Raw genomic sequence first — 72089 nt, forward strand, 5'->3', positions numbered from 1 at the left:
GGCATTGCGGAGCTACATTTTATTGAAGGGACCATGAATGCCAACATGTACTTTGACATACTGAAGCAGAGCGTGATCCCCTCCCTTCAGAGACTGGGCCATAGAGCAGTATTCCAACATGATAATGACCCCAAACACACCTCCAAGAAGACCACTGCCTTGCTAAAGAAGTTGAGGGTAAAGGTGATTGACTGGCTAAGCATGCCTCCAGTAGACATGGACGCCATCAAAAAAAAACATATTTCGTAATTCGTGTACGAAATTCAATTCAGAATTTTCGTTAGATTTGTAAACTTTTCGTTAAAATAACGACAGTTCGTTATGATGAATTTATCATTATGAGGGGTTCCCACCATCCTTGTGCTGTGCTGACTTCCTCTGATTGGTGAACAAAACACCAGTCATGTTTCTGTTAATTTGGATCCGAAATTCGTTAACAAAATTTCGTATTTTGAATGAAATTCGTAAGCATCAAACGGAAGGTGGAGGAGCGCAAGGTCTCTAACATCCACCAGCTCTGTGATGTCATCATGGAGGAGGGGAAGAGGACTCCAGGGGCAACCTGTGAAGCTCTGGTGAACTCCATGCCCAAGAGGGTTAAGGCAGTGCTGGAAAATAATGGTGGCCACACAAAATATTGACACTTTGGGCCCAATTTGGACATTTTCACTTAGGGGTGTACTCACTTTTGTTTCCAGCGGTTTAGACATTAATGGCTGTGTGTTGAGTTATTTTGAGAGGACAGCAAATTTACACTGTTATACAAGCTGTACACTCATTACTTTACATTGTAGCAAAGTGTCATTTCTTCAGTGTTGTCACATGAAAAGATAGAATAAAATATTTACAAAAATGTGAGGGGTGTACTCACTTTTGCAAGATACTGTATATATATATATATATTTAGATTCGTACTTATCCTGTGACAATAGTGACCTCCTCTGGCTGTTTTAGAGAAGCATTTCATAGTAGTTTACACCAAACTGTATATGCTCGGTCGGTAGTGTTGGCCATGTGTGCATTGGTTTTAATGATTTCATTATATTTAGATCTGAACAAGATGTTTAGTTGGATATGGAATTTCTTTTTTTTTTTTTCAATTGGCTGCGTAGGTGTTCCTGTTTTTTTTGCTTTTTGTTTTTTAATTTGTACAAGAAAGCAGGTACTGGGAAATCCGAAGGTCCCACATCCCAAAACATACATGCTGTACATACTGTGTTAAACTGAAATATAGCAGGATTTTAAAGGTGCCCATACATACCAAGCTGATGCAAAAATTACATATTTATTTAAACAATGTTTATATAAACCAGTGATTCCCAACCAGGGTTCCGTGGATCCCTAGGGTTCCTCCAGAGGTTGTAGGGGTTCCTTCAGCATTGGGCCATTTCTGCCGCTCAGATAAGATCCCACCGACACCATTGATCTTTTTAGCTATCTGTAAGGAGGTAATTCTTCCCAATGACCACAAGTGTAAGGACCATTCTTCCCACTGACCATCACACTAATGTATCATGAGTTGTAGACATCTAATTTTTAGAAGGGGTTCCCCCGAGACCAGAGAACTATTTCAAGGGTTCCTCTGTGTTGAAAAGGTTGAGAAAGGCTGGTATAAACCATTAAAAGCAATGGTAAGGAACAACCATATATCAGTAATGGCTAGATACACAGAACTAGTTCAATATCTTCTTCCAAAACATCTTCAAGTAGTTTTTCCCTTTGGGTTTATTAAATTATTCTGAATCTGAAGTAGAGGCTTCAAAATGTTTAACTACGATGGATGGATCAGGAAGGATGTGACTACTGGAAGCACACCAAAGATCTCTACATTTTCAGGCTATATGCTCCTAACCCCAACAAAAAGGGGGGGGGGGGGGGACCATATATGGAAAACAAATGGTGGTTTGAAGAAAAATAATTCCCTGTATCAAGTTTTGTGCTTCAGACTGGACTCAGGAGAAGTATAAATAACCCAGTTAGTAAAGATTAAAGACACACACTAGGCACATTCACCTTGGATATCAACCACTTCTCGACCGGTGCACGCCGATGTACGTTGGCAGAATGGCACGGGCAGGCATATTGGCGTACAGGTACCACCATGTTAAAATGCCGCCCTGCCAGCGCGTGCATGCTGCCGCCAGCATGCTCGCATGCCGATCGGGACCCCGTGAGTCCGGTCGCAGGTCCCTCGGACTCGATCGCCACGGGGATACCCGCGATCATCTCACGGGGCGGCTGAACGGAGAAATGCCATTGTAAACAGCATCTCCCCGTTCTGCCTAGCAACAAGTGACGCTGATCTCTGCTCCCTGTGATTGGAGCAGAGATCAGTGTTCACTAACACAAAGCCCAGCCCCCCACAGTTAGTAACACGCCCTTAGGAACACTTAACACCTACACTGCCACCCCCTGGTTAACCCCTTCACTGCCAGTGTCATTTACACAGAAATCAATGCATTTGTATAGCATTGATTGATGTATAAATGACAATGGTCCCAAAAATGTGTCAAAAATGTCCGATGTGTCCGCCATAATGTCGCAGTCACAATAAAAATCGCTGATCGCCGCCATTACTAGTAGAAAAAAAAATTATTAATAAAAATGCCATAAAACTATCCCCTATTTTGTAAACGCTATAACTTTTGCGCAAACCAATCAATAACCGCTTATTGAGATTTTTTTTTTACCAAAAATATGTAGAAGAATACGTATTGGCCTAAACTGAGGGGAAATTTTTTTTTTATATATTTTGGGGGATATTTATTATAACAAAAAGTTAAAAATAATGTGTTTATTTCAAAATTGTCGCTCTATTTTTGTTTATAGCGCAAAAAATAAAAACCCCAGAGGTGACCAAATACCACCAAAAGAAAGCTCTATTTGTGGGAAAAAAAATGACGTCAATTTTGTTTGGGATAAAGCGACACAGTGCCGAATCGCAAAAAGTGGTCTGGTCTTAAGCCAGCAAAATGGTCTGGTCTGAAAGTGGTTAAATGGATGTAAAGTTGGTTATTAGACTGAGCATGAGTGAGCATAGGTGTCCCTAGCCTCCAGTAATGACAAATGAACGTGTAGGCAGGCACAGTCTATTTTCTTCACAGCAGGTGGCGCCCAACCACAGCGGCATTGCAGAGGAAGTCAAGAGGAACATGGTTCTTTTATGGTTTCCCGGGTCACTGGGGGAGCTATTTGATTGGATGCTGGCACCCAGTGTGATTCTGGTGGCCATCTTGGGTCAACCTGAGCCTATTTAAGAAAAGCGTAGCCTCCCAGGGAAACAGTAAGATAAGTGTAGGAGAAATGCAAAGTCTGTATGACAGTCACTCAAAAAGAAAGAGACAGCTCCCCTGAATAAGGTCCTGAGTCAACCTAGTACACATATAAGACAGAAAAAAGCAGAGGGTGCCTCTATCTGAGTGTAAACTGTGCAAACCAGCAATTAGTATTAAATTAGCAATGCACTCACATGTAGTAGAGGAAAAGCCAGCATATCATCCATGTAGGACTAGTCATCAATGGCAAAGATCAGCAGGCACGTGGCTGGTGTTATGCAGAATTCGACCAGGAGGCTGCTGGGTGGATGTGGAGAAAAGGACCGTCACTTGGAGAGCTGGAACGCAAGGAGCACAGTGTATGCAGCGGCTTCCAGTTGAAACATTCCCTATGGTTTGACAAAGGGCCAGAGCCCCGAAACATGTATCCCCGATGCTCCCTTACAGGGTGACATCATCACTGTTTTGAGCCGAGGACTGCTGAGCGAGCTGATGACACCTGGAAACCGCTGCGTTCCATCTCCCCAAGCCACGGTGCTTCTCTCCACATCCTCCCAGCAGCTTCCTGGCCAAACTCTGCATAACACCAGCCGCTTGCCTGGCGATCTCTGCTATTGATGACTAGTCCTCCATGGATAACATGCTTACTATCTATCTACTCCACGTGAGTGCATTACTATTTTAATACTACTGGTTTGCAGAGTCTATATAAGACCCTGGCTCCCAGGCTTGGCGAGCATTTCGTGTGTGGGTAGTATAGGGACAGGTCACCATCTGTCAGGGACAGTAGTTAGTGACAGGGAGAGGTGCCAGACAAGTAGGGAAAGAGCAGGGACATGCTACCCTTCCTGGAAGCCTCCCAGTTTGGGTATACACCAGCCAGCTCACATTCGTCCCTCCAGACAGACGCTGCCAGTGCACCGGAGTCCTACTTCTTTACTCTTCCTTCAACATTCTGTGAGTGTGCCCGACTGGGTTGTCTTCCCACCAGGTAGTTGTGCTTTGTTGAACCTTAACTTCAATATGTTTCTGCAACCGGACCCTGAGTGTTTACTGTCGCCACACCATACTGCACCTCCCCACAAATGGACTAAATCAAGAAACAAATAGTTTAGTATGTTATGTATGTTATGTTTTATAATAGAAAGTAGAAAATGTCGCTAGTTTGTTTTTTTTTCCAAATTTTTTTCGTTTATCTAATAAAAAATAAAAAAATGTGGTACTCAAATACCACTGAAAGAAAGCTCTATTTGTATGAATAAAAATGTAATTTGGGCACAATGTTGTATGACAATGCAATTGCCAGTTAAAATAGCGAAGTGCCAAATAGCAAAAGGTGGCAGCTGAGATGGCTAATAAAAGTGGGCCAGCAAACCCTTGACCACAGTTTGAATTGGCAGTGAAAACTCTCACAACCACTGAGCTAAACATCCCCCATATCACAGGCCATACCAGGGCCAAAAACTCTCTGCTGACTTCGAGATTCCGAGCCCCCCAATCCCTGCCCCACCACCACCACCACCATCACCATAAAGAATGAGGAAGGACATCTGGTTACAAATGATGGGGAGATGGCAAATGTATTGAATTTTTTCTTCTCCTCAGTCTTCACGAGGGAATCGGGGCTTCTGTAACCAAAACTGCAGTGTTTATCCTCATGACCCATCACGGGAAGCACCTCCATGGTTAACAGAGGACAGAATTAAAATTACACTTGGGAAACTTAACATTAATAAATCACCAGGACCAGATGGCTTGCACTCAAGGGTACTTAGGGAACTCAGTCAAGTAATTGCCAGACCATTGTTCCTAATTTTTACTGACAGTCTACTGACTGGAATGGTACCAACTGATTGGAGAAAAGCCAATGTAGCACAAATATTTAAAAATGGCCCAAAATACATCCCTGGGAATTACAGACCAGTTAGCCTAACATCAATAGTATGTAAACTCTAGGAGGGGATGATAAGGGACTATATACAATATTTTAGTAATGAGAACGTTATCATTAGCAGTAATCAGCATGGATTTATGAAGAACCGTTCTTACCAAACAAATCTATTAACCTTCTATGAGGAGGTGAGTTGCCATCTAGATAAAGGAAGGCCCCTAGACGTGGTGTATTTGGATTTTGCAAAAGCATTTGACACAGTTCCCCATAAATGTTTACTGTACAAAATAAGGTCCGTTGGCATGGACCATAGGGTCAGTACATGGATTGAAAACTGGCTACAAGGGGAGTTCAGAGGGTGGTGAAAGGACCTGGAGAATGGGGTAAACAGTTCAAACTCTGTATTTGGGGATGATATTAAGCTAAGCAGGGCAATAACTTTTCCGCAGGATGTGGAAACCTTGCAAAAAGATCTGAACAAATGAATGGGGTGGGCAACTACATGGCAAATGAGGTTCAATGTAGAAAAATTTTAAATAATGCATTTGGGTTGGCAGAAATATGAATGCAATCTATACACTGGGGGGGAATCTAGGATGAAAACGGACCTGGGGATCATAGCCGATGATAGGCTCAGCAATGGCATGCAGTGCCAAGCTGCTGCTAACAAAGCAAACAGAATATTGGCATGCATTAAAAAGGGGATCAACTCCAGAGATAAAAAGATAATTCTCTCACTCTACAAGACTCTGGTCCGGCTGCACCTAGAGTATGCTGTCCAGTTCTAGGCACCAGTCCTCAGGAAGGATGTACTGAAAATGAAGCGAGTACAAAGAAGGGCAACAAAGCTAATAAAGGATCTGGAGGATATTAGTTATGAGGAAAGGTTGTGAGCACTGAACTTATTCTCTCTGGAGAAGAGACGCTTGAGGGGGGATATGATTTCTATTTACAAATACCGTACTGGTGACCCCACAATAGGGATAAAACAAAAAGGGAGTTTAACAAGACTCGTGGCCACTCATTAAAATCAGAAGAAAAGAGGTTTGACCTTATACTAAGTAGAGGGTTCTTTACTGTAAGAGCGGTAAGGATGTGGAATTCCCTTCCACAGTCGGTGGTCTCAGCGGGGAGCATCCATAGTTTCAAGAAACTATTAGATAAGCACCTGAACGGCCGCAACATACAGGGATATACAATGTAATACTGACATATAATCACACACATAGGTTGTACTTGATGGTCTTTTTTTCAACCTCACCTACTATGTATCTATGTAACCACCAACATCACCACCACCTTGATTCCAAGACGACACAGTAGCACAGCATTTAGAAGACAATTTTATAATCTTGTGCAGTTATTACTTGCGAAGCTTTATTGTAAAACAGATGTCTTTTGTACAAAGTTCATATAGGAAATGTTTATTTGCACACTTATGTTGACTTTACCAAACTTTCCAAATTAATATGACGAGGAGGGAGAGCAGAAGAGTGAGTAGGATGACACGTATCACATCCATGACTGGCTGGAGCGCGTATGACTGGAAAACTTGTGCGCCATTAAATTTGGGGTTTGCTGTGAGATGGAAAAGAAGAACATTAACAACAATGGGCTAACTGAACACCTACAAATATAATTGTAATACACGTGTGAATTGTTTTAGTTGACAATATAAGGGTTAGTGTGGATGAGATGATTGTTCCCATCAGAACTGCTTTTCTCCCCATACAAGTAACGGGAATGCAAAAGCAGTGCACAAGGAGATCAAATGCAGATCAGAAGTTGGTCAAATGCACCTGTCGTTATGGTATGAATGATCTCAGAAGCATCTCAAACTGCCTCCAGGACTTCTCTCGAGCCTCTCCCATCATTTGGAACTCCCTACCCATATCTGTCAGACTATATCCTATTCTATCCACTTTTAGGTGAACCACGAAAACTTTTCTCTTCAGAGAGACCAAATCGTTCTCTTCGTTCCTCCAAAGACCTCCTGCTCTCCAGTTCCCTCCTCCAATGCTCACCTCCAGGACTTCTCCCGAGGCTCTCTGATCCTTTGGACCTCCTACCTCAATCTTTTGGACTATCTACTAACTACTGTTTTCTTTTAGACAATCCCTGTAGACCCTCCTCCTCAGAGAAGCCATCTAACAACTGTTATTTTATTTTCTCTATCAGATCATCCCCTACAGTTATTACCTTTTGTATCACGTGACCCTCCCTTTTAGATTGTAAGCTCTAAGGAGCAGGGCCCTCAGATTCCTCCTGTATTGAATTGTATTGTAACTTTACTATCTGCCCTATAATAAGCAGGGCTTTTTTGCAGCGGAAACGTGGGGGAACGCAGTTCCAGCACCTCTGGCACTGAATGCATGCAATGGCTGGGAGGTGCTGGAGGGTCTATTGCTGGCTGGCTGCTGGAGGATCTGTTACCTCTGGAGGAGATCTATTGTTGCAGGAGGACTATGGTTGCTGGTGGGGGATATATTGTTGCTGGGGTGTGTCTGCTATTGAGGGAGGAGTCTATTGATGCTGGTTGCTGGGAGATCTATTGTTGCTGCGGTGGATGTATTTTGCTGGGGGAGATCTATTGTTTGTGGGGGGTCTATTGCTGCTGACTTTTCCAAAAGGGGTGATACTGAGAGGTGGGTAGGGGTGGAACCAAGGGACGGTGCTCAGAGGTGGGTAGGGGTGGAACCAAGGGACAGTGCTCAGAGGTGGGTAGGGGTGGAGCCAAGGGACAGTGCTCAGAGATGGGTAGGGGTGGAACCAAGGGACAGTGCTCAGTGGTGGGTAGGGGTGGAACCAAGGGACAGTGCTCAGAGATGGGTAGGGGTGGAACCAAGGGACAGTGCTCAGTGGTCGGTAGGGGTGGAACCAAGGGACAGTGCTCAGTGGTGGGTAGGAGTGGAACCAAGGGACAGTGCTCAGAGGTGGGTAGGGCTGGAACCAAGGGACAGTGCTCAGAGGTGGGTAGGGGTGGAACCAAGGGACAGTGCTCAGTGGTGGGTAGGAGTGGAACCAAGGGACAGTGCTCAGAGGTGGGTAGGGGTGGAACCAAGGGACAGTGCTCAGAGGTGGGTAGGGGTGGAACCAAGGGACAGTGCTCAGTGGTGAGTAGGAGTGGAACCAAGGGACAGTGTTTAGAGGTGGGTAGGGGTGGAACCAAGGGACAGTGCTCAGTGGTGAGTAGGAGTGGAACCAAGGGACAGTGCTCAGAGGTGGGTATGGAGTGGAACCAAGGGACAGTGCTCAGAGGTGGGTATGGAGTGGAACCAAGGGACAGTGCTCAGAGGTGGGTAGGGGTGGAACCAAGGGACAATGCTCAGAGGTGGGTAGGGGTGGAACCAAAGGACAGTTCTCAGAGGTGGGTAGGGGTGGAACCAAGGGACAGTGCTCAGTGCTTCGGAACTCCGCCAAAAGTCCGTCGGAACTCAACCGAAAGTCCGTCGGGAACACCGTCGGAACTCCGCTGAAAGTCCGTCGGAACTCCGCCGAAAGTCCTTCGGGAAGACCGTCGGACCTAGTCTGCTGGAAAGTCTGGTCGTGTGTATGCGGCATTACAGACCTTTTGATGCTTCTGGAGCTGATTTTAACTGAAGGTTCAGTTGGGCTCTAAAGTGTCTCTCTCACTGTGGCCATACAGGTGTAACAAGATATATATACATGACAAAGAAAAATGAGCTGCACAGAAATAACAGCACTTTTATGACATCACAGAACAGGATGTGTTTACCTATTACTATCAGTTCAGTCCCACTGCCATTAGAGGGTTTCCCGCGAATGAGCTCAGCAACGCAGACGTATGTTCCGGCATCGCAGAGGAGGGCGGTGGCAATGGTCATGGTGAGAGCGCTGTCGGTGTGGCTGAGTACAACCCGACCATCAGATGTATTCTTCATGGGGTTCCTGTCATTGGGCAAGTGGTAGAATTTTGCGAAGACCGCCTGTCGATCAGAGCTACTGTTGAAGTCACAGCGGAGTACTGTTGGGTGTCTCTCTTCCACAGTGACATTGGGGACTTGAATGATTTCAAGACAGTAGACCACTGCAGAGGAGACATTAAAGAGACCAGATCATTAAAGTGCATGTAAATCCAAAACATAATTATAGTCCCAACTGAGACCAGGGCAATTTTCTTATTTTTAATTTCCAAAATTACTTAAAACCTGCAAACAATAATATGTTTTCTGCAAGTAGAGGCCCTTGTAGGATACAGGATGGTAGACGCAAATTTTTAATGTTGCGTGATATTTGCGCAAATGTTTTATTAAATCAATATTTTTGGGAAAAAATACACTAAAATAAATTTTAGTGCACACAAACACAATATAAAACCCAATTTTTGGTACAATTTAAAAGCTGGGGTCTGTATCAAGTACATAGATAACATGTCAAACCTTAAAACTGAAATGGTGAAAAACGATGGTACCCAAAATTATCTATAGGCCAGCGCTCACAATTTAAAGTCCTGAGTTACTAGCCAGGCCTCAAGGGTTACTTGCCACCAGTTACCCAACCCCTACCCTGCCCGTCCCTAATTCTGCCCCTAAACATGCCCATAAAGAAATGAAACTTAAATGTTTTTATGCAGAATTTATTTATAAAAATAAATATTAACAACAACTTTATCAGTGCCTATCAGTGCAGCCTCACCTGTGCCCAACGATGCAGCCTACCTGTGTCCATAAATGCCACCTCCCCTGTGCCCAACAATGCAGCCTACCTGTGTCTATCAATGCTGCCTCCCCTGTGCCCAACAATGCTGCCTACCTGTGTCCAGTGTCCACCAATGCAGCCTACCTGTGTCCATCAATGCTGCCTCCCCTGAGCCCAACCATTCAGCCTACCTGTGTCCATCAATGCTGGTTCACCTGTGTCCATCAATGCAGCCTACCTGTGCCCATCAATGCTGCTTCACCTGTGTCCATCAATGCTGCTTCACCTGTGTCCATCAATGCTGCTTCACCTGTGTCCATCAATGCAGCCTATCTGTGTCCATCAATGCAGACTACCTGTGTCCACAATGCAGCCTACCTGTTTCTATCAATGCAGAAAGTTAATGACACCCCCAATTTAGTTCACAGATCGCAGGTGAGAACACCCATGCGATCTGATTCTAATATGGGGAAAGACAAGTCCCTGCACTATTTTCTGTGCAAATCCAATGCGAGTTCAGCCATACAACTGTATGGCTGAACTCGCATTGCTCAGAGATCGCATGTGATCGGCACCTGCAGTGCGGGTGCGAATCACATGCAATCTCTGAGATCGCAGCGGTGTGAACCTGGGCTTAATGTTTCCTTCCTGCCTGTCTGCACTGAACACTGAGATAGACACCCGCAGCTCAGTGCACAGTTTCAGCATCTGCCAAGTTAAATGAAGTGACATCATCTTGGTCCAGCCAATCAAAATAACCGAAGATTGGTACCCGGAAGAATACACGCTGAAGATGTCAGTGGCCAGTGAGGGAGCTTGAGCTTGGAGTGAAGGTGGGTAGAGTTCAGATTTTAAGTGGAACTTTACCCATATCAACTTGATAATAAATAATGTTCTTTAGCAAGGAACATGCATTCCCCATGAATAATTATGCCACCAAAATTAGTGTGTGCTGTAAATTGCCTCCAGCATCGCTCCTGTTCCTTCTTGCTGGAGGCTGCCATTTTGTTGAAGCCCAGAGCACCCTGAACAGCAGTAAATAATAAAGGGGAACTAAACCCATTAGTTTAACATTTTCAAATAAAGTCACATTCCTGGAATGCCGGGATTGCTAACTGTCACAGTTGCTTGTGTCCTCAACCAAACTGTGAAACCATCCAATGGCTGGTGTCATAACTGATGCAGCATCAGGGCAGTTGCAGATCAAACACAAGCAGCTTCTTTGGCTTTAAAGGATAGGAGGGTTTAATTCCACTTTAACCACTTGCCGACCGCCTCACGCCGATGTACGTCATCAGAATGGCACGGGCAGGCATAAGCACATATATGTACGTCCTTTGCCTCCCGCGGGTCGGGGGCCCGATCGGGCCCCCGCCCGGTGCCTGCGGCGGTCGGTTTTCGTTCGGGAGCGATCCCGGACGAGGGGACGGCCATTCATTCATGGCCACCCCCTCGCGATCGCTCCCGACGAATGGAAATCCCCGGTGACATCACTTCCTCTCCTGTAATGTAAACACAGGAGAGGAAGTGATGTATTCTCTCCTCCGTGTCGGTATTTTTCGTTCCGACACGGAGGAGAGCGGATCAGTGAGTTGCACCAACACATCCCACACACAGTAGAACATGCCAGGCACACTCACACCCCCCCTTTACCCCCCGATCACCCCCCCAATTACCCCTGCCCCCCAGTCACAGTGACACCAATGTCATTTTTTTTTTTTTTTTTTTTTTTTTTGCATTGGTGTCATTTGTGACTGTAATAACTGTTAGGGCAGTTAGGGTTAGCCCCCTTTAGTTCTAATGTACCCCCCTAACCCCCCCAATAAAGGTTTAACCCCGTGATCACCCCCCGTCGCCAGTGTCACTAAGGCTGGGTTCACATTGCAGCGGTTTATGAGAACGAATGTGATTCGCACCGCACTGCAGTGCAAATCACATCCGATCTCTGTGCGATTCGAGTTCAGCCATTCGCCGCACCCGCCGCACCCGCCACACCCGCCGCACCCGCCGCAAATTCGCACGGGACCCTTTTTTTGGCCCGCAGCAGAATCGGATCGCATGGGTGTTCACACCATGCGATCCGAGTTTGCAGATCGCACTGCGATATGCGAACTGATCTGGGGGTGTCAGTAACATTTCACTGACACTCCCAGCAGTTCGCATAGGGCAGTGTGAACTGCCGCCGGGAGGCATGCGATGCGGGAACCCGCCGCGGATTCGCGGCGTTTCCGCATCGCTCCAGTGTGAACCCAGCCTAATAAGCGATCATTTTTCTGATCGCCGTATTAGTGTCACAGGTGACGCTAGTTAGGCAGGTAGGTATTTAGGTTCGCCGCAGCTTTTTATAGCGCTAGGGACCCCCATATACTACCGCATAAAGCCCCCTGATTGCCCCCTAGTTAACCCTTTCACCAGTGATCACCATATAACTGTTACAGGTGACGCTGGTTGGTTAGTTATTTTTTTATAGTTTCAGGGCACCCGCCATTTATTACCTAATAAAGGTTTAACCCCCTGATCACCCGGCAGGTGTCATTTGTGACTAATAACTGTTAGGGCAGTTAGGGTTAGCCCCCTTTAGTTCTAAGGTACCCCCCTAACCCCCCCAATAAAGGTTTAACCCCGTGATCACCCCCCGTCGCCAGTGTCACTAAGGCTGGGTTCACATTGCAGCGGTTTATGAGAACGGATGTGATTCGCACCGCACTGCAGTGCAAATCACATCCGATCTCTGTGCGATTCGAGTTCAGCTATACAGATAGTATGGCTGAATTCGTGTCGCACCCGCCGCAAACTCGCACGGGACCCTTTTTTTGGTCCGCAGCAGAATCGGATCGCATGGGTGTTCACACCATGCGATCCAAGTTTGCAGATCGCACTGCGATATGCGAACTGATCTGGGGGTGTCATTAACATTTCACTGACACTCCCAGCAGTTCGCATAGGGCAGTGTGAACTGCCGCCGGGAGGCATGCGATGCGGGAACCCGCCGCGCATTCGTGGCGTTCCCGCATCGCTCCAGTGTGAACCCAGCCTAATAAGCGATCGTTTTTCTGATCGCTGTATTAGTGTCACAGGTGACGCTAGTTAGGCAGGTAGGTATTTAGGTTCGCCGCAGCTTTTTATAGCGCCAGGGACCCCCATATACTACCGCATAAAGCCCCCTGATTGCCCCCTAGTTAACCCTTTCACCAGTGATCACCATATAACTGTTACAGGTGACGCTGGTTGGTTAGTTATTTTTTTATAGTTTCAGGGCACCCGCCATTTATTACCTAGTCTCACTAGTGTACCCCTAAATTTAGGGGTGTCTACTTTCTAAAATGGGGTCATTTGGGGGGGGGGGGTTTGTGCCATCTTGGCATTTTATGGCCTTCAAAACTGTAACGCCCTTAGAAAGCCTGAAGGCGGTGCTTGGTTTTTGGGGCCCCGTACGCGGCTAGGCTCCCAAAAAGTCCCACATATGTGGTATCCCCGTACTCAGGAGAAGCAGCAGAATTTATTTTGGGGTGTCATTTCACATATGCCCATGGCATGCGTGAGCAATATATCATTTAGTGACAACTTTGTGAAAAAAAAAAAAAGTTTGTAATTTTCCCGCAACTTGTGGCAAAATATAAAATATTCCATGGACTCAACATGCCTCTCAGCAAATAGCTTGGGGTGTCTACTTTCTAAAATGGGGTAATTTGTGGGGGTTTTGTGCCATCTTGGCATTTTATGGCCTTCAAAACTGTAATAGGTAGTGAGAAGTGAACTCAAAAAATTACGCCCTTAGAAAGCCTGAAGGCGGTGCTTGGTTTTCGGGGCCCCGTACGCGGCTAGGCTCCCAAAAAGTCCCACATATGTGGTATCCCCGTACTCAGGAGAAGCAGCAGAATTTATTTTGGGGTGTCATTTCACATATGCCCATGGCATGCATGAGCAATATATCATTTAGTGACAACTTTGTGAAAAAAAAAAAAAAAAAAAAAAGTTTGTAATTTTCCCGCAACTTGTGGCAAAATATAAAATATTCCATGGACTCAACATGCCTCTCAGCAAATAGCTTGGGGTGTCTACTTTCTAAAATGGGGTCATTTGTGGGGGTTTTGTGCCATCTTGGCATTTTATGGCCTTCAAAACTGTAATAGGTAGTGAGGCGTGAAATCAAAAATTGACGCCCTTAGAAAGCCTGAAGGCGGTGCTTGGTTTTCGGGGCCCTGTACGCGGCTAGGCTCCCAAAAAGTCCCACATATGTGGTATCCCCGTACTCAGGAGAAGCAGCAGAATTTATTTTGGGGTGTCATTTCACATACGCCCATAGCATGTGTGAGCAATATATCATTTAGTGACAACTTTGTGTAAAAAAAAAAAAAAAATTTTTTTTTTGTCATTATTCAATCGCTTGAGGCAAAAAAATAAAATATTCAATGGGCTCAACATGCCTCTTATCAATTTCCTTAGGGGGTCTACTTTCCAAAATGGGGTCATTTGGGGGGGTTTTGTACTGCCCTGTCATTTTAGCACCTCAAGAAATGAGATAGGCAGTCGTAAACTAAAAGCTGCGTAAATTCCAGAAAACGTACCTTAGTTTGTAGATGTGACAACTTTTGCGCAAACCAATAAATATACAATTATTGACTTTTTTTTTACCAAAGACATGTGGCTGAATACATTTTGTCCTAAATGTATGACTAAAATTGAGTTTATTGGATTTTTCTAATAACAAAAAGTAGAAAATATCATTTTTTTTCAAAATTTGCGGTCTTTTTACGTTTATATCGCAAAAAATAAAAATCGCAGAGGCAATCAAATACCATCAAAAGAAAGCTCTATTTGTGGGAAGAAAAGGACGCAAATTTTGTTTGGGTACAACATTGCATGACCGCGCAATTACCAGTTAAAGCAGCGCAGTGCCAAAGTGTAAAAAGACCTCTGGTCATTTACCAGCAAAATGGTCCGGTCTGAAAGTGGTTAAGGCTGTCAAAAGATCGGCCTCTACAAACTCAGCAGTACCAATGCTTAAATATAGAGAGCAACTGAGCATGTGCAGAGCAGGGTGTTTTACTGGATTTTAAACCATTTAGACACTTATTTTTAAGGTTTTTCCATAGCTATAACTCCAAAAGGAGCCAGCTTGAAGTCATCTAGCAGGACTTAATTTTCTAATTAAACTGACCCAAACCCATCAAAGTTGTTCTATTCGATGACCAGTTTTCAGTCAATACATAAAGGTTGCTTTCCTACAAGCTACGTGTTTTATTCTGTAATGTTATCATGCAGCGTTCTTGATAGACATAATTGCCAAAGTAGCAGTTTAATTAGTGAACAATGTGTAGTCTGTTTAGGACACAAACATCTCGGTGACACGCGGTTACAGGCAGATAAGATCTGGTCCAGCAAACCTCGGCTCCTCCCACCTGTCAGAGTGAAAGGAAACCTTCAGACTTCCATTGTTCTAAAAATGCAGCATGGATAATCACTTAGCAACAGGCAAAATGTATTTACTGAAGCTTTGTAACAGAATGTTTCCAAATAACAATTCTGAAAAACTGCATTGAACTGCCAGTACAAGGTAAAGCGATGGCCTTCAAAAAATATGTACAGCAGCACTTAATTATAAGAGCATCTGTTTTATAGTTTTCTATTAAACACTCTGCAAAGTCCCAAAAATACCTGGTAATCCTGACAATAAAGTCCACTTAATGCAACCCCTGTGATCGGGTGGCAACAATGCTGCACTGCTCCAGAATTCAGATCAGAGTTGCCTCCCTTGTGTAGGCTGTGCCTGCTTGTGCCATAGCAAATTGAAAAAATGTTGCAAGGGGCGTGACCATCAGTGGTGTCGCTGTACATTCTCAAGCCTGTAGCTTCTAAGTCAGCACCTAGCCACACCTAGTCCTGCCCAAAGCTTTCTGGGTTGGCAGCTCTTCCTCTGTTGCTGAAAGCCTCACACTTTGAACTGCATTGTCTGGGAGGGGGAGCATGAAAAAAAATGAAGGAGGATTTAACTTGTTTATTTTATGGAGTGTGTGCAACACATAGTAGATTTGGTACTTCAGCAGAGCGCCCCTTTACTTACCATGCACAAATGCAGGTATGACCTCCTGTAAAGGAGAAGTCCAGCTTGAGCTGTTTAGGCTGGGTTTCTCCTCTGGGTCACAGACGTGCAATTAGTTTTGTAGTCCTGGTACCTGTTTTCAGCAGAGAGCGGTCTGAAGTCCGTTCTCCGCTGATGTTACTGCCATCAGTCGAGGCAGCGCATCGTCCTGACTTACGAAGTCTGGATCCGCCAGCTGCCTTGATTGATGGCAGTCTCAGTGTCTCAGCAAGCCGATGAGATGGACGCCCCCGCCCCTCCACAGCTCAGTGCTGCGGTGAGCATGGAGAAGCAGAGAGGAGAGACAATGACTGACAGTCAGCAGCTCCCCTCTCAGGGATCTGTGAAAACCGAGCCAACTGTGATGTTCGGTGGCTCGGTTCTCAGTGCAGAGACAGCGGGGGACAGATGCAGCATCGGTCTGATACTCCATCCACATAGAAAAGTATGAATCAAAAAAAAAACAACACTTCTCTTTAAACTCCTTTTTTCACATTGCCCTGGATTTGCACATTATCATAATCGGGGTTCCATCCACAACAAATACCAAGGTACACAGGGCCACGTCCAAGCTTCTGCTTTCTGTTCAGTTCTCCTGCTCCTCCCGATCCCTGCTCTGCTGATAGGATTACATTGTTGGTAAGGCAGGAGCACCAGGAGAGTAGAAACTGGCATGACCGCATAGCAAGAGGTGTTCAGAGGCTTACCTCCAGCTGTGTGACCTGGTCATCAACTGGCCACTCTTGTTAGGACATGCTGCCCGGTGTGCCCTATGGCCAGTCTGGACCTGGCCATGTCAAAAGTTGGATGATTGGATCAAAAGCTTTCCAGGCCTAATTCAATCATATAGCATTCCACCCACTCAACAGGCAGAACCTGGCCATTAACAACTTAGAAGGATAAGCAAGAAGGTTAATCCTGCACTTCCAAGCACAACACCAGGCTTCCCTTGAGAAAACAGTGAACTGCTTAGAAGCAGTATATAGCCAAGCAGTGGCTTCAGGAGAGCTTAGGGCTCACTTCATCGCAAGAAAGCAGAGAGCGGAAGAAACCATTCTTTAATATGCATAGCAACTACAAGATATAGAGCAGAGATCCATCATATGGAACAGGACTGTGGAGGATGGCCCAACTGGGGTGATATGAATGGATGGCTAAAGGAAGAATTTGTAGATGGACTGCTGTCCGACAAGGTCAGAGAAACCTTACAAGAGAAAGAAACAACACCAATTTGTTCCACAAACTGTTATGCCCTGTACACACGGTCAGACTTTCCGACAGAAAATGTGTGATAGGATCGTGTTGTCGGAAAATCCGATCGTATGTGGGCTCCATTGGACTTTTTCCGTCGGAATTTCCGACACACAAAGTTTGAGAGCTGGATCTAAAATTTTCTGACAACAAAATCCGATCGTTTAAATTCCGATCGTGTGTAGACACTTCCGACGGACAAAGTGTCACACTTGCTCAGAATAAATTACTAGACAAAAGCTATTGGCTACTGGCCTCTTTATAGATCTGACGCACGTGATATATACGTGACCTCGTTCTGAACTATCGGATTTTCCGACAACTTTGTGCAACCATGTGTATGCAAGACAAGTTTGGCCCAAAATCCGTCGGAAAAAATCCGGCGAATTTTGACGTAGAAATGTCCGACCGTATGTACAGGGCATTAGAAGCGGTCATTGGAGCAGAGATGAATAGGCTTGGATGCACCCATGCCTGTCAAAGGCTAAAAAAACAACAATAAACCCACCTGCAACCAAACAGCCCCATGGGAGGTGGCTATCCACTACTTGACAGAAGGCATGGCACAGTTCCATACAGAGATATCTGCATTGAGGTGTAGACAGGAATAATTCTTCATGGGGCAAGGAGGGACTTTCCCCTTGTAGGGAAAAGCAAACACTGCCTCAGAAGCAACCAAGATGGGCAAGGTAACCATTCCCATGCTGGGACTGTCCACTTGGGCCATCTCCAAACCACCCTAAATATACACCATGAAAACCAATAAACTAGAATGCCCTGCTGCCATGAATCAAGCAGCGAGGCGATAAAGTATACCGACACTCTATCTAAGAACCAAGGATGTTGCTGAAGAATCTGAAGAAATAGAAATGCCTGACTTCACTGGAGAGAAGCCCTTGTATACACGGTCGGACATTCCAACGGATTTTGTCCAAAACTGGTGTTGCATACACACGGTCGGACAAAGTTGATGGAAAATCCGATCGTTCGGAACGTGATGACGTTCGTTCGTTCGTTGCGACGGGACTACATTCAGGCTAATAGCCAATAGCTTTAGTCTCGTAATTTGATCTGAGCATGCGTGGCACTTTGTCCGATCGGAATTCTCTACAAACGATCGGACAAAGTACAATCGGATCATGTTGTCAGAAAATTTTATATCCAGCTCTCAAACTTTGTTGGTCGGACATTCCAACGGAAAAAGTCAGATGGAGCCCACACACGGTCAGATTATCCGACAACACGGTCCGATCGGACATTTTTCGTCGGAATGTCCGACCGTGTGTACAAGGGCTAAGAGTCGGCTTCAGGTGAACCTCATTCATGTACTGGATGAGCATAACTGGGCAGAGACACAGATAGAGGATCCAGTGGTTGCCCCTTAAAGGAGACAATTCAGTTATGCTGGTGTCCCAGCCTCAAAGTTACATTGAATCTACCACCAGAAACAAGAAACTGTAAGGTGAATGGTCCCGCCTTGTCCTGAAAGATGGTACACTGTACTGCAGAATAATGCTCTCCCCTGACTCGTCAGTGACCTTGGCAGATCATACTATTCACAGCCCAAGCTCTCTCCTTGGTAGAAAGATTCCAGGACACTGGGGTAAGCACGAAAGGTTTGCTTGGTTCAAGAGACAAGCCATGTGTTTGGGTCAGTTACAGTTGATAGAACAAGTCTACCAACAGTGTAGTCAGTGCAGATTGATTTTGCACACGTCTGCCCCACTGGAATTATTGACTATCGATTTTCTTACACTTGACATGTCAGACAGACACTATCACATTCTAGAGACATGGTGGACCACTTTACCAAGTCTGATGTGGCGGTACCAATCCACAACTATCCCCTCCAAGACTGGAAGTAATTCTGCCCTCCTAATTACTGTCTGTAGAAAATATATTAAGGCAAGGGACCTCGGTTCCAAAGCAAGTTCTTCCAATTACAACTGCTAAAAGTCTTACTTAATGGTAAATTAAGGAAATGGGCCCAATACTTGGCCCAGGTGTTTCGGAGTTACAACAAGACAGTGTACTCACCGACAGACTACTCGCTCTTCCATCTTGTGTGTGACTGTATTCTGGAGGGCGAGGGCACAGACATTTGGGCCACAATCCTCACAGAAAAACTGGAGCCACCTCCTACTTCCTGGATTTGAGAATGAAAACAGCACCTGTCTGAAATCTAACAACCCATTCAAAATTGGTCATGTGTGGATCAAGAAATGTTGGAAGTGTCAGACTTTGACCTTCAAGTTGGGGATGGAGTGCTAGTCTAACATGCACACCAAGAAGGAAAATTGCAAACACCATGAAAAGAAGTTACGGGAGTTGTCCTAAACAACTTATTCTAGGTGTGCCCATCTATGATAATGGGAGAGAAGGGATTTAACACCAGGATTAAAACTGAGGTAGAATCCAATACTTTTAAGTTGCAAGTAGAACAGGAATAAAGGGGACATTTTCTAATGCGGACACTGTCCAACAGGGATTTGCACTAACTTTAGAGAGATTTCAACTACATACACTTTAAAAATGATATATTAGGTTTTGGAAAATGGAGCTGGGCAAACCATGCTAACGTGTAAACCCATTACCCAGCAACCTCATGAATTATGGGCTGCACCCACCCATATAGTCGAGTGAAAGCACTGAAGGATAACATTTGGGGAATGCATCTGTGGCATCATAGATAAAAATTTTTCCTTTTTAAGACTTACTCCTCAATGGTAGTCCTTTGTTGTGATAAAATTAAAAATTCTGCACTTGAAATGAAAATTACAGGGACCATCAGCTGCATTTCTCACAAAAGGCAGAGGGGATAAATTTAGCACCAAAAAGGAGACAAGAAGAGAATAAAAGAAAAAAATCAAGGAGAGAAAGAGATGTAGTGAGAGAATGGTAAGGAATGATTTGGCAATGGAAAGAGAAGAGGAAGACACTGTAAAACCAAGATTAAAGCCCCATACACACTATCAGATTTTCTGCTGATTTTTTCCTTCAGATTTAATAAAACCATATAATATGAGGTCAAACCTTAGGAGTTTCAATTTGTATGCAATCAGGCAGGCCCTTGCACTACATGGTTTTGGTAAATCTGAAGAAAAAAATCTGCCGAAAATCTGATAGTGTGTATGGGGCTTAAGACTTTGCACATGGGTGCCTGAGGTCATACAACATAAATCCTGGTGTATTACTGCTGCCTGGAAAGCCCAGATGCTGCATACAGCCGCCCATAGACATGCGTAGCTGTGAACGGCTGTACTGGTGTGGATAGAAAGGTGTAATATTAATCTTGTAAAGGTTAATGGTCAGAGGAAATATGGTGTCCCTCCTGCAGCCTGGGTTGGAAAGGCTCCTTCACATGGGACAGAAATATTTATCAACAATATCCCTTAAGAAATCTATAAAGAGAAATTAATTCCACCTTTTCAGACTGCTGGAATATTGTATGAGTTTTGCCACGTACACGGGATCGAATTGTCCGGCGTACTTAGTCCGGCAAACAATCTGGCGGATAGTCTTTCTACCGAACAGACTTGGCCACACACGGACACACGGAAAGTCTGGCGATTGCTAGCGCGATGACGTACAGCACGTACGACAGAACTAGAAAAGAAAGTTCAATACCCAGTAGCCAATAGCTTCTGCCGGACTAGCATACTCACGAACGTATTGTCCGCTGAAACCCAAGATTGGGCTGCAAAGCTACTTTCTAAGTCCGCCGGACTTTACGCTGAAAAAGTCAGCTGAAGCCCACACACGATCGGATTGTCCGGTGAAATGCAATTTGATCGTGTGTACGCGGCATCAGTCTCAAAGACTGCTGTAGACTGTTGCTGGATAGTCTGAGGTGCGGTAGGGTTTGTTATGTGTTTATTGTTAAGTGGGTCTCTCCCATTGTTAATTAACCACTTGCCGACCATTGCACACACACATATACATCGGCAGAATGGCACAGGCAGGCAAATGGGCGTGCAGGTACGTCCCTTTAAATTTTCTGCCTTTTGGGCACTCGCGTGCCCGCCGCAAGTGCATGCCCGCGGGTCCCGGGAACTTGATGTTTGCAGGCGATTGCGGTATGGAAAGGTAGAACGGGGAGATGCCTATGTACACAAGGCATTTCCCTGTTCTGCCTAGTGTCATGACAGAGATCTACTGCTCACTGTCATCGGGAGCAGTGATCGCTGTTATGTCCTAGGTAGCCCACCCCCCCCACCCCCCGCAGTTAGAATCACACGCTAGGACACACTTAACCCCTTGATCGCCCCCTAGAGTTTAACCACTTCTCTTCATTTATAAATGACACTGGTCCCAAAATAGTGTCAAAAGTGTCCAATGTGTCCGCCATAATGTTGCAGCACGATAAAAATCGCAGATCGCCACCATTACTAATAAAAAAAATAATAATAAAATGCTGTAAAACTATCCCCTATTTTGTAGACGCTATAACTTTTGCGCAAACCAATCAATATATGCTTATTGCAATTTTTTTACCAAATATATGTAGAAGAATACATATCGGCCTAAACTGAGGAAAAAATTTGTTTTTTTTATATATTTTTGGGGATATTTATTATAGCAAAAAGTAAAAAATATAGCTTTTTTTCAAAATTGTTGCTCTTTTTTTGTTTATAGCACAAAAAATAAAAACCGCATATAATAATGTAAAATAAAAAATAAAAAATAATAAAATAAAAAAAATTGTTCAATCTTCTGTGGAACCAGTTGCACAGAAGATTGAACACTTTTTTTATTTTATTATTTTTTATTTTTACACTCATTATTACCACCATTTTTTTTTATTATTATCACTAATATATATTTTTTTTCATTTTATTTTTATTTTTACTATTAACTTAATATTTTCTATTTTTAATGAATTCTTAGCAATTTAGGTATTTATTAAGTTCTCACTGGACTATTTTTCATTTATTGGACTTTTTTATCACTGGGATTTTTCGAATTTCATTATTAATACTTGTTATTTATAATTCTTTTTATAAATGATGTTATGTTTGATTTATTAGAGGGGTAGATCAATTTTTCTCACTATTATTGCAATCAATTAATCACTCATAGGTGTTTATATTTAATGTATTTATAGTATTTATGTACGTGCGTGGCTTTTTGCCCATGTGCAAGAAGCCTAAAGAGAAAGGGGGGGGGGGAGAAAAAGAGGAACATGGGGAGAAAAGGAGGAGGAGGAGAGGAAGAGAAAGCATGAAGGTAAATGAGTACAGACAGAAGAAGGTAATAAAAGTGAGAGTGAGAAAGAGGGGAGAGAGGATGGAAGATAGAGGTAAGTAGAGATAATGGAGGGGGGAAACTGGGGTAAAAGAGGGAGTAAAGGCAGTTTGGGGGAGATATGGGAAAGAGTGAAGGGCATTAAAATAAAAGAGAACATTGAGGCAGTGAAGGAGATGGTTATCACATGTGGTTAATGGCCTATATTAGAACACCCGGCACTGCGCTGCCCACAGCAAGCTTTTTTTATGTCTTCCTGCCCAGTCCAGCTTCCTTTCGAGCTGTATTTGATCATGAGCCACTTCACACCTTAACACAGGGGTGTTCATAGACTCCAGATGTCAAATATCCTAAAGCACAAAATATAAAATATGCTGAGACTGAGTCTTCCATAATTGCTGTTGTGTTAGCCTGTTTGGTCCTGACTGTTCAAATGTAGCGACTTCGGACCATGGGCATGAACGCTGTGATTCTGTCCGCAATTCCAAATCACACTGCAATGTTGGCAAAACGCAGCACATGTGTTTGTGTTCCATTCATTTTTAGTGGTACCAAAACACAGTGTGGGTTTGGATGCTTGTTGTGCGATAACAATCACAGCAAAAAGACACCACATTGTGGTGCCAGTAAAAATTCATGGACCACAAACACATGGGCTGCGCTTTTCCAGCATTGCAGTGTTATTTGGAGTCAGGGTGTGGCGTCGGGCAGAATCACAGCAATATTCAGCCCACGATCCCAAATGTGCTTAACACCATACAGGGAGGGACAGCAAAAGTATGCAGGCATAGGACACACCCCTTGCCACTCCCCCTTAACCCTTTCATGACTAAGCCTATTTTTGGAATTTGGTGTTTACAAGTTAAAATCCATATTTTTTGCTAGAAAATTACTTGGAACCCCCAAACATTATATATATATATATATATATATATATATATATATATATATATATTTTTTTTAGCAGAGACTCTAGAGAATAAAACGGCGATTGTTGCAATATTTTATGTCACACGGTATTTGCGCAGTGGTGTTTTAAACGCAACTTTTTTGGAAAAGGGACACTTTCATGAATAATAAAAAAAAAAAAACAGTAAAATTAGCCCAATTTTTTTGCGTAATGTGAAAGATAATATTACGCCGAGTAAATAGATACCAAACATGTCACACTTTATAATTGCGCGCACTTGTAGATTGACGACAAAGTACGGTACCTAAAAATCTCAATAGGCGACGCTTTAAAATTTTTTTACGGTTACCAGGTTAGCGTTACAGAGGAGGTCTAGTGCTAGAATTATTGCTCTCGCTCTGACGATCGCGGCGATACCTCACATGTGTGATTTAAACACCGTTTACATACGCGGGCGCGACTTCCGTATGCGTTTTCTTTGCTTCGCGAGCTCGCGGGACGGCGGGCGCTTTAAAAAAATTTTTTTTTTTTTATTTATTTTATTTATTTTAAAATGACTAAATTGTTTTTAAAAAAAATAAATAAAATGTATCACTTTTATTGCTGTCACAAGGAATGTAAACATCCCTTGTGACAGTAATAGGTGGTGACAGGTCCTCTTTATGGAGGGATCGGGGGTCTAAAAGACCCCCCACCCCTCCTTTACACTTCAATGTATTCAGATCGCCGAAAACGGCGATTCTGAATACCGGATATTTTTTTAAAACCGCCGCCATTGGCAGCCGAGTAAACAGGAAGTGACGTCATGACGTCGCTTCCGTGTTTACGATGAGGAGACTGGAACGAAGCCGATTACGGCTTCATTCCAGTTCCTCCCCAGCAGCCGGAGTTGTCGGATCACTAATCGGTGCTCCCGATCGAGCGGGAGCACCGGTAACAGCGGCGGGAGGGGGGGACGTCCCCTCCCGCTCCTCCGGCATAACAGCCGAGCGGCTTTTAGCCACATCGGTTGTTATGCCTGGATAGCCAATCGCCTGCTGCAAAAAACGGTACCGAGATGATGCCTGCAGGTGCGGGCATCATCCCGGTATAACCCCCGGAAGCCGAGTACGCATATCTGCGTACGCTCGGCGGGAAAGGGTTAATGGAGAATTGTACAAAAAAATAAGATTGGTTAAACCCACAAGTGCTTTTTTTTTTTTTTACCACTACTATTCCTTTATATTGGCTTTTGCAATTTACAAATGCAGCAATTTAGAAATCGGATGAAAGGTTTAGCGCTGGGAAATACTTTTTGATAGATAAAAAGTGCATTTTATATACAATTATATAGACCAGACCAAAATGAGGGATAAATGAGGAGCAATGAAGGACAGAGGGACATTGTTCCAAATCAGGGACAGTCCCTTGAAATCAGGGACAGTTGTGAACTATGCCTAACAGGCTAATGCCGTGTACACACGACCAGACTTTCCGGCAGACTAGGTCCAACGGTCTTCCCGACGGACTTTCGTCAGACTTCCCAAACTAATGGACTTGGCCACAGACAATCACACCAAAGTCCGACGGATTTGACCATGATGACGTATGACCGGACTAGAATAAGGACGTTCATAGCCAGTAGCCAATAGCTGCCCTAGCGTCGGTTTTCATCCGTCGAACTAGCATACAGATGAACTGATTTTTTGACCGGACTCGAGCCCATCGGAAAGATTTGAAATATGTTCTAAATCTAAAGTCTGTCTGATTTTTCGACAGCAAAGGTCCAATGAAGCCCACACACGATCGAATTGTCCGACATATTCGTTCCGTCTGACCTTTACTGTCCAAAACACGGCATTACACAACAGCAATTATGGAAGACTCAGTTCAGTGCCTCAATCACCAAATTTGCCAGCAGTTGCCACAATCTCCGATACCAGTAGAATGACAAGAAGAAATTCTGCAGCACTGCAGTTATAGCTTAGCCTGACTGAGGAGGACACAAGGGAATGTGGGACACATCTAGTGACCCGGGGTGGACTGGGTGGGTCAACAGACAGCAGCAGACTACGTCCATGTGGCAGACTGGCGGCTAACAGCACCCTTGAGGGTCCAGCTCCTCACCCAAGCGGCAGTCAAAGGTGGGAAGCCGCACTGGAAGGAGGCAGAGCCAATGGAATTAGAGAGGACTGGTGGGCGGTTAGGTGCCGGTCGCTCCCACTCTGCTCCTGGCATTAGTCAAGAAGATATGATCTCATATAAAGGAGCCTGGAGGCACCGAGGTGTGGAGGCAGAGCAGCGAGACCTAGTACCCCCTTTAAAATGAAATGGACCCAAACATGTTCAAAATCAGTTTACTGCGGCAGATCAGGCAGTGATTGTGATTGGTTGCCAGAGGTTACAGCACACGTTACAGCTCACTGATTAGTTGCTAGAGGTTACTGCACATAATTTCTGCTTGCTGATTGGTTGCTAGAGGTCACTGCACATTATTGCTCACTGATTGGTAGTGATAGATTACTGCTTATCATTACCACTCACTGATTGGATGCTAGAGATTACAGCAGTGTGACAAAATACCAGCCCTCCTGGGATACAGTTGAAAAACAAATTCTGTTGAGCATGCCAGACACAAAATAGTGGGCATGACCAGATTGGGTATAAGAATGGCCTAAGCCCCTGTTCACATTCACCAATGGCCTAAGCCCCTGTTCACCATTTGTGTGCAATTGGACCTGTCAATCGCTTGACAAGTCACACACTCTATTACTGGCAATTTCCATGTTCAAATGCCGCACTGATTTGAATAAGTAGTTCCTGCACTACTTATGGTGATTTCAGGTGCGACTTGCATAGACATCTGTACATGAAGCCGCACAGATGTCTTCCAAGTCAAACCTGAAGTCCCGCTCACATGCGGCTTTGAAATCATGCAATGTAAATGAGGACTCAAAGGGGGTGATTAAGCAGAACCACCCCTTGACCACCTACCTCTAAATTAACATAGCAGCTGCATCGTTGACTACACATTCCCGCGACATCAACGCTTGGCTTCATGGTGCCGCCATTAAACTTGCCCATTGATGTCACAGTAGCCACAGCCACAAGCCAAATGCACAGATAACTAGAGACTGCAGATGGATTACAGGAAATGACTAGAGACTGCAGCTGCAACTACAGGGAATGACCAGAGACTGCGGCTGTGACTACAGGGAATGACCAGAGACTGCGGCTGGGACTACAGGGAATGACCAGAGACTGTGGCTGCGACTACAGGGAATGGCCAGAGATTGCCGCTGCGACTACAGGGAATGACCAGAGACTGCGGCTGCGACTAGAAGGAATGGACAGTGACTGCGGCTGAAACTACAGGGAATGACAAGAGACTGCGACTACAGGAAATGACCAGAGACTGCGACTACAGGGAATGACCAGAGACTGCTACTACAGGGAATGACAAGAGACTGCGGCTGCGACTACAAGAAATGACCAGAGACTGCGGGTGCGACTAGAGGAAATGACCAGAGACTGCGACTACAGGGAATGACCAGAGACTGCAGCTGTGACTACAGGAAATGACCAGAGACTGCGACTTAAGGGAATGACCAGAGACTGCTACTACAGGGAATGACAAGAGACTGCAGCTGCGACTACAGGAAATGACCACAGGCTGTGACTACAGGAAATTACCAGAGACTGCGACTACAGGAAATGACCAGAGACTGCGACTACAGGAAATGACCAGAGACTGCGACTACAGGGAATGACCAGAGACTGCGACTACAGGAAATGACCAGAGACTGCGACTACAGGGAATGACAAGAGACTGCGGCTGCGACTACAGGAAATGACCAGAGACTGCGACTACAGGAAATGACCAGAGACTGCGACTACAGGGAATGACCAGAGACTGCGGCTGTGACTACAGGAAATTACCAGAGACTGCGACTACAGGGAATGACCAGAGAATGCGGCTGCGACTACACGAAATGACCAGAGACTACGACTACAGAAAATTACCAGAGACTGCGGCTGCGACTACAGGAAATGACCAGAAACTGTGACTACAGGGAATGACCAGAGACTGTGGCTGCAACTACAAGGAATGACCAGAGACTGCGACTGCGACTACAGGGAATGATATAGCATAACAGTTAGTCTACTGTCTACAGGCAGTGTGTAACTCTTTGCAGAAAGACCTAACTGGCCAGCAGTCTCACCTCCTGCTCTCAGAGGTCCAGAGACAGGACTTTCCAAGGTGGGGGTGGGGCTTTCCAAGGTGGGGGAAGGGCTTTCTGCGGTAGAAGGGCTTTCAGCGATAGGGTTGGGGCTTTCAGTGGTTCGGGGGTGGGGCTCTAAGTGGTCCATGGCGGAGCTCTCAGATGTACAGGGGAGGCAATCTCGGCCTCGCTCCTCCCTGCCGGCAGCGCCTCCCTCAGCCCAACAGCTCGGGCCAGCGCACCCCGGTGGTCGGACAGTGTAAGAGCAGGCTCAGGCGGCACACAACAACAGCGTATATGAGTCAGTGCCTGGCGAGTGCGGCAATGTAGTTGAAGCACACATAGCGTTACTACTTCTGCACTGATGCTTTGGGGGGGTTTCAACCCCCAAACCCCCCCCCCCCCCTTAGCTACATCCCTGGCCCGGGGGCAACATGTGGCTCTTTGTGAGCCCTTTGGTGAGGCCCGCAACCTCTTGCCCTGGGATGGCGGGTCGGCAAGCTCAGATAGCGGGTTGCCAACCCACCATCCCAGAGCATTGGTTTTCTGAATGAAGCCGGCGGTAGAGGAAGAAAGTGGCTGTGAAGCAGGGAGCATAAGCCGATGCTTCCTGTATAGTGCTGGCAACTGTTATGCCCTGTACACACGGTCGGACATTCCGACGACAACATCTGTCTGATTTTTTCCGACGGATTTTGGCCCAAACTTGTCTTACATACACACGGTCGCACAAAGTTGACGGAAAATCAGATTGTTCAGAACGAGGTGACGTAAACCACGTATGATAGGACTATAAGGAGGCCAGTAGCCAATAGCTTTCGTCTAGTAATTTATTCTGACCAGGCATGGCACTTTGTCCATCGGAATTGTCTACACACGATTGTAATTTAAATGATCGGATTTTGTTGTCGGAAAATTTTAGATCCGGGTCTCAAACTTTGTGTGTCAGAAATTCTGACGTAAAAAGTCACATGGAGCCCACACACGATCGGATTTTCCGACAACACGATCCGTTCGCACATTTTCCGCATTACAGGTGGGATGATACCAAATGCACTGCGCCTGGGACAGCAACAGCCGACGATACCTGAATGGAAGATGGTTATTAAAGGTCAGTTTATTACTAAAATCACAGTGTATATATGGGCAAATCTCTTCTGAAGTGGGTACTGTGCCAGGGTTTCCACCTCATCCCTTTAAAACCGAACACTTATGAATTACACAGGTTCTGTGGCTGATTAAGGTGGTAATTAAACTCACGTGGTGCCTTATCTGCATTAAATTAGCCTCAGAACCTGTGTCGTTCATATGTGTTCAGGTTTAAAGGGGTTGTAAAGAATTTTTTTTTTTTTAAATAACAAACATGTTATACTTACCTCCACTGTGCAGCTCGTTTTGCACAGAGTGGCCATTAACCTAGTCTTCTGGGGTCCCTCTGTGGCTGTCTCAGCTCCTCCCTGCAAGAACTAACCACCTTCATGCGAGCTCTCTTGCATGGTGGTTAGTTCTTGTGGGCGCGCTTCCGTGATATGGCCGGGGGCTCTAGGGGGCTGAGGCTTTACAATGTGAAAGCAGCCTTAAAGTGGTTGTAAACCCTTTCAACACACTTTGACCTACAGGTAAGCCTAGATTAAGGCTTACCTGTAGGTCCAAAAAATATCTCCTGAACCTACGCGGTTTAGGAGATATTTGCCGAAAGACAGGCACCGCTGTCTACGGCGCATGCGCCATAGACAGCGGCGCGCAGGCGCACTGAGCACGGCACCCGTCAACGGTGATATGCCGCGCGTGGCGGCTCCCGTGTGCATGTGCCGGAGTGACGTCACGCGGCTTCGCTGAATGACAGCAGCGGAGCGGCGAGACCCACCGAGAAGATGGATGCGCCGGACTACAGGGGACAGCAGTGACTTCGCTGGCTCCTGTGTCAGGTAAGTGACACATAATGGGCTACTATGCGATGCATAGTAGTCCATTATGCTTTACCTTTGCAGGGAATGATAGAGGAAGTAAACCCATCAGGGTTTACTTCCTCTTTAAGTCTCATACACACGATCGGACTTTGTACAAACTTTCCCGTGAATTTTTGTACAAAGGGCATCGGCTGAGAACTTGTATTGCATACACATGGCAGGACTTTTTCAGCCAACTTTCACCAAATCACGTGGTTTTTCTGCTCTTTACCGCCACCTTTGGTCAACTTCTGTATTGTTGTCTGATCTTTTGCATTGGTTCTGAGCATGCGTGTTTGTACTTTGTACAAAAGTCCTATGGTTTTCTGTACACACGATCAGACTTTGCTCCATCAGACTTTTGTTGCCAGAAAGTTTGTCCGTTAGCACAGCCAACAAAAGTCAGATGAAAACTGAAAAAGTTTGTCCGATGAAGCGCACACGCGGTCAGATGTGGCTCCAAAACAGCTAATTTGCATGTTTGTTGTCAAAAAGTCTGATCATGTGTACAGGCCTTTAGGCCCTTTTCATGGGATTGGTCCGACCCAATTGGACCCTCCATTCACCTCCATGGAGCCGCAGATGTAAACGGATTTGCGTTTGTTTACACCTGTCTACCTCCAACTCGATCAACTACAAAAAAACAGAAGGGGATCTGTTCCCTTCCAACTGCGCAGATCGGCTCAGAGGTCCCATAGAGAAGAGTGAGCTGTTTCCGAGTCCGCTCTGCATATGTAGAGTGGATATTGACCAGTCATCTGCCCACTGCGCTCATTATGGCCCACAACTGGTTACCAAGTCGCTTAAATGGCCTTCGCTCTTCAAAAGTTTGGACAGCCCTGCCATGCTTGATAGTGCTCACTAAGACCTGTTTGAGCTAAATGTGGCTCAGACAAAAGTTGGCAACATTTTAAATAATCATAAATTTAAAATAATCATTTTGTTTAACACAGTAAAATGATAGCGGATAAAGACCAACAGGTGTATTTAGAAAATAACAAGATTTTCCAGCCCTGATTTGTGATTAAAAGGATTCAGTAATCGCTATGTGTGTCAATGCTGAATTCTGATTTTGCTAAGTCAAGGGTTCTCAAACTTTTCTGGCTAAGCTCTCTTTTGAATGTAGTTTAACTTGTATTTATCGTTCACTCATAGTTACTGTACATAGTAGGTGAGGTTGAAAAAAGACACAAGTCCATCAAGTCCAACCTATGTGTGTGATTATATGTCAGTATTACATTATATATCCCTGTATGTTGTGGTTGTTCAGGTGTTTATCTAATAGTTTCTTGAAACTATAAATGCCCCTCGCTGAGGAAGGGAATTCCACATCCTTGCCACTTTTACAGCAAAGAACCCTCTACGTAGTTTAAGGTTAAACCTCTTTTCTTCTAATTTTAATGAGTGGCCACGTGTCTTGTTAAACTCCCTTTTGCAAAACGGTTTTATCCCTATTGTGGGGTCACCAGTACGGTATTTGTATATTGAAATCATATCCCCTCTCAAGCATCTCTTCTCCAGAGAGAATAAGTTCAGTGCTCGCAACCTTTCCTCATAACTAATATCCTCCAGACCCTTTATTAGCTTTGTTGCCCTTCTTTGTACTCGCTCCATTTCCAGTACATCCTTCCTGAGCACTGGTGCCCAGAACTGGACGGCATACTCTAGGTGCGGCCGGACCAGAGTCTTGTAGACTTGTAGAAGACTCAACAAATATACCTTGTTTAATAACCTGAAAAAAAGGTGTCTCACCTCTGCACCCCTCACCCACAGATCACCACTGTGCCCCTCATCCACTACTTAACTCTGCACCCCCTGTCTGCTGCTCATCCCTGCACCCATCAACCACAACAACATTTTGCATTCCTCATCCATAGATCACCTCTGCAACCCCTTGTCCACAGATTAACTCGGCACTCTTCATCTAGAGGTCAACTTTTTACCCAATCCCCTGAACCCCTCAGTTTTAGCTCAGCTTTGCGCTCCTCATCCTTCGCTCACCTCTACATGCTTTGTCTGTATCCCTCTTCAACAGATCACCTCTGCTCCTCCTGCATCATTATACCCTTTGCCATAGATCACCACTTTGCTGCCTGCGCTATTGTACCCTTTGCCATGGATCACCTCTCCACAGCTTCCACCATTGCACTCCTCTACCAAAGATCCCCTCTGAACAGCCTGCACTGTTGCACCCCTCTGCCACAGACCACAGACCTCAGTTGCTTTTCTGATGCCACCCTCAATGCTTGGCCAAGCTCCCTTTTAGAAATAGCTTTGTGTTCCCCCCACCTGAGGTGTGCATATTTTTTAACATGAAATAAAAGTGTCTCACCTCTGCACTCCTCACTCACAGCTCACCTCTGCACCCTTCATTCACAGCTCACATCAGCACTCCTCGTCCACCGTTCAACTCTGCACCACTTATCCAATGCTCATCTCTGCACCTCTTGTACACCACTAACCTCTGCATCCGTCATTCATAGGTCACCTTTGCATGCCTCATCCACAGCTCAACTCTGCCGCCCTCATCCACGACTCACCTCTACACCCTTCACCCGCATCTCAGTTTTACACTGCCTGTACCCCACCTTCATAGCTCAACTCTGCACTGCTTGTCCACTGTTCATCCTTGCACCCTTTGTCAATACCTAACCTCTGCACCCCTTACCCACACCTCAAGTTTGCTCCACCTGCATTCCTCTTCCAAAAATCACCTCTGCCCAATCATATTCCTATGCCACAGATCTGCTCAGCACAACCTGCACCATTGCATTCTTCTGTGACCAAACACATTTGCAGGATTGCACCCCTCTGTCACAGATCATCTCTGCACAACCTGCACCATTATACCCCTCTGTCACAGCTCATCTCTGCACAACGTGCACCTTTATACCCCTCAGGCACAGATCACCTCTGCACAACCTGCTCCATTGCACCCCTCTAACAAAGATCACCTCTGCACAGCGTGCACCCTTTCTGCCACAGATTACCTCGGCAAAAACTCCACTATTACACCCCTCCTGCCACAGATTACCTCTGCACAGGCTGCACTATTGCTCCCCCCCCCCCATCACAGATCCCCTCTGCAGAGTCTTCAAGAAAGGTGTAAACAGCAGTAAAATAAATACCCTGCAGCCAGCAACCATAGACCCCCACTTCCCTAGCAACAATAGATCCCCTCAGCAACAATGGACCACCCACAACAAAATACCCACCCAGCTACAATAGACTCCTGGTAGCAACAAGAAATCTACCAGCAGCTAGCCTCAATAGAACCCTCCCTCAACAGTAGATCCCTCGCAGCAACAACTGACCATCCAACAACAATAGATTCACCACCAGCAACAATACACCTCCCCCCCCAAAAATAGGTCTCCTCCAGCGACAATAGATCTCCCAACACCATGCAGCACAACCCAGCACCCCTTCCCATTACATACATTCAGTGTTGGGAGTTCCGAAACTGCGTTCCCTTTGAAAAATAGCCCTCTGTACAGGTACATGTTCATAAAGTATAAGCTCTTATTTGGAAACGCAGTGAATTTTTAATTATAATGTATGGAAATTCAACAACACCATCGCTACTGTCTAACAAATGGCCGTGCATAGACCCAGAGGGCTATGGATGCGGCCCGAAACAAAATCGTAAACTTACTTAAAAGTATTGATTTTCTTTTTTTTTTTTTGTAAAAATGCGGTTATAATTAGTGAACACATACGACAGAATAAAACATTGAAGGTGTATCTTTAATAGACTTTTATACGTTTTATCTTCCCAAAGAAAAATATCTCACTCTTCATAATCACTCCTTATTCATGTCATCAGTTTTCGGCAGCACCTGTATTTATGAGGATGACGCAAACGAAGGGCAAAATTAGATCCAAAATATCTGTTGAGGGCCTTAAGAATTCATTGAGAATCGCTATTCCATCCATCCAGCCAGAGATTGATGTTTAACCTCCCTGGCGGTTTTCCTGAGTGTGGTTTGGGGTTAAATCTCAGTACCATTAGCGGTAACCCAGAGCCACACTCAGGATTGCATTGCAGGATCCTGGTGTGGTGTACTTACCTTGTCCCCAGGATCCTGCAATGTGCCCCCGCTGTATCCGTGGGCTCTGTCCTCTGCCCGAAACCTCTCTGTTCCAGGCTCCTTTCCTTGCGAGTGTTGCGACGCACGGGGGGCGGAGCCCGGCTGCAAATTCAAAAAAGTGAAAAATCATAATACATACAGTACACTGTAATCTTACAGATTACATTACTGTATGGAATTATTTCACATCCCTTTGTCTCCAGTGCTTTGTTCAATGCCCTGCATGCAGTTTTATATTATATATACTGTTCTTTCTGCCTGAAAACTTGAGATTGTCCATAGCAACCAAAAAGTGTTCCTTTACATCAAAATTGGTTTTAGACCAGCTAGAAAACAACGATAGTAAAGTAGAACACTTGCATAATTGAGCGATAGTGAATCGTGGGGAAATTAATTTTATTATTATTATTATATTATTATTTTTTATAATTATTTATATTTATTTATTATATTAAACCGGTGCAATGGATCGTCACTGATCCATGATCCGAACGGGTCAACCTGTTTGGATCGGCACACACCATGATCTGCTGAGCGCTGTGCTGCCTCAACCTTAGGAAAGCCTGCGGCTTCAGCCTAGCTCCGGAGCGGCGGCCATCTTGGTACACCCGGCAGCCATTTACATTGACGGAGTGATCACTTGTAAACAAACCTTCCACTCTCCCCTCTGTGTACAGATCTGTACAGTGGAGGGGAGAGATCAGATGAAAGCAGCGCTGTGGGCTGGGTCTGTAGTGCCCACAGTGCTGCTCTGTGACAATCGCAGTCACATCCATCCATGCTCAGCCATCCCTCCATACTCTGCCAATACCCTGCCAATACCCTGCCATACTCTGCCAATACTCTGCCATACTGTACTAATACCTTGCCAATACCCTGCAATACCCAGCCATACTCTGCCAATACCCTGCCAATACTCTGCAATACCCTACCATACTCTGCCATACCCTGCCAATACCCTGCCAATACCCTGTCAATACCCTGCCAATACGTTGCAATACCCTGCCAATACTCTGCAATATCCTGCAATACCCTGCCAATACTCTGCACTACCCTGCCAATACTCTGCCAATACCATGCCAATACTCTGCAATACCCAGCCAATACTCTGCAATACCCAGCCAATACTCTGCAATACCCAGCCATACTCTGCAATACCCAGCCATACCCAGCCATACTCTGCAATACCCAGCCATACTCTGCAATACTCTGCACTACTCGGTAATACCCAGCCATACTCTGTGATACCCAGCCGTGCCCAGCCTTGCTCAGCCAATATTACAGTAGGGGAGATGATGTGGATATTACAGTGGGGGAGATGAATATTACAGTGGGGGAGATGACGTGGATATTACAGCGGGGACTATATGCTGGTAGAATTTTCACAGGTTTTTGTCGCTGTATGACTGATCATATTCGTTTGTCTGTTTGTTACGCACCACTTGCGGTTGCATGTAACAAAATGTAGTTAATAAAAAAGATCTGATAAAAAATAAATAAAAGGTTTCGTTAGCATTTACTTAAAGGTATTTGGATGGGCATCACCTGATGACCTAGATTAAATACTTTTATGTGGTTTGTCATTACATAGTAGGTGAGGTTGAAAAAAGACACGTTGTCTAGAATATTTTCTATTATGTAATGCTAAATTCAGTAGGAGCTTTTTAAAAATAATTGCCTGCAGCTCAGAGGCACAGAGCAGCTCCCAGAGCTTCGCACTCCATTCAGATCTGCATCCTGATCCTACAGCGTTAATATACTGCCAGCGGCTATTACACAGGGCAAGGCAGGTATATGCAAATGATGATTCTTTATTTTCAGGGCAGCAAATGTATGACAAACGAGGAGGATGAAGTGCTAAGCATGGTGAACATTCATTGCCAGCAAATGTAACATTCAAACCTGGATCCTCCTCTGAAAATTGAAAAAATACTTCTGCTGTTCAATGTCAGTAAATGTTGCTTGATGATGAAAACACATTGAATGCGCTTCCCAAATGTGGCATATGATACCAAACGCATTATGATATAAAGAAAGAGGGCATTGTTAAATAAATTCTGGGCTTGATTTAATAGAGTCAAATCGGCTGTTCACTTTGCAAGGGAAACTGCCCTTTGCAGGGGAATTTTCCCCAGCATAGTGAATGTAATGAAATATTACTTTGCAAAGACCCAATCACATGCAAGGAAAATAAACAACAACAAAAAAAAACAGCATTTTTGCTTGTACATGATTGGATGATGGACATCATCAGAAGTGTACTTCATTCACTAAGCTCCTGGGAAGATTTCCTTGCAAAGTGCAACTTCCCTTGCAAAGTGAACAACCTATTTGTCTTTAGTAAACCAGTCCATGTGTTTCTAAAATTAAAGTGCCCATAAAAACAATTCCCTGCAACGAGAACAGTAAATATGTATCTCTCCAACTGGCCATGCCACTATAATGCAGAGAAATTGCCCACTGAAGTCTCCTCAGAAACCAACACTTCTGGAAGTTGATCTTCTTTGCTATATTCAGTGGTTCCTGGCTGGCTACTAAATTTTCGCAGTGTACAGGCATACCCCACTTTTAAGTACACAATGGGGTTTATTTACTAAAGCTGGAAAGTGCAAAATCAGGCTCACTTCTGCATAGAAACCAATGAGCTTCCAGCTTTTATTACCAAAGCTTAATTGAACACGCTGGGGTTAGAAGCTCATTGGTCTCTATGCAGAAGTGAGCCGAATTTTGCACTTTCCAGCTTTAGTAAATAAACCCCATTGTGTACTTAAAAGTGGGGTATGCCTGTACTGTAAAGTCGATCACCGGGCACCCAGATGTACTCAGTCGTCCCACCTGTTATTGTTGGGTCTTGTAGCATTGGTCTTCTGGTACCCTGCTTGTAAGCAGGGGAATAAGCATGGCTGTATTATATAGGGAAACACACTGCGTGGTATTGTAAATTAAGTAACTTTAAAGAGGAAGTAAACCCTGATGAGTTTACTTCCTCTTCGATTCCCTGCAAAGGTAAAGCATAATGGACTACTATGCATTGCATAGTAGTCCATTATGTGTCACTTACCTGACACAGGAGCCAGCGAAGTCACCGCTGTCCCCTGTAGTCCGGAGCATCCATCTTCTTGGTGGGTCTCGCTGCTCCGCCGCTGTCATTCGCCGAAGTCGCAATGACGTCACTCCCGCGCATTCGCATGGGAGCCACCACTCGTGGCATATCGCCGTTGACAGCGGGGCGCTCAGTGCACCTGCGCGCTGCTGTCTACGGCGCATGCGCCGTAGACAGCAGTGCCTGTCTTTCTGCAAATATCTCCTAAACCGTGTAGGTTTAAGAGATATTTCTTGGACCTACAGGTAAGCCTTAATCTTGCCTGTAGGTCAAAGTTGGTTGTAATGCCGCGTACACACGACAGGACTTAAGTCCGGCAGACTTTCGACGGAGTTCTGACCGAGTTCTGACAGAGTTCTGACGGACTTTCCGAATGAACGGACTTGGCCACACACAATCACACCAAAGTCCGACGGATTCGAACGTAATGACGTATGACTGGACTAGAATAAGGAAGTTCATAGCCAGTAGCCAATAGCTGCCCTAGCGTCGGTTTTAGTCCGTCAGACTAGCACACACACGAGCGGATTTCTGGGTCCGGCAGAGTTCTGGCGGAAAAATTTGAAGCATGTTCCATTTCTAAAGTCTGTCAGACTTTTGTGAATCAAAAGTCCGTTGCAGCCCACACACGATCGAATAGTCTGCCGGAATCATTCCGTCAGACTTTTGATGTTGAAAAGTCCGGTCGTGTGTACGGGGCATAAGGGTTTACAACCACTTTAATTGCCAGATAAGCAGTAGTGGAAAATTCTATTTACAAAAGTGGAGTAAACAGTTCTCTTGTTAGCATATAAGGCACAGATTCACAGTCCATTCACCAAAGATACAAAATGTAGCTCAGTAAACTGGCACTGTAGTTATTATTCTTCTGTTCAGGCTACAACAAGGCACATCAGTGGTATACAAGGCACATATTGATTACGTGCCATAGGCTAGTGTCCATAAGCAAGTTTCACTGATCCAGCAGAGATGATTTAACAGGAAGATGCACTGTCTCAGATGATCTTCTATCACAAGCACAGCAGCAGTGCTGATAGGCAGGACTCCTGAGGATCTCTGTTCTGTCCCTGCAGTAAAGTAAAGTAAGTAGTCGGGTACCCACAATCAGATTATCAAACACATTTTTGCCAGTTTTTTGTTGCATGCTAGTCTCATATCGAAAGTGAAGAGATTATTCAACATCCGAAAATTCTTGTACGACCGAATTCAACTTCAAAAGTGATGTAATGTGTTAAATTGTTTTGTATGTGTTCTTTCGTTTCTGAGCATGCGTAGTCTTGCTCTTATGATTTTTTTCGAATGAAAATTGGACGTTGTGTTCACATACGCCAAAAATTTTATAGCCTGCACATCCAGTATTTGTCGACCGAAAATTCAGAAACGGCTGTCAAAAGCACCGTACTAATGATCCGAAAATCGTCAGATTGTTCATCAGACAAAATTTTACTTCTGATTTTCTGATTGTGTGTACGGGCCTTAAGGCCTAGCTTTACTTCACAAGCTAATTCCACACACATGTCTCTCAAAATGGTGGCTGGGCTCTCTTTAATATCTGTAGCACCCTGCTCCTAAACAGGGCTGCTAATAAATCTAGTTGTGCTAGGTGGTAACTAGCCTGGATAATTGATAGGTTGATCCACTGATTCCTTTCCTAAGTCTGATTTTGAAGTAGTCTCTTTGTTCTGTCAATGGGTGGCACTGTTGCTTTTGGCCGTAGAATGATGGATTACCATAAATTCAGGTAGTGGGTAACTAGGTTGTCTCAGCCAATCAGCAAAAGTTTCTTTAACCACTTGACCACTGGGCACTTAAACACCCTTAATAACCAGACCGATTTTCAGCTTTCGGTGCTCTCAAATTTTGAATGACAATTACTCAGTCATGCAACACTGTACCCATATGAAATTTTTGTCCTTTTTTTCACACAAATTGAGCTTTCTTTTGGTGGTATTTAATCACCGCTGGGGGATTTTTTTGTGCTATAAAAGAACAAAGACCGAAAATTCTGTAAAAAAAAATTATTTTTCTTCGTTTCTGTTATAAAATTTAGCAGATTTAATTTTAGTACTAATTATTCTTCATAAATTTTGGCCAAAATTTATACCACTACATATCTTTGGTAAAAATAAGTACAAATTGGTGGATATTAATTGGTCTTTGTGAAAGTTATAGAGTCCACAAGCTATGGTGCCAATATCTGAAAATTGATCACACCTGAAGTACTGATGGCCTATTTCAATTCTTGAGACCCTAACATGCCATAAAAGTACAAATACCCCCCCCCCCAAATGACCCTTTTTGGAAAGAAGACATTCCAAGGTATTTAGTAAGAGGCATGATGAGTTTTTTGAAGTTGTCATTTTTTCCCACAATTCTTTGCAAAATCAAGATTTTTTTTACTTTTTTTTTAACAAAATTGTCATATTATCAGTTTATTTTTCACACACAGCATATGCATACCACAAATTACACCCCAAAACACATTCTGCTATTACTCCCGAGTATGGCGATACCACATATGTGAGACTTTTACACAGCGTGGCCACATACAAAGGCCCAACATGCAGGAAGCACCATCAGGCGTTCTGGAGCACCCAGGACAATTCTGATATTTCTCTCCTACATGTAAAAATCATAATTTATTTGCTAGAAAATTACATAGAACCCCAAAACATTATATATGTTTTTTTAGCAAAGACCATAGAGAATACAATGGTGGTCGTTGCAACTTTTTATCTCACAAGGTATTTGCGCAGCAATTTTTCGAACGCATTTAAAAAAAAAAACAGTTTTGTGCTTAAAAAAAAAGAAAGTCAAGTTAGCCAAATTTTTGCATAATGTGAAAGATGAAGTTATGCTGAGTAAATAGATACCTAACATGTCACTATTCAAAATTGCACACGCTCGTGGAATGGCGCCAAATGTCACTACTTAAAAATACCCATAGGTGACGCTTTAATTTTTTTTTACTGGTTACCTGTTTTGAGTTACAGAGGAGTTCTAGGGCTAGAATTATTGCTCTCACTCTAACGTTCGCAGCGATACCTCACATGTGTGGTTTGAACACCGTTTTAATATGTGGGCGGGACTTATGTATGCGTTTGCTTCTGCATGCGAGCACATGGGGACAGGGGCGCTTTAAATATTTATTTATTTTTATTGTTCATTTTACTTTATTTATTTTAGTTTGACATTTTTATCCCCAAAAATAAATTTTTTGATCACTTTTATTCCTATTAAAAAGAATGTAACATTCCTTGTAATAGGAATATGGCATGACAGGTCCTCTTTACAGTGAGATTTGGGGTCAATAAGACCCCACATCTCACCTCTAGGCTGGGAAGCCTGAAATAAAAAATAAATAAAAAAAAAGATTCTGGCTTTGTTCATATTGGCAAGTCGGTAGAAGCACCGGAGGGCGGCAGGGGGGGGGGCGTCTATGGCTGGGTATTGCAGGGTATCACCAAGTATGGCTGGGTATCTCCGAGTATGGCTGGGTATGGCAATTTATGGCAGAGTATTGGCAGGGTATTGCAGAGTATTGCAGAGTATTGGTAGGGTATTGCAGAGTATTGGTAGGGTATTGCAGAGTATTGGCTGGTATTGCAGAGAATTGGCTGGTATTGCAGAGTATTGGCTGATATGGCAGGGTATTGCAGAGTATTGGCTGGGTATTGCAGAGTTTTGGCTGGTATTGGCTGGTATTACAGAGTATTGGCTGTTATTGGCAGGGTATTGCAGAGTATTGGCAGGGTATTGCAGAGTATTGGCTGGTATTCCAGAGTATTGGCTGGTATGGCAGGGTATTGCAAAGTATTTGCTGGGTATTGCAGAGTATTGGCTGGGTATTGCAGAGTATTGGCTGGTATTGGCTGGTATTGGCAGGGTATTGCAGAGTATTCGCTGGTATTGCAGAGTATTGGCAGGGTATTGCAGAGAATTGGCTGGTATTGCAGAGTATTGGCTGGTATGGCAGGGTATTGCAGAGTATTGGCTGGGTATTGCAGAGTATTGGCTGGGTATTGCAGAGTATTGGCTGGTATTACAGAGTATTGGCTGGTATTGGCAGGGTATTGCAGAGTATTGGCAGGGTATTGCAGAGTATTGACTGGTATTCCAGAGTATTGGCTGGTATGGCAGGGTATTGCAGAGTATTGGCTGGGTATTGCAGAGTATTGGCTGGTATTGGCTGGTATTGACAGGGTATTGCAGAGTATTGGCTGGTATTGCAGAGTATTGGCAGGGTATTGGGTATTGCAGAGTATTGGCAGGAAATTGAGGGGTTCAATTTCGGTGAGCAGCGATGTGGGCACTGCAGATGCAGCCCACAGCGCTGCTGACACCGATCTCTTCCCCCTCCGCTGTACCGATCGGTACAAGTGATCGCTCCGTCATGGAGCGGCCGTTTATCGTGATCCATGATGCTCTCGAGTGCGCGCCCCAAGGAGATTCTGGGAGAACGTCATATGACAGCCTCCCAGAGTTAAGAAACCACCCTGTAGCCATCATTCGGCTATGGGGCGGTTGTTAAGTGGTTAACCACTGTGTATGCTGGGATAGGCTATTTATTTGGGAGGAGTCAGGTGATCGGGGTTCTTCCCGCCCAAGGCTGCGGCCTGGGTGGGTGTGTGTTGAGAAGCTCCTGGTTGCTAGGCCTGAAGCCTGAGGCCTGTCCAGGAGGCATGCTGGCTGCTAGGTCCACTTAAGGCCTATCCAGCAGTTCAGGGTCCCACAAAGGAGGAGCAGCCAAGGTTAAGCCTGAAGCCTGGGGTGGAACTGCATGTGTTTGAGGCTCGGCCTGAAGGGTGCCTGTTCGTTGTCAGTGGTAAATGTGGTATACAGTACAGTATATACAATCACCCGACACTAGTTAGTTTCCACAATCCATGACTTAACTTCACAGTTCACACAAATACGTTTTAAATTCAAACTGTAGCACTGACGTATTTTCTTTTCCACAGTAGCGTGACAATCCCTCCACCACCGGGCTAACTAATCACTCTCACCTTATGGCATGGACCCCTGTGCAAACAGGTGGTCAGGCAAGCGGTTATCAAAAGGGTTGACACGGACCATAAACTTGCGTCTCTTTAGATCTCAGCAAGGACGCCAGGTCATGGGTAGAAAGAAAAGATCTAAGGGCTCACCGCTTAAGTATAAGATTTCATTTTTGTGTTCAAACACAAACTACTCACATAAAGATGATAAAACACAGCATGTAAAGCCGACAATCGTGTTAGTTCCATAGGGCAGCAGAGGGTGACACCATGTGTAGCTCCTCCCCCGTACGTTCAATCACAACTTCGCCATCACTGAACTTCCATTCGTTAGCAGATGGAGGTACTTGGGGAAGGGGGAGGAGTCCAGTGACGTCGATGTCCGTGACGTCACCGGATCTCTGATGGAACTCCCCGAAGATCCGGAAACCGGCAGAGAGGTGAGTACCGATCAAAAGACTTTTGATTGATCAAAAAAAATGTATCGATTAATCGAGGAATTATATATATATATATATATATATATATATATATATATATATATATATATATATATATATATATATATTTTTATGATTATTATTATTATTTATTTTTTACAATTTTGTCTTCGTTTAGCTCGCTAGGTATTATTTTACCATTATCCTCAGATTTAAAACTATTAAAAATAAGTTCTAAAATTGCATGAATATTCTATGTCCCCAGCATGGGCTTCCTGTAAGCCCTGGTAAAGTGGTTTATCTCTGTGTGACAGACAAGCCCTTGTGTTTGTTAATTAATGATTGAAGTTGATATTATGATATGCTATTTTTCTGGTTGGGTTTGTCGTTAATATATTGATATCACCCACCTGCGCTGTGGGAGCTTATCTTCTCTCTATTTTGATACTATTGTCTGTGTACAACCTGTACCTAGTAGAAAAAAGGTTCGCCCAGCAAGTTAATAACATTTATATATATATATATATATATATATATATATATATATATATATAGATATATTTATTTATATATATGTATGTATGTATGTATATATATATATATATATATATATATATATATATATATATATATATATATATATATATATATATATATATATATATATGAAAAAAATAGAAATCACTAGTTTCCATTTTAACTCTGTACAGTATATTTGCTGTCATGAAATTTATCTTATATTCACCACTATGCTTTTATTTTGTGTTATTCCTATCGCCCCATCTATTACCCACACACTAGACCTCAATTTTACCTTATATTTGCTTCCCCCTCATAAAAAGACACAACGACTCTTCCCCTCCTTCGCTAACTATTACTGTATTACATTTGAATACATAATAACTGTTATCTAACATTAGACTGTAACCTGCATTCAATGTTTATTTACTTGTTACTTTTTCAACATTCAATAAAACTTTGATTGTGAAAAAAAAAAGAAACTTTTGCAGTCACATTCTTTTTGCAGATAATTTTGCTAGCTAATAATTTTTTTTAATCTACAGTAGAATTGTGTGGCTTTTTAAAACACTTTTTAAAATCTTGATCTGACATAAGAATGCACATGTCTGCATGCCACCATTAAGCACATGGCACAAGCTTTTTGAGCACATTTCATTTATATATGACATTTTATTATTCCTGACAAAGCTCTTTTTGGGCGAAACATGTAAAATGTTGGGGATTTGGGTTTTCACTATATACAGTATGTGTTTAACAGATCGGGGGTGTGGGAGCCTGGTTTATATTGATACTTTGTTCACTTTGATACTATCGATATTCCTCTCCGAGGAATAGATCTTACCTCTTTTTTTATAGTAAGGGGTTTCTCCCACTATGGGTTGATATTTTTGGTCTTGTTGCTACTGTTTTATTACATGCTGGATAAGTTTTGTCTCTATTTATTGTTTCTGTATTTGTAAGAACGCTGTGATCCATTTTGCTCTGATGGTATTATTGGATGCACCTCTCTGTTTGGTATCACTATTCCAATTTTGTAAGACTAATGCCCCATACACACAGTCAGACATTCCGACCACAAAATCAATTACTGTAAAATACAGTCCTCACCAAGTGCCCCAGAAACAATTTTGGGTCCAATACTATTCAAGATATTCAAGATAACCAACAAATAATTCTAATTTACACAGAAAATGGTTTCTGGGGTGTCCTAGAGTAGACTACAATCCATTACTGGATCAACTTTGTTTTTACATGTCAGAGGTAACTTCAATATATGTCATTGAAAAATACAGAGCTAATAGTAAATGAGTCCATGCCAGGGCCTCTCACCTTCTCCGCTCATAACAATTCATCACACAGTCAAAGACTAGTGGAAATTACAGACAACCGGCAGTGCCACGCATTACCACATTTTTTCGGGCAACCTTTATTACCGTAATATCTGTGACTTTAAAAAATGGTGTACCAAGTAGCCTTCTGAGCGCTGTTATAGAAGCTACCCCTTCCACCAGCCCCAACAGATAGGCAAAATAATATTTTTTTAATGTTCTGCAGAAAGTTTGGAGTTTCAGTGATACACTTTACTGGCTAACCTAATTTATTAAAGATGCACACTGAAGAAGGTATCTAAGGCACCTGAAAACTTGTATCACTTAACAACTTGCCGATCGGCCCATTGTATAAGTATGTCATATACTGGGGTTATGGCAGCAGCTAGCAGCCATAACCCTGGTATCATTTTTTACTATGGCCGGTTCTCTGTAAGATTAAAGGGGTCCTGCAGGCGGATTCGCCATGGGATCACTTTTAAAAGCGGCGGCAGGGTTGCCCTCCCTTCTCCTTCCGCAACAAGGTTGTTACCGGGCTTACCTGACCCATTGGTAAAGCCCGGTAGCAATCCAATGTGACCATATGCTAGGCACTCATCTCTATGCCCTTGGAGGACTGGAGCAAAGTCTGACGCCACTCCCTGTTTTCGAGTCAAGAGAATTTTTTTTTTAACCACTTAGCGACCGACCACGTACATTTACTGTGGCAGGGCAGCCGCTCTGTGTCAGATCACGTACCTAGTACGTGATCTGACACTTTTGGGACTGGGACGTGCACACGTGCCGCCGGTGACCCGCTACCGCTGTGACTGGACACAGAGGGAGCCAAACAGTGAGTCCTGCCAGACTCAATGTCTGCCAGGACCCGCTGAACGTTAGGGACACAAGTAGAACGTCAGTAAACAAGGCAGATTGTCGTTCTGTCAGTGACGAAGGCTTTGATCCTGTATTTCTGCAAAGCAGGAACACGGATCTTTGCCTTCCCCCAGTCAAAGCACCTCCCCCACAGTGAGTAAGCACAACCTAGGCATACATTTAACCCTTTCATTGCCTATGATGTTAACCCCTTCCCTGCCAGTGTCATTAGTACAGTGACAGTGTATTTTCTTTAGCACTGATCACTGTATTAGTGTCACTGGTCCTCAAAAAGTGTTAAAAGTGTCAGTTAGGTGTTCAATTAATCCGCCACAATATTGCAGTCATGCAATAGATCGCTGATCGCCGCCATAACTAGTAAAAAAACTAAATATATAAAAAACCACCACCAAAAGAAAGCTCTATTTGTGGGGGTAAAGGACAAAAATTGCATTTGGATGCAGTGTCGCATGACCACACAATTGTCAGTTAAAGTAGCACAGTGCCATATTGCTTTTAAAGGTAAATGAGCGATCTGGGGTCTTTTTGACTCCAGATCTCTCAATAAAGAGGACCTGTCATACTTTTTTCTATTACAAGGGATGTTTACATTCCTTGTAATAGGAATAAAAGTGATCAAAAAATTTATAAATAAAGGGACAGTGTAAAAATAAAAAGTAAAATAAATATGATTTTTTTTTAAAGTGCCCCATCCCTCCATGCTCACACGCAGAAGCGAACACATGCATAAGTCACGCCCATATATATATATATATATATATATATATATATATATATATATATATATGTTTATATGTAAACAGTGTTCAAACCACTCATGTCAGGTATAGCCACAATCAACAATCATTAGAGCAAGAGCAATAATTCTAGTGCAAAAACTCCTCTATAATTTTAAACAGGCTGTAAAAAAAAATGAAAGCGTTGCCTATGCAGATTTTTAAGCACTGTAGCTTGTCGCCATTCCACGAGCGTGCAAAATTTTAAAACATGACATGTTAGGTATCTATTTACTCAGCATAACATTACCTTTCACAGTATACAAAAAAATTGGGGTAACTTTACTGTTTTGTTATTTTTTATTCATTAAAGTGTATTTTTTCCCAAGAAAATGCATTTGAAAGACCACTGTACAAATACTGTGTGACATAAAATTTTGCATTTTGCATTTTATTCTCTAGAGTCACTGCTAAAAAATAAATATATAATGTTTGGGGGTTCTAAGTAATTTTCCAAGAAAAAGTACTCATTTAAACTTGTAAACAAAAAGTTCCAGAAAAGGCCTGGTATTCAAACTTTTTGCATTATTCAATGACTAACATGGTGCAATATTCTTCTACTGCACAAAATAACATGAACCAGATAAAAATAGAAACCCACCAAAAGCAAAAGAAGATTAAGCCTTTGACCAAATATTTTTGAAAGCACTATGGCATGTCTTCAGAATCGTTTACTCCAGATGACCTCAACTTATCTAAAATTCAGATATGTAAAATAATTCAGCGGGAATAAAACAACGTGATAGACTTCTAGCAGAGGTAGTGAGTTAGTCAACAATAAGCTTCAAGCATGCTGGGGACAAACATAGATCTATATAGAAAAAATGGGGTTCGCTCGCGCTATCAAAGTGAAATAATGTCTAGTTGTGGTATATCAGTTAGATTGCTGCTAGATCTAAAGTGTATACCATGCACTCAAATCATAATAAATAAAAATAGTGATCAGCGCAACCTATATACCATATAATTCTAAAGGGGTGTAATTCCCTGTCTAAAAATATATATAAATTCTACCACACACATAAATATATAAAGTGCAAATGATCAATGAAATATTTGTGCAAATACTGATGGTGAACCCTTGTGCAAATATAAAAAAAATCAATAACTCTATGCAATCAATCCTTCTGTGCAAAATATTGCATAACTATTGTGCAAACAAATATGCAAAAAAAAAATGGTAAATACTTTTGTGCAAAATAATGCTGGGTAAACAATTAATATAGTGCGAGATAATAAAAAGTGCAGATTATCACAAAGTTCTAAATAAGTAATCCTTATATATATATATATATATATATATATATATATATATATATATATATAAGTGTATGGATATAACAATGAAGTCCTACTTATATTAAATAGTGAAGCCGATATAAAAGTTCATAATAAAACATGCAAAGCTGTGCAAAAAGTGCTGGTGTGCAGCGATATGACAAGCAAACTCTTTAGGTGACATAGATCTATACTCAGACAAAAAAATGTAACACAAAAAAAAAATATATACCAAAAACATGTATAAATAAAATAAAAACTAGCAAAACTTCTAAATTGAAGGCCCCTAAAATGAATTCTAGTATTTCATTTATAAACCCAATCCACAAGTTGCAAATCTCCACTCTACTCAATGTTTATTTACTTGTTACTTTTTCAACATTCAATAAAACTTTGATTGTGAAAAAAAAAATAAACTTTTGCAGTCACATTCTTTTTGCAGATAATTTTGCTAGCTAATCATTTTTTTTAATCTACAGTAGAATTGTGTGGCTTTTTAAAACACTTTTTAAAATCTTGATCTGACATAAGAATGCACATGTCTGCATGCCACCATTAAGCACATGGCACAAGCTTTTTGAGCACATTTCATTTATTTATGAAATTTTATTATTCCTGACAAAGCTCTTTTTGGGCGAAACATGTAAAATGTTGGGGATTTGGGTTTTCACTGTATACAGTATGTGTTTAACAGATCGGGGGTGTGGGAGCCTGGTTTATATTGATACTTTGATCACTTTGATACTATCGATATTCCTCTCCGAGGAATAGATCTTACCTCTTTTTTTTATAGTAAGGGGTTTCTCCCACTATGGGTTGATATTTTTGGTCTTGTTGCTACTGTTTTATTACATGCTGGATAAGTTTTGTCTCTATTTATCGTTTCTGTATTTGTAAGAACGCTGTGATCCATTTTGCTCTGATGGTATTATTGGATGCACCTCTCTGTTTGGTATTACTATTCCAATTTTGTAAGAATAATGCCCCATACATACAGTCAGACATTCCGACAACAAAATCAATTACTGTAAAATACAGTCCTCACCAAGTGCCCCAGAAACAATTTTGGGTCCAATACTATTCAAGATATTCAAGATAACCAACAAATAATTCTAATTTACACAGAAAATGGTTTCTGGGGTGTCCTAGAGTAGACTACAATCCATTACTGGATCAACTTTGTTTTTACATGTCAGAGGTAACTTCAATATATGTCATTGAAAAATACAGAGCTAATAGTAAAAAATGTAACACAAAAAAGAAAATATATACCAAAAACATGTATAAATAAAATAAAAAATAGCAAGACTTCTAAATTGAAGGCCCCTAAAATGAATTCCAGTATTTCATTTATAAACCCAATCCACAAGTTGCAAATCTCCACTCTACTCTATGCCGTGAAACATTCAAGGGATATAGCAATTTTTACAAACTGCAGAATTTGTTATTAGAAGTTTGCACATAACCCAACATGAAATTACCACTGACCACTTACTGACCGCTCACTGACCACTCACAGGAAGTCTCCTTTCTTTGTTGCTTAGTCTTTGTTTTAACATTTTGCTGTCTCCTCTGTTATGATGATGCGAGGAGTTGAAATTAAATTTCATATGTAAGTTGACTATAGGACTTGTAACAACACAATTGAGTACTATTAATTATTGCACTTTATACTTTTTTATCTGTACTATTAACAATTAATTCTTCAGGACAAGCTTTCTGTGGTTTATTCTCAAACATTTTGTTCTGAAAAATAGTACATAGAGTACTCATAGTATGCAAATGTTTTTTTTTCAATATATGTAATAAAGTTTTACCAAATGCAATATATGCAATTGCCATCTTTGGTACTTTGGCAAACAACTAATAAAAATTACTGGAAAAGAAAATACAATATATGGCAGATGTATTTTTTTTCACACAATGTACAAACAGTTTGGAACACTAAAGTACACTCAAGAGAGTAATAAATGATTGGGCAGAATATAGACCGTTTTACAATCATCTGAAGTATCGGTAATAGTATACTAGAGATAAAGGGGGGAAGGTTGTCCCAAAGAGAACAAATCTCAGGGACGATGGTAAATTAAACGCATAAGTTAGCACGACACCACCTCTGTGGTTAGTCAACTTATTAAACAGAGTGGACAAAACCAAAAAAAATGTAGGGGGGTATCACAATAGTCCTCCAAAGAAAAACTTCAAGAATAAATAGAGGGTATTACACTTCAAAGACCAAATACTATAGTGGTCCATCAGTGAAGATTTAATTTAATTAGTTAAAAGAGTACAGTCAAAGTCTGCCAGCATATAATTAGAGATCCAAGGTTCCCAGGTTTTTAGAAATGTGGGCATCTTATCATCCAGTGTGGCTACCATTTTATCATATGTCATATATACACTGGAGATCAAAACTACAGAACAACCTACAATTTCCTAAATTTCAAGGTCACTGCTTAGTCCTATTTGAAATGATCTAAACGGGAATATAAGAGCAGTTTTGTTAAGCATATTTCATGAGTTACATATATTTTGAAGCACAGAATAATGTAGGTTTATATGAGCATTTAGTTCTTGAAGAGGAATAGTCAATTTTTTTTTCCAGCCACTTGAAATGGCTTGTTTAGCTGCAATAAAAAAAATGGACATCAAGCAAAATTCTGTCCTAGAGCAGTCATCGGGTTTCCGACCTAACAAAGCCTCTAATGGGTGCTTCTGCAGGGGTCTAGCTAAACTGGTAAAAATGAGTTGATATGTTTGAGACCAAAAACAATGGCTCTTGGGGCAATCCCACCAGATATGTGTAAACGTACCGGGTTCTAAACAGCCCCTAAGCCAAACAGAAGGGTATCCCGCAGTTATGCGGGATAACAAGTAAGGTACCAAATACCAAAATTTCAGCACTTTATAGTTTGTTTAAAGCCCCATATACACCCATACATTCAGATTTTCTGCTGATTTTTTCCTTAAGATCTACCAAAACCATATAATATGAGGTCGAACCTTAGGAGTTTAAATTTGCATGCAATCAGGCAGGCCCTTGCATTACATGGTTTAGGTAAATCTGAAGGAAAAAAATCAGCATAAAATCTGACAGTGGGTATGGGGCTTAAGTAGCTAAACTAAAGGCAAAACTTTTTTTCGTTTTGGATAGAATGGAGAAGGATTAGAACACCTGTCAGTTTTTATTGCTGTCTGTTCCCCCATTAGAGAGATTCACCCTCTCTATTTGTCCTGTTTATCATTGGAAGTGAAGGTTGGCTTGTCCCCAGAACAGTAATGGGGTGAAATGTTCCGATGGGGACACTAGTTCTGGTGACAACCAATTATTCCCTCACTTTGGAAGGATTTTTCCTCTCTTCGTGTTTTGGCTATGGGACAGGCAGTGAAGAGAAATCTCCCCAATGGGACACAGATGGCAATAAAAACCTTACAAGGATTACAACTGTCTCTTGCTCTATCCAAAAATGAAAAAAAAAGTTTTGCTTTTAATTCTATCTTTATAGAGCTGTAATATGTATTAATCCATTTATATCACCAATCTTTCAGAGAAATATTAATCCTAAAATCAGAGATCCAACTAGACACCTAACCAGGGGGTAAAGAAAAGCAGGACATTAGTAGCAGCAGGTAAATAGTGGAGATAATTCCCAGGGCATGAGGGTTTGTGTTACAAAAATGTTTAAGTGTAATAAGTTGTAACGGGGTATCAGAATAGCAAAGTAGGGGAGACACTTCAGGGATTATTTTACTGAAATTGGAGAGTGCAAAATCTTGTGCGGCTTTGCATAGAAACCAATCTTCCAGGTTTTTTGTTGAACCTTAATTGAACAAGCTCAAGTTAGAAGCTGCAGTTTTAAAAAATCATTCCCATCATGTTTAATTTGAATGTATCGTAAAATCTCTTTAGGTGGTATATAATTTAATAATTTAAGGGATTCAAAAGGCCTTATATCAGAGGGACAAAAGAGATTTTGCAGGTGAGTCAATTTTGTGCCCAACCACCAAGCAATCTGACTAATACCCCTGGGTCCAAAAGAGTCTTAGGGATTGATGCCCTGTACACACAGTCGGACTTTCCGACGACAAAATCCGTCAGATTTTTTCCGATTGTTTTTGGGCCAAACTTGTCTAGCATACACACGGTCGCACAAAGTTGTTGGAAAATTCGATTGTTCTGAACGCGGTAACGCAGAACACGTACGACGGGACTATAAATGGGCCAGTAGCCAATAGCTTTCGTCTCATAATTTATTCTGAGCATGTGTGGCATTTTTTTCCGTTGGAATTGTCTACACACGCAAACGATTGGATTTCGTTGTCAGAAAATTTTAATTTCAATCTTTGTGTGTCGGAAATTCCGATGGAAAAAGTCAGCCCACACACGATCGGATTTTCCGACAACACGATCCGATCGCACATTTTCCGTCTGAAAAGTTTGACCGTGTGTTCAGGGCATAAGAGTTCTGATTTACTAATCTGCATGCCTTTTCAGGTCATTGAGAAACGATTGAAGCCAAGACAAAAAAGGGAATATGTTTTTTCCAAACAAAGGTCAGCAATGGCAGCCACTATTTTCCTCTCAGTAGCGGATCCCCTGATAAGATGAATTGATTTAAGCAACAGTCTGTCTGTAAGGTCCACCACATTAATTAATTTAGTGATAGAGTGTTACTGACATTTTATTTTTCACTATGTGTTAACACATGATCATCACATATGACAGCAACATCTCAGCAAGCTGCAATCTAGACAAGCCATGCTACATATGGACATCCATTCAGTGTTGAATGGTCACTAAAATAAAAATATAAAAGTGTATGTAATCTCTAAGGCCGCGTACACACGCGCGGACTGTTCGCCCAACCTTGTCCGCTGAACAGTGTTTGGGCGGACAGTCCGCTCGTGTGTGGGGCTTCAGCGGACAGTTTCAGCGGACAGTTGGCCGAACAAGGTCTTACGGAAATTCCGAAAAACTGTCCGCTGAAACAAGGTTTCAGCGGACTGTTCGCTCGTGTGTAGGCTTGTTCGGCCAACTAAGTCTCGCGCATGCTCAGAAAGGATTTCCACGTCGGAAGGTTGCATTGCAGTGTATAGGACGTCGTATTTTTCGTCCCGTCGTACGTGCCGTTCACGTCATCGCGCACGGTTTCAGCAAACTGTTCGTCCGTCGTGTGTGGCCATGTCCGTCCATGCTAAGTTTGAGCGGACTGTTCGCTCAAACTGTTGGACGGACAAAGTTGGGCCAACAGTCCGCACGTGTGTACGCGGCCTAATAACAAACTTTTCTTTTTTGGTCCCTTTTGGTCTTTTAAATTTACCCATGAAAAAAAAAGCTGTCGGTCTTGCCATAAATCTTGACAGTTGATAAATTCTTGCTGTTTGCCTGTTCTGTATTGCTGTTAGTTACATTGCTCCCATTTATATTTGAGAACACTAGAAGATGGGAAGAAGTCTCTATAGTCCTGTCCTAGGGTGAAAACTATGGCTCTCTCCTTAGATACAGCAAATTGAATGAGTGTTGTCAGTTTAGGACAGGAGGTGTATTAAGCTGCCCATATTTTATACAATTTTCTTATTAATTTTCCTTTAGATTTACCTTCAACTATGTAGTGCAAAACCAGCCTGATTGCATACGAATTGAAAATTTTTAGGATTGACCTCATATTATATGGTTTTGGTAAATCCAAATGAGAATTGTACAAGAAAATTGTATAATGTATGCCCACTTGGCCGGGCCTTACTGGCAGGGTCACCAGGTAAGAATAAAGGTAAAAAATCTTAAAAAAAAGAAAAGAAAACAGACGCAGCAATTGCATCTGCTAGGCTAAAATCAAATATATTTTGGTTTTTGTGAATAGATACACTTTAATAGCCCTATGCCTTTGTGGGTTCAGTTTGGGGTTCTCCAGTTTTCTTACAATCCAAAAACAAAAAAGGGAGGTTAACCAGGTTCTTCCCAAATATGTTCCTACAATGTGTGTATATGTGTGAAGAACCAAACTGAATGCTAAGTGATCCCAAAAAAGTCTCAAGACCATATACTGGAGTAAAAGAAATAAAAATTTAAAATCTTCAAATCTTAAAATATTTAAATGTATATAAAAAAAAAAATCACTGCATTTGTTCATTGACTTACATATAACCTTAATCAACCTCAATCATCCTGCATTTTTTACGGATGGTTGGTAACACTGATACCTCATTTAGGCAATACCAACAGTGCTGAAATAACATGTGAAGTCACAAACCTGGAAGAAAGGCAACCTGGAGTAGCAGAACACATCCAAGCAGCATCCTATAAACACTGAAAGCAAAAAAAAGAAAAAAAAAACATAAATACATGAACAAAAACACCCTTTTCATTTTTGCATACAAAAAATTCAGGCAGAATATTTTAAACATAACCCATACAAATATTTTTTTCAATTTGATTTTTGATACAGTGTTTCCTTTGTTTTTTATTTTTTACAAACCAAAATGTTCCTTTATTGAAACGTTTCCTTTGCTTTTATTTATTTAGTGGACATTTATCACTAAATGATGACTAAATAATGTAAATGCAATTTTTTTTTACTATTATTGTTATTATTTATTATTATATTTATTTTATATGAATATTCATTTGTACTAAAAATTTATATAGTTCTGTTGTGTCCCTTAGTGCTCTATAAAATACATATCAAAATGCATAATAATAATAATACAATAACCAAACTGATTTCCAAAGCCACAACTGTATAAAAACAAACACAAGACAAGATCACCCCATACAAGCTATGTAGGGGTATGGGGGAAAAAATATATAATTTGGTGTCTTAGTTTTTTAGAGGATAGCAATAGCATTTAACCCAGAGTATACATCAGCTAATTAATATTTTTTTTAAAAAGGTTTTAGATATAGGTTTAAAGAAATTAACAAATAAATAGAAAAATACATTCTAATCAATTTTCCTGAACACAGAAAAATATCTGTAAAATACAATTAAATAAATATACCAAAGTAAACTAATGTGCTGCTAAAGATTGAAGTTAAACAATAATTTTGTGAACTGGAACTTCTGCAACCACTTATATACATATTATTGTTTTAGCTAATACAATTAAATAAAAGCAAATAATGACATGTATTTCAAAAACATAATAAAAAAATTAAAAAATTATGTATACTAGTACTGCTCGCGCTAATAACAAAATAAATAACCCCATGTCACGATTACGATCTATAAGCTGACCAAAATAAATTTAAGTTTTGGCAAACCTTGTACTGGTGTAACAGTGTGGTCCTCAAATTACTTCTAAATGTGTGAAACTTCTCTATGCCGTAAATAATTTACTAGGCTAACTTGAAGGTTCTTCTATTATATTAAATCTTCTCCGCTGGAATCCAGGTCACTGAAAAGCCACCAAGCCAAGAAGTATGTGCTGTACACATGCAGTAAACAGAGGCGAGAAAATTGGTGGTTGGTTGGGCCGCTGAAAGGATCCCCCATCTAGTATTTACATACAATGTTATATGTTTAAGATATGTAAACCTCACCACATCCTTCCTAAGGAAGCCTTAATCTGCCCATATACTTAGCAGACTGGGCCACCCTAGACTTCTGCGTCAAGCCTGCAATAGATTTGGTGACGGTCACAGCACTGGACAAATGCTACAAATATGAGTAAACAGGTAGGTGCTAACTGCCATTATCATGCTATGGATGGAATAAGCACTCATTTAAGAGCTGCAGACATACATAGTTACATGAAGAAGTTGAAAAATACATTAGGATTCAAACTAATCTCAAACAAAAAATAACAACTTGTAAACCCATTGTTGGTCCATTGTTGGTCCAGAGTAGAGCGAAAATCCCTTAAGAAGATTGCTACATTTTACTTTGACAGATTCCCAGATTAACATACTATATGGTAATTCAGAAGTGAAAGTAAAGGAATACATTATATTTTTTTATCTTATATTACATTCATTTCATTAAAAGGGCATTTTTCATTCAGTGAATTTATTAATTGTTTAAGGATATATGAACAACTGGAAAGCCCATGCTGGGGCTAAAACATTTGCAGAAAACAGATCCTAGAACAAAGGTAATAAATGAAGTTACAGTTGAGTACAGACTCCCAGGGGGCAAGTTGGTCAAGATTCCTACCAAAATTGGTGGACTGCAGGTCAGGTAGGCTACCTCAAGGGGCTTAGGAGTTCTTTTAAGGGAAAAAATAAGTTCAGTGTAGGAAAACAAAAGGGGGGCAGAAGGGTGTAGATGGGAAACAGAGAAGGGAAGGACAAAGAAGGGTTGGAGAAGAGTCTCCACAGACTTGGGTTCCAGTTGAGATATAAGGTAAAAGGGCATTTCATCCTCTTTTGAAACTATCTTCTGATTCTGCTGAAAAACAGTTCCCAAGGAAGACAATTCCACATTCCTGCTTCTCTTACAAGAAAGAGCTTTGAAGCTGGAGATTAGCAATGATCTCCAAATGGTCACACACAAAGCTAAAATACTTATATGTGTTTGCAAAAGGATTTATAACTATTTAGCAAGTCTCTTGATTTACACACTTTGGCCACATTGTACAACAAGAATGATGACACTTCTATTATTCCTTATGTCTATGTATAGCCAACTTTTTTTATATTGAGTAGGAAAGGGTTGAACTCCCTGCCAGGTTAATTTTTGCTATCCATTGGGTAAGTTTCCCCTCACTTCTTGTCCCAGTGATGCAACATTAAGGCAAAGGAAATCTCCCAAAGTAAAGAGAATTCCAGTCTTTGATAGCTGCCTCCAGAACAGGAGTCCCAGTCGGACTATTTCTGCTTACCTCTCTTTCTTGGGCAACTCTAAGATTCTGGATTTCCTTCATTTTCTTTCGTGACAATAGTAACCAGTACAACTAGAGTGGTAAAATAAACAATAAAAATAGCAAATAAAACTTGACAGAGGGTCTAACTCTTCCAATTCTATCCAAAAGACAAAAAATGTTTTACCTAGGGATACAATTTAAGCATTACAGTTTCTAATGTCACCTTCCCACCTCCGTAATGCTTACTATGCAAGGATTCAGCATAATCACTGAGCGGAGAAATGGGCCAGCAAGCTGTTACACAATACAGGAGTTCTTCCCCTAGATAAGAAAAAGAAAAAACAACTTTTCTAGTAGAGAGGGTAAAGATTAGAAGTTAGAACAGTATTTAACAACATTTTGTCATAGAGGAACATATAGAGGAAACCTCTGATAATATAAATTATATCTACTAGACTACTACTCATGATGCCTTAAAGAGAAGCTCCAGGCTCCTTCAGAAAAAATTACAAACACTGTAGCTGCTGACTTTTAATATAAAGACACTTACCTGTCCAGGGATCCAGTGATGTCCTCACCCGAGCCGGTTTTTCAATTGGCTTTGGGTGCAGGCACTGCCATCTTTAGTAAGGGAAACAGGAAGTAAAGCCTTCACAGCCTGTTTCCTACTGTGCATGTGTGAGTCACGCTGCGCCTTGAGAATGGTCCTGTAGTCTTTTGGGAATTGTGATGTGTCCCAGAAGACTGTGGGGGAAGGTGGGGGCCAAACTTCCCGTGCAGTTTGCCACAGGGATCTGAGCCAGAAGTGGGAGTGGGAGTGGGTACCTGTCAGGTTGGAAGGTAAACCTTCTTCTTCCAATTGCCAACACTATGTCAGATTGCAGCAGTTTTCCTCAAGGATTTTACCGTATTTTGCTCCATCCATTTTTCTTTCTATGCTGATAAGTGCTCCAATCCCTGCTGCAGAGAAACACCCGCATAATAGGATATTACCCCCCACCTCCATAACAGGATATTACCACCTCCATGCTTTACTGTAGGAATGGTGTTATTTGGATGATGAGCTGTATTGGATTTCTGACAGACATATTGTTTGGTGTTGAGGCCACATAAAAAAAAGGTGTTATGGTCAGGTGGGACTAAAATTTAATGATTTTGAATTGAATGAAATCCAACACAGCTCACCATCCAAATAACACCATTCCTACAGTAAAGCATGGGGGTGGGGTGGTAATATCTTGTTATAGGGGTGTTTCTTTGCAGCAGGGACTGGTGCACTTGTCAGTATAGAAGGAAAAATTAATGGGGCAAAATACTGTCAAATTCTTGAGCAAATTCTGCTGCCCTCTGCCAGAAAGTTGTCAATGAGAAGAAGGTTTACCTTCCAACATGACAGTGACCCAAAGCACTGTTGTGGAAATTTGATTGTATAACATTTATGTGAACATTTTATTCTAGGATCTGTGTTTTATAGATTGTCATCTGTCTTCCTGCGTCTGGTTTAATCGAGGAGCGCTCTAGCAGAGCGCACTTGAGTTAAATCGAGACCAGTGGTAAAAACGGTCAGTAGGAAAACCTTCTCATGGGATTTGAGACGTGTTCTCTGTGTCTGTGGATGTTTGTTGGTTTGTAGGTACCAAGCGCAATGCGCTGGGCTTCTTGCCTTCAAATGACTATGTGCATTAGAGAAGCGAAGTCCACATAACGAGATAAACATATTATTTTATCTCTGTGCGGCTACGATATCCCTTTTGGATACATATCTGCATTAAGGTGGAAGTAAACTCCCCTATCTTTTTCAGCCAAGGAAGCTGCCATCTTTGCCTCTGTTTAATCTTCAACTACTATGGTGCTGCACATGTGATTCGTTATGACACCAGCCATTAGATGGTTTGATAGTTTGGCTGAGAGCACAGCCAATGTGCAGTTAGCACCGTATATTGACAACACCAGTAGCAATGTCCCCGCAGATTGTCTCAAGCCTGTACGAACCAGTAGAATGAGCTTAATAGATACTGTTTACTTTGAAACACTATTGACTGGGCTGCATGCTGACTAAAAGGGGGCATGTGCACTTCCTCTTGTGAGTGCCCTCCCCTTTAATGTATGTCATTTCCTGTGATGTCATTTTCTGTACTGAGGAAGTGCTTGCCTGTTGTGGGCAATCACTTCCTGTTTGTCATTATTTTGTGTCCAATCAATAAAAAGCCCAAGGGTCTGGGCCCCCAAAGGCAGTCAGGCTGATGGAACTGAGAACGTAAGAAGGATGGTCATGTCTGTTCATTGGGATGAATGGGTTGGAAGGTAAGCTAAAGTATTATATCATTAAGACGGAAATGTTATTATTATGGGAAACAGGAGATTTGGCTGTGTGCTCTGCGTACGGCCAAAATTTCCAGAACAGCACAGAGCAAAAATTACCACACATTGGTTGAAGGAGAAAAAGGTGAATGCCCTTGCATGGCTTAATCAGAGCCCAGACTTAAACCCCATTGAAAATCTGTGAAATGACTTGAAGACTGAAGTCCACAAATGGTCACCATCAAATTTAACTGATCTTGAGCAGTTCTGCAAAGACGAGGGGGGCAAGTATTCTAGTCTAGATGTGGAAAGTTAGTAGAGACATATCTCAATAGACTAAAGTCTGTAATTAAAGCAAAAGGTGGTCCAACAAAATACGGACATAAAGGGGGTGATCCTTTTACCAACTCAGTAATTCTGATTTTGAAATTTTTTTTTTCTCTGACATGTTGGTGTTATATCTTTCACTTGGATGTTATAAGTTGTACTAATAAATACATCTGAATAAAACAAAAACTGTGCAAAGCAACAAAAGTTGATTATTTTAAAGAGAGATGATTCTTTTTTTATACCCACTGTATGTATGGTAAAAATTTCTATGCCCAAATTTAATATTGCCAATTCAGGAGGTGGGCAAAAAAGGCAGCCTGTGGTGTCAGAGATTAATTGAAATGTCCTCCTCCAAAAGTTAATGAGGTGTTTGCAGTTCAAGAGCATGTGCAATAATGACCCAACGGAACCACATTGTCAAGGCTGGACTCAGCCCTTCCTTCTCAAAGCTGGCCGCTCAGCTGTTGGCTTATTGCTAGCTCCTATCTCTCCACAGTGACTCACCTGTTGATGATATCCTGCTCGTCAGTCCTGCCTACTTAAGTCCAGTCCAGATGATCTCTGCCTGCACCTTGGTCACATCTCCAGAGACGCTCTCCTGTGTTCCAGTTAAAAACTTGATTGTCTGATATTCCTTCTGGCTCCAGATCCTGCTTGCTGTTCTACTACGATCATCTCTGGCCCCCTAACATTTTGGCTTGTCTGACTATCCATTCCGGTTCCTGAACTCTGGCTATGTTTTGACTATGTTTACTCTGTTTAGCTTTTTGATTATTATTATTATTATTATTAAACAAGCGTGATTTAACTGTACTTTTGTTTCAGTCTGATTCATGGTTTTTGACACACATTCCTTCCTGCATAACTGTAAAATGTAGCCAAAGAGTATGGAGTAAATTACCAGCGTAGGGTGATTTTTTGAGTTAGTTCCCAATGGTCAGTGCATTTTGATACCTTATGCCACGTACACACGATCAGAATTCTCGTCGGAAAAAGCTCTGATGGTTTTCCAGACGGAATTCCGACGGGATTTCACTCAAGCTGTCTGGCATACACACAGTCACACCAAATTCCGACCGTCAAGAACGCGGTGACATATAACACGTACGAGGAGGGGACTAGAAAAAGGAAGTTCAATAGCTTACATCTCATAGTTGAATCTGAGCATGCGTGAGTTTTTGCGTGTCGGAATTGCATACACACGATCGGAATTTCCGTCGGGAAAATTGAGAACATGCTATCAATTTTTTGCGGGCGGAAATTTAGACAGCTAAATTCCGATGGAGCCTACACACAGTCACATTTTCCGATGAAAAGCTCTCATCGAAATTCCAATTGTGTGTACGTGGCATTATAGATTCAGGTAAGGGCTGTTTTCCATTGATTCACAGTAGGAGTAAGAGAGCTGCAACTCTCAATGTCTGAAAGGGAAAGTCTTAGCAAAGGAAAGTTTATCTCAAATAATATTATAAAACAACACTGTGACCTTTTTATTTGATCGCGACTTAAAGTGTTACTAAACCCAGGACCCTGCATTCACTATATCTGGTCTCCCACAGTACACAGAACATGAAAATGCAATAGTTTTAAAAAATATATACTGATAAATACCTTTTCTCATCAGCAGCTAGAGCAGTCTTGTGACTTGTATCAGTCTCTGCTTAAAGCTTGTAGAAGGAGTTTTAATTTTCCCCTGACCGTCTGGCTGGACAGTGCTGATTGGCCCTGCGCTGATCACATGCATCCTCCCAAGAATAAAAAAAAAACGCTCTAGCAATATAAACTGAGCATGTGCAGCCTGTCCCCTAATGCTCTGTTCTATCAGGAGATGGATTAGGGACAGTGGAAGAAGAGGAGGATCAGAGAGACAGGATCAAACAGCCATTTTACACAATCCAGAGGATTAACCCCTTAGGTTCCAAAGTATAGGATGCAGCGTATATAGAGTATAACAAGCATGCTATTCTGCATATACAGACTGATTTTTACTGTTGTGGGTAGTAACACTTTAAAGCTTGGATGGTTAATGACACATATTAAAAAACAGTATTTCCTTTGTATTAGTTTTTTTTTGGGGGATTTTTTGGTGACAGGTTTTATATGTAGCACATGCAGTATATATTTATGTCTTAAGATCTACTACCTACTACCTGTATTATGTCATTTTGGTTGCTTCTACATTCAATTGTTTTATGATGGAATGAGATCTCACAGGGAGAAGTATACACTATCACATTTGATTGTATTGTATTGCACACAATTATTTTACTGAACTATGTTGACAATGACAGTCATTGCCCAAAATGCACACAGAGTGATTTTGGGGTAAGATTATTTGTCTCATTATGGTTAGGAACGCTGCACTTTTACATATACAGTATCTCACAAAAGTGAGTACACCCCTCACATTTTTGTAAATATTTTATTATACCTTTTCATGTGACAACACTGAAGAAATTACACTTTGCTACAATGTAAAGTAGTGAGTGTGCAGCTTGTCTAATGTGTACACACAATCGCACATTCCGACAACAAAATCCATGGGATTTTTTCCGATGGATGTTGGCTCAACTTGTCTTGCATACATATGGTCACACAATTTTGTCGGAAATTCCGAATGTAAAGAACGCGGTGACGTACGACGAGCCGAGAAAATTGAAGTTCAATAGCCAGTGTGGCTCTTCTGCTTGATTCCGAGCATGCGTGGAACTTTGTGCATCGGAATTGTGTACACACGATCGGAATTTCCAACAACGGATTTTGTTTTTGGAAAATTTGAGATCCAGATCTCAAATTTTGTTTGTCGTAAATTCCGATGGAAAATGTCCGATGGAGCCTACACACGGTCGGAAAATCCGACCATGTGTATGGAGCATTACAGTGTAAATTTGCTGTCTCCTCAAACGAACTCAACACACAGCCATTAATGTCTAAACCGCTGGCAACAAAAGTGAGTACACCCCTAAGTGAAAATGTCCAAACTGGGCCCAAAGTGTCAATATTTTGTGTGGCCACCATTATTTTCCAGCGCTGCCTTAACCCTCTTGGGCATGGAGTTCACCAGAGCTTCACAGGTTGCACTGGCGTCCTCTTCCACTCCTCCATGACGACATCACAGAGCTGGTGGATGTTAGAGACCTTGTGCTCCTTCACCTACCATTTAAGGATGCCCCACTGATGCTTAATAGTGTTTGAGTCTGGAGACATGCTTGGCCAGTCCATCACCTTCACCCTCAGCTTCTTTAGCAAGACAGTGATCGTCTTGGAGATGTGTTTGGGGTCGTTATCATGTGAAAATACTGCCCTGTGACCCAGTCTCTGAAGGGAGGGGATCATGCTTGGCTTCAGTATATCACAGTAAACGTTGGCATTCATGGTTCCCTCAATGAACTGTAGCTCCCCAATACTGGGGCAGCACTCATGCAGCCCCAGACCATGACAATCCCACCACCATGCTTGACTGTAGGCAAGACACACTTGTCTTTGTACTCCTCACCTGGTTGCTGCCACACACACCTGACACCATCAGAACCAATTGAGTTATCTTGGTCTCATCAGACCACAGGACATGGTTCCAGTAATCCATGTCCTTAGTCTGCTTATCTTCAGCAAACTGTTTGCAGGCTTTCTTTTGCATTATCTTTAGAAGAGGCTTCCTTCTGGGGCGACAGCCATGCAGACCAATTTGATGCAGCGTGTGGCGTATGGTCTATGCACCGACAGGTTGACCCCACCACCCTTTCAGCCTCTGCAGCAATGCTGGCAGCACTCACATGTCTACTTCCTAAAAACAACCTCTGGATATGATGCTGAGCACGTACACTCAACTTCTTTGGTTGACCATGGCAAGGCCTGTTCTGAGTGAAACCTGTCCTGTTAAAAGGCTGTATAGTCTTGGCCACCATGCTTCATCTCAGTTTCAGTATCTTGGCAATCTTCTTATAGCCTAGGCCATCTTTATGTAGAGCAACAATTATTTTTTTCAGATCCTCAGGGAATTATTTGCCATGAAGTGCCATGTTGAACTTCCAGTGACCAGTATGAGAGAGTGAGAGCTATAACACCAAATTTAACACACCTGCTCCCCATTCACACCTGTGACCTTGTAACACTAACGAGTCACATGACACCGGGGAGGGAAAATGGTTAATTGGGCCCAATTTGGACATTTTCATTTAGGGGTGTACTCACTTTTGTTGCCAGCGGTTTAGACAATTAATGACTGTGTGTTGAGTTATTTTGAGGGGACAGTAAATTTACACTGTTATACAAGCTGAGTGTACAGCTTGTATAACAGTGTCAATTTCATTTCATTAATGTAATCTTCTTTGATTGTAGCAAAGTGTCACTTCTTCAGTGTTGTCACATGAAAAGATATAATAAAATATTGACAAAAATGTGAGGGGTGTACTCTGTGAGATACTGTATATATATATATATATATATATATATATATACACGGTGCATCCGGAAAGTATTCACCGCGCTCCACTTTGTCCACATTTTGTTAGCCCTATTCTAAAATGGATTGCATTTATTATTTTCCTCAAAGTTTTACAAACAATACCCGTAATGACAACGTGAATGACGTTTGTTTGAAATTTATTAAAAATAGAAAACAAAAAAAAATCCCATGTACATAAGTATTCACAGCCTTTGCTCAATACTTTGTTGAAGCACCTTTGGCACCAAATACAGCCTCAAGTCTCTTTGAGTATGATGGTACAAGCTTGGCTCACCTATTTTGGGAAGTTTCTCCTATTCTTCTTTGCAAGACCTCTCAAGCTCCATCAGGTGGGATGGGGAGCATTGGTGCACAGTCATTTTCAGATCTCTCCCGAGATGTTCAAATGGGTTGAAGTCTGGGCTCTGGCTGGGCCTCTCAAGGACATTCACAGAGTAGTCATGTAGCCACTCCTTTGTTATCTTGGCTGTGCACTTAGGGTCGTTGTCCTGTTGGAAGATAAACCTTCACCCCAGTCTGAGGTCCAGAGCACTCTGGAGGAGATTTTCATCAAGGATGTCTCTGTACATTGCTGCATTCATCTTTCCCTCAATGCTGACTAGTCTCCCAGTTCCTGCCACTAAAAAACATCCCCACAGCATGATTCTGCTACCACAATGTTTCCCTGTAGGGATGGTATTGACAAGGTGATAAGCGGTGCCTGGTTTCCTCCAGACATGGTGCTTGCCATTCAGGCCAAAAGAGTTCAGTCTTTGTTTCACTAGACCAGAGAATTTTGTTTCTCATGGTCTGAAGGTCCTTCAGATGCCTTTTGGCAAACTCCAGGCAGGCTGTCATGTGCCTTTTACTGAGGAGTGTCTTCCGTCTGGCCACTCTACCATACAAGCCTGATTGGTGGAGTGCTGCAGAGATGGTTTTTCTTCTGGAAGGTTCTCCTAGCTTCACAGAGAAACAATGGAGCTCTATCAGAGCGACCATCGGGTTCTTGGTCACCTCCCTGAGTAAGGCCCTTCTCCCCCGATTGCTCAGTTTGGCCAGGTAGCCCGCTCTAGGAAGAGTCCTGGTGGTTCCAAATGTCTTCCATTTACAGATGATGGAGGACACTGTGCTCATTGGGACCTTCAATCCTGCATAAATTTTTCTGTACTCTTCCTCAGATCTGTGCTTCCATACAATCCTGTCTCGGAGGTCTACAGACAATTCCTGGGACTTCATAGCTTTGTTTGTGCTCTGACATGCACTGTTAACTGTGGGACCTTATATAGACAGGTGTGTACCTTTCCAAGTCGTGTCCAATCAACTGAATTGACCACAGATGGACTCCAATCAAGTTGTAGAAACATCTCAAGGATGATCAATGGAAACAGGATGCACATGAGCTCAATTTTGAGTGTCATGGCAAAGGCTGTAAATACTTATGTAAATGTTTTATTTTTATTTTTTTTAATTTTTAAAAAAATTTGCAGAGATTTCAAACAAACTTCTTTCACGTCGTCATTATGGGGTATTGTTTGTAGAATTTTGAGGAAAATAATACATTTTGGAATAAGGCTGTAACATAACAAAATGTGGAAAAAGTGAAGCGCTCTAAAAACTTTCCAAATGCATTGAATAACAACAGTTTAAAGACTCTTAAGCTTTCAAAGCAACTAAAATATAATAACCACAACCAGAGTTTCCATCTAACTCTGGGATAAATGGTTTGCAAACCACAATGACTTCATGTTTCTCTGTATGCTAATACATTTCACAGGCACTGAAATTCTGTATTGTTTTTTTATATTGTGATGGGGCAGTGGGGGATGTGGGCTGTCCCCCATATATTTTCTGAGAATTTTTTTTTAATATTCCGGCAGCCGCTCAATGAGGCTGATACACACTTTTTTTCAGTAAATCACTTATTTCAGTTTTCACTTCAGCAAACTTTCACGGTAGCAAAAACAATGATTTCTACTGCAAAATTAATTTAACAAAAATCACTTGCTTAATAAGAAATAGAGCACCCCCTATAACTAAATCACACTTTAAATGGTTACTTTTGCCTGGTAAATGCAGCACACACATACATAATATGATGTTAGTAAACTGTGTTTTATATATACAGAAAAAACCTGCTAGGGGTTTACTTTTTTATAGCTTTTCTGTTTTACTTGTTGCATGCCCCAGAGATCCAATGACGATTCATGCATGGAGAGCCATGGATGGTTTGTGCAGGTATGACAAGTTTATTAAAGTGGCTGTAAACCTCAGGCCTGAAATCTGAACAAAGCACACATTTCTAGTGTTTACTTGCCTCTCTCCAAAGCACTAAGTGTCATTTATTTTGGCTCTTTGGTCCCTCTGTTATCAACATGAGTCACTTCTGACAAGTTTTTCTGACACCAAGAGCTAAAAAGGTGACAGGGGAGGGATCAGCCTGTGAATGACAGCCATGGCTCTGTTCCTGTGTGCTGCGTGAAGGGGGGTGTGTCCCTTCCCTCCAATCAGCTCTCAAAGCTCTTGTACAGTGTGCAACTCCGGATAACCGCCCCCTACTTTGTGAGTCTTTGAAAAATCCATTTCAGCTCTGAGTTTTACAAGGAGGTCAAGGACAAATGATTGCAAATAAACAGGTATAACTTATGTAGGAGGATTTGTTTCATATCTGTGTATCACCTGAGGCCACTCACTTCACTCGGTATAGGGATGCATTTGCAACCACTTGCTGAGCTTCTAGTATATATCCAAACCATTTTCAGCTGTAAATTTGCTTAAAAATTATCCTTCCAACCTGCTGCTGTCTATTATGTGCAGTTCCACAGACCGCCCACTAGAGGTCGCTGCTGTCTCTCCCTCTTGCACGGAACCCCATGGAGAGATCAGTGTGTAATGGGGGAAGGATTTTGGCGTGGCACCTGAAGAGGTAGAGATGGCACGAACAGCCAAGAGCGCGGTGGTGATATGTGTGGATGTGGGTCTGGTGATGATGTACTCCCACCAGGGGGAGGAGACTCCATTCGAGCAAGCCAAGAAAGTGATGACCATGTTTGTGCAAAGACAGGTGTTTGCAGAGAGTAAAGATAAAATTGCGGTGGGTCTCTTCGGCATAGATGGAACAGAAAACTCTCTGGCTGACGAGGATCAGTATCAGAACATTTCAGTCCACCGACATCTCATAATGCCCGACTTCAATCTACTGGAGGAGATTGAAGATGTCATCCAGCCTGGAAATCATCAAGCTGACTTCCTCGATGCCCTGATCGTCTGCATGGACATTCTGCAGAAGGAGACGCTAGGGAAGAAATACGAGAAGCTGCACATCGCGGTGTTCACAGACCTGAGCAGCCCCTTTAGTGAGGATCAGCTGGAGATCATCATCGCCAACCTGAAGAAAGGCGGCATCACCCTGCAGCTCTTTCTGCCGTTTCCTGTCAATGAAGATGAGGACGGGGCTGGTGACAGAGGAGGAGGAGGAGATGACACTGGAAGCAGACGAGGACCTTGTAAAGGGTTTTCTGAGCAACAGAAGGATAGCATCGAGATGGTGAGGAAGATCATGTTCACTCTGGAGGGTGAGGATGGCCTGGACGAGGTTCAGGGACAGTCTGGAACAGCTTTCCATCTTTAAGAGGATAGAGAGGAGGCCTATGCTGTGGCCCTGCCAACTTACCATCGGCTCCAAAATTTCCATACGCATTGTGGGGTACAAATCTGTGATGGAGGCGAAGGTGAAGAAGGGTTGGGTTATCGTAGACGCTAAAACCCTGAGAAAGGAAGACGTACAGAAGGAAACTGTGCATTGCCTGAATAACGACAAGGAGACAGAAGTTCAGGCAGAGGACATTATACAAGGGTTTCCGTTATGGAAGTGACATAATACCGCTTTCCAAAGTGGATCAAGGACAGATGAAATACAAGACAGAGTCCAAATGTTTCACAGTTCTGGGCTTCACTAAGTCATCACAGATCAACATGACTCATTTCCTGGGCAATCAGGTTTTGAAGATCTTTGCACCTCAGGATGACGATTGTGCAGCTGTTGCTCTGTCTGCCCTCAGCCGTGCCCTCGATCAGCTGGGGATGGTCGCCATTGTACGTTACGCCTATGATAGAAGATCTAACCCCCAAGTTGGCGTTGCCTTCCCTATAATCAAGGAGAAATACGAGTGCCTGGTTTATGGCCAGCTACCATTCATGGAAGACCTCCGGCAATATCTCTTCTCTTCACGTGAAAACAACAAGAAGTTCAAGCCAACAGGTGACCAGCTCTCGACAGTGGACTCTCTGATTAACAGCATGAGTTTGGTGTCTGATGATGGGGAGGATTTGTTCAAACCCAGCAAAATCCCTAACCCCCAGTTCCAGAGGCTATTCCAGTGCCTAGAGCATAAGGCCTTCCACCCTGATGACCCCCTTCCACCTATTGACCAGCATCTGTTGGACATGCTGGAGACTCCGGCAGAAGTTGAAGCCAATTGTAAAGATGAATTAGCCAAAGTGAAGGCCAGCTTCCCTCTGCAAGAGGCCGGGAAGAAGAAGGAGCAGAAGACGGCCCAGGACATCTTTGAAGACAAAAACCAGGAACCCGATGCCAAGAAGCTCAAAGGAGAAGATGAGGATTTTAACATCTCTCATCTGGCTGATGGCAATGTCACTTCAGTGGGCAGTGTGAATCCGGTGGAAGACTTTCAGGCTTTGGTCAGGCAAAAGAAAATGAATTTATAGGACGTAATCAATCAGCTGGTACAACCTATCTATGGGTTTATAGACACCAAGCAGTCTCAGTATTACCTGAAGAGTATGACCTGTATAAAGTGTTTGCGGACAGAAGCCATTCGGCTGTCAGGGCCTCAGATTTTTTATGATTTCCTCCAGTCGCTGAAAGAGTAGACAGCAGGGGGCAGCCTTAAAGAATTCTGGGAAATTGTTGTTCAAGATGGCGTGTCCCTGATCACATCCGAGGAATCGACAGACAGCTCAGTGACTCCTGAAGAGGCCAAACAGTTCTTGGCCCAAGCTGAGAAGAAACCAGAAAACACATCTATGGTGGAAGAAGATGATGAGGATGATCTGCTGGATTTGATGTAACCCAGAATACTACAGGAACGAGGCCCTTACTGGAGGCGCAGGACCAAAGTCAACAATGTTTACATATCTCCGTTCTGTTGTGTGTGGCCGAAGAATTGGGAGAACTGTTTTGTATGATCCACAGAGTGGAAGCTGCTTGGTTAGTCTGTATTGGCATTAATGGAGTGCAAAAATTATTGGATTTGTAGGGTTAAATGATGAGCTTTCAGAAATATTGGAACCACTTAAATGACAACTGTCCTAGCACTGAGGAAATATTCTTGTCTGCAAATTAGTATTCAAACTCATGTAATATATTTCTCAGTTTTTGTTTTTTACTTTATTTTTTTATCCTTTTTTTTCTTTGTATATCCTTTTTTGTTTTAGTATACTGTAGGTCTATGTTTGTCCAAAGGAATCTTTAAGTTCGCTTGCTGTTGGCTGGCTCACTGCCTCTGCAAAAAGGTTAAAAAATATCAAACAAGGTGAGGAGGCGCCATGGGCCTATTCGGTCTTTTTCTGCTATGACTGTTGTATATTTCTCTTTCTGGTTATATTAGAACTGATCTATAGAAATCCCACAGTCCTCCTAGAACCAAGGAACTGCTGTACACAACCTTAGTAAGGATGTGCCCTAAAAAGGACCTGGGTTCGAGTCAGGCAATCAGTTCTGTCGCTGGCAAAGTTTCCTTAAGCTGGTCATAGATTGATGGAATATTGGCCAGCTCAGCAGCGATCACACGAGGTTCAATCCATCTATGGGCAGAATGGTTGTACTGGAGTTGATCAATGGATCGACTTCGGTACATCTAGCTTGTCGGACTTTCTGTATGCAGTCACTGCCTGCGGCCATAGCCGCCACCAGTAATCATTGTGTTCTGCTGGCGGGAAAGGCTCCCTGCTGGCAAGGCACAATAGCACTGCTGGTTGGATTTTCCCCATCAACAATGACTGTGTTGATGGGAGAATCCAGTGATTTTCTTTCCTGCAACCCATGGTTGCAAAAAAAGAAAATTGCATCATCTATGGCATGGATCTTTGGGCTGCGGCCCTCCGGCTGTTGTGGAGCTGCACATTCCATGGGGCATTGTAAGACTCTGACATGGCTGGGCATGATGGGAGCTTTGGTTCCTGGGCAGCTGGAGGGCCGTGGTTTGAAGACCTGATTGCCTTACCTTACATCAGAGCAGAAAGATCTGAGAGATCTGCTCCTGTGTAAATAAAACATGTCCCGGCTGTCAAAATGATGGTAAACGAGGCTGAAGAGCTGCAGGGGAGGAAGGTCTTGCGTGTACTCAACACACTCAAAGTAGAGAGCGTTTCAAGTGTATGTAATCCCTAAGACAAGGACATACATTATGCAATTTTCCTTCCTTCAACCGCAGGGTTTTTCTCTCTGTAGAAGAGCTGAGCCCTGATAAAACTCTACAGAAATAATCTAAACTCAATAAAGCAGATCTTTCATATAAGTAAGCAACCGCTATAAAATAAACCAACTCCCATGGTAACAACCACTAGCTAAAAACAAGAAAAAAAAAAAAAAAAAAAAAACAATCCCAATAAATAAATACTTTTCTTAGACCCAGCAGTTTGCAGTTTTACCTGAAAGGAAATATGAAGGAGATTTTTGGGACTAACTCTGCAAAATGAGGTTTCTGAAAGACAGATTTGTTGTGCTTTTTTTTTGTTTGTTTTTTCCTATTATTATTCATGTTTTGTTATTCCTGGAGGACTCGGCATCTCTGACCAGCATTTTTAACGCTGGGCATACAGATAACATTTATACGATTGTCTGATGCAATGATTTTACTGATGTAGCTGATTGCACTAAATGGATGGCTCCATCAATTAATAATGCTTTTCATCAGTCAGGAAAATATATCCGAATTCAACCACATTGATTGCTTTGTTGTGCACTGCTGAACGGTCATTTTCATGATTTGGAGCATTAAAATGTTTGATTATTGGCAGTTTTAACACATTTCATCAGAAAAGGTTTATTTTTATAAAAAGAAAAAATGTTGCAGATGTCGGTTTCAAAAATAAAAATATCAGATCATAAAAAAATATATATATATAAATACATTGGAACCAAACAAGTATAAGTATCTCAAACTGTTTTTATATTTGCTTCCTGTTGTTCCCTATCACAGCTAGACTCAGACTGGAAAAGGGAGGGCAGAATTGTGAGACAATCAAGCTCTACTACACTAGAGTAGAGTGCTATCAATTCTAAAGTAGCTAGTTGCTTTTAGCAGCCTTCATGGCTGTTGATGTGAGCTGCAAGGTAGGTGAAGTGCCTATTTTGCATATCTACTTGTGGTTTACTTTAAAGTTTAAACCACAACTTAAGGCATTTTTAAACGGTCCCTCAGGAGATTAAAAAATAAAAAATAAACTTTGGCTGCAATATTTAACTCCACTCTGGCGTTGTCCCTTGCAGTAATATATTTCTGCCACTAGATTCCTCAGCCTTCTGGGTTGAGCGACGCCAGTGTCATTCAACCTGGAAGACTGAGGGCATCCTGTAAGTGCAGGGAATTATGAAACCGCTCCAGAGGAGGCCCCAATGTAGCACCTTACACTCACAGTGTAATGATGCAGATACCAACATTGACTGTAACAGGTCAGCACCACCCTCTGCATAACTGAGGGTCACCGACCATTGGAAAATATCTAAAGAGGACCCTGCATGTCACATATACAGGCTTACGTGTGAAAAGATTTATATTTTCTTCTGTCACCTGCCTGATCTCGGGTGGATACTGTTACTATACATACCATATAACAGACCTGTAGTTAAAGGGGTAAGTAAGAGTTAACTTCACTGGAACTAAGGGGCCAAGCCCAACCACTGAAAAAACAACCCCACATCATAATCCCCCCTCCACCAAATGAATTGGACCAGTGCACAAAGCAAGGTCCATAAAGACATGGATGAGCGAATTTGGGGTGCAGGAACTTGACTAACCTCAACCTGATAGATCGCCTTTGGGATGAATTAGAGCAGAGACTGCGAGCCAGTCCCGATAGTCCAACATCAGTGCCTGAGCTTACAAATGCGCTTCTGGAAGAATGGTCAAACATTCCCATAACACTCCTAAACCTTGTGGACAGCCTTCCCAGAAGAGTTGAAGCTGTTATAGCTGCAAAGGGTGGGCCAACTCAATATTGAACCCTACGGACGAAGACTGAGATGCGATTAAAGTTCTAAAGTTCTAAAGTTCATGTCCGCGTAAAGGCAGGTGTCCCAATACTAATGACAATATTGTATAGATATAGATACAGTATATCCTGTCCTGTCTGTCCTGGGATTCTATTGCTAATTTCAGCTTAGGGCTTGATAAACAGCATAGGTTATAGCCACATTGGGCATTTGATGGCCACTTGCTTGACAGATTAGAAACTACTAGACACGTGCATTTGTTTTCTTCCGAATGCATTTCCGTCAGAATTTCACAAACAATAACGAACGTGCAGAATCCAAAAACCGAAAGAGCCGACATAAACAAATGCTTTATTTTAGTTTTCGCTGCAACAACAGTTCGATATAGATAGGAGATTAAACATGCCGCTGGCAATAGCGATCTGTGTCCATCAAACCTGTGGTCGAATGTGCCTAACCTTAGTTCTATTAGTCCAAGATTATTCGACAAAAATTGAAAAGATTCAACATGAAGATTCGACGAAGCAGTCGCTGCGAGCAGACATTTATGGTCAAATGCTGCACCCATAGGCTATAGTAGAATTCGAATGTTGGTAGACTAGTAATAATAATTAATAATCATAATTATTACTAGTGTCATACAACATTAGAATTCTACTATAGCTTGTAGGCGAAACATTCAACCGGAAATGTACGATTGCGGCGTCGTACAGTTTAGCTGCTCCGTGGAATCTTCTCAGAATATTCGACAGATACCATAAGCCTTCAATGACAGATTCGACCTTAATTATTTCGGATTTTCCGATGAATGCATTTTTTAACGAAACAAAATAAATAAAAACTAATTTCAGGAGTAACTATATAATTACATTTTTTGGACGAAAAATGAAAATTCCAAAACAAAATATTTTGGTGTGCACATGTGTAGAAACTACTAGGGACTAAGATGTATAGTAAATAGGCTGACTCTGAGTTCCGCTGCTGAGAATTCCACTGGTTACAGTTCAGCTTGTGAGAATCTGAGTTCCAGGCTGGTTGGACAAAGGTTGGAGGATCTCCCCATCACCACTAATCTTGTCTTCAGGTCTCCAACACAATCATCCTC

At 42.4% G+C, this 72089-nt stretch overlaps 1 protein-coding gene and 1 pseudogene across 1 annotated transcript; one reads left to right on the top strand and one right to left on the bottom strand.

The window, feature by feature from the left end:
* Positions 1-6508: 6508 nt before the first annotated feature.
* LOC143988901 (uncharacterized) lies at positions 6509-54357 on the bottom strand. Its single transcript, XM_077488820.1, has 4 exons — positions 54136-54357; positions 53126-53181; positions 8903-9214; positions 6509-6744 (listed from the first exon to the last, which is right to left on the bottom strand). The coding sequence occupies exons 2-4, from the start codon at positions 53169-53171 to the stop codon at positions 6614-6616; spliced, it is 489 nt and encodes a 162-aa protein (XP_077344946.1). The 5' UTR covers positions 53172-53181; positions 54136-54357; the 3' UTR covers positions 6509-6613.
* An 11315-nt stretch (positions 54358-65672) lies between these two features.
* On the top strand, positions 65673-68108 carry LOC143988910 (X-ray repair cross-complementing protein 5 pseudogene; annotated as a pseudogene).
* Positions 68109-72089: the final 3981 nt, after the last annotated feature.

Source organism: Lithobates pipiens, unplaced genomic scaffold, assembly GCF_037356315.1.
Source record: "Lithobates pipiens isolate NorthernLeopardFrog02 unplaced genomic scaffold, aLitPip1_a1.2 Scaffold_1, whole genome shotgun sequence".
Taxonomy (NCBI): Eukaryota; Metazoa; Chordata; class Amphibia; order Anura; family Ranidae; genus Lithobates; species Lithobates pipiens.

Bases quoted from the DNA above. Each gene is read 5' to 3' on its own strand.
- LOC143988901 (XM_077488820.1), bottom strand. From the start codon at position 53,171: ATGCTGCTTGGATGTGTTCTGCTACTCCAGGTTGCCTTTCTTCCAG. The intron at 9,215-53,125 runs GTTTGTGACTTC...TCTCCTCTGCAG, and splicing joins CCAGGTTGCCTTTCTTCCAG to TGGTCTACTGTCTTGAAATC. The intron at 6,745-8,902 runs GTAAACACATCC...TCCATCTCACAG, and splicing joins GACTGAACTGATAGTAATAG to CAAACCCCAAATTTAATGGC.